This window comes from Eurosta solidaginis, chromosome 5 (genome assembly GCF_040869045.1).
Source record: "Eurosta solidaginis isolate ZX-2024a chromosome 5, ASM4086904v1, whole genome shotgun sequence".
NCBI lineage: Eukaryota > Metazoa > Arthropoda > Insecta > Diptera > Tephritidae > Eurosta > Eurosta solidaginis.
Window position 1 is genome coordinate 244,771,525 of NC_090323.1, and position 71,608 is coordinate 244,843,132.

Sequence of the window (71,608 nt, forward strand, 5' to 3'; positions counted from 1 at the left end):
CTTGCAAAAAATTGGGTTGTATGAGCACTCTTATCGGAAATTTTGAAATAATTATGAGTCGGATTAAGACCTGGTTTCGAAATAATTATTTTAGATTTAATATATCTAGAATATTAATCCGTCCCACTGTGCAACTCGATGATCACCGTATATATTCTTATACAATAAAATAATTTTAAAAAAATTGCTTAAGTGAAACGGTTTTATTGAAAACAAGTAAGGAAGGCTAAGTTCAGGTGTAACCGAACATTACATACTCAGTTGAGTGCTATGGAGACAAAATAAGGGAAAATCACCATGTAGGAAAATGAAACTTGGGGCTTAGTTCTATAGGTGGACGCCTTTTTGAGATATCGCCATAAAGGTGGACCAGGGGTAACTCGAGAATGTGTTTGTACGATATGGGTATCAAATTAAAGGTATTAATGGTTTTAAAATGGAGTGGCCCTTAGTTGTATACGTGAAGGCGTTTTCGAGATATCGACCAAAATGTGCACCAGGGTGACCCAGAACATCATCTGTCGGATACCGCTAATTTATTTATATATATAATACCACGGACAGTATTCCTGCCAAGATTCCAAGGGCTTTTGATTTCGCCCTGCAGAATTTTTTCATTTTATTCTACTTAATATGGTAGGTGTCACACCAATTTTACAAAGTTTTTTCTAAAGTAAAATTTCGCGTCAATAAACCAATTCAATTACCATGTTTCATCCCTTTTTACGTATTTGGTATAGAATTATGGCATTTTTTTCATTTTTCGTAATTTTCGATATCGAAAAAGTGGGCGTGGTCATAGTCGGATTTCGGCCATTTTTTATACCAATATAAAGTGAGTTCAGATAATTATGTGGACTGACTTTAGTAAAGATATATCGATTTTTGCTCAAGTGATCGTGTTACACGCCGAACGGAAGGAGAAACGGTCAACTGTGTATACAAACTGGGCGTAGCTTCAACCTATTTCGCCCTTTTTCACACAAAATAATTATCGTCCTAGAATCTAAGCCCCTACCAAATTTCACACGGATTGGTACATTTTTGTTCGACTTATGGCATTAAAAGTATCCTAGACAAATTAAATGAAATAGGGCGGAGCCACGCCCATTTTGAAATTTTCTTTTATTTTTGTATTTTGTTGCACCATATCATTATTGGAGTTGAATGTTGACATAATTTACTTATATACTGTAAAGATATTAAATTTTTTGTTAAAATTTGACTTAAACAAAATTTTTTTTAAAGTGGGCGTGGTCGTTCTCCGATTTTGCTAATTTTTATTAAGCACATACATAGTAATAGGAGTAACGTTCCTGCCAAATTTCGTCATGATATCTTTAACGACTGCCAAATTACAGCTTGCAAAACTTTGAAATCACCTTCTTTTAAAAGTTGGCGGTGCCACGCCCATTGTCCAAAATTTTACTAATTTTCTATTCTGCGTCATAAGTTCAACTCACCTATCAAGTTTCATCGCTTTATCTGCCTTTGGTAATGAATTATCGCACTTTTTGGGTTTTTCGAAATTTTCGATATCGAAAAAGTGGGCGTGGTTATAGTCCGATATCGTTCATTTTAAATAACGATCTGAGATGAGTGCCCAGGAACCTATATACAAAATTTCGTCAAGATACCTCAAAATTTACTCAAGTTATCGTGTTAACGGACAGACGGACGGACGGACGGACGGACGGACGGACATGGCTCAATCAAATTTTTATTCGATACTGATGATTTTGATATATGGAAGTCTATATCTATCTCGATTCCTTTATACCTGCATAACCAACCGTTATGCAATCAAAGTTAATATACTCTGTGAGCTCTGCTCAACTGAGTATAAAAATGCTTACATTAAGTAATAACAATACTAAAAGCTTGAAAATAATTAGGTAGGCCCTAGGTACTAGTCATCACACTCCTCACTAATCAAGGGCGTTGATCAGACAATTAAATAAAAGCGTTGGGCGCGTGAAATTTCTAAAAATGTGAGGTGTAGCATAACCTGATCGAGCTTCGGTAGGTTTTACTTATGACTATTAATAGAAATTGGATGCGTCCAACCAACCTACCTAATTATTTTCTAGCTTTTAGTATTATTATTACTTAATGTAAGTATTGTTTTCAATAAAACCGTTTAACTAAAATTTTTTTTTATTTAATTTATTCATTTAGTTCATTTAGTGACTCATTACAAAAAATCTTTCCTGATAATTTGTTACCGTCTAACTCCTCAATACATAATCCTTCCAAAGACTTTACTCGACTCAGCGGCACGTATGCCTGTCCCTCCTGTTGTTGTTGTTGTTGTTGTTGTTGTAGCAGTGCTTTTCCCCACCTAATAGATGCGACCGATCACAAATTGTCATCAATATCCTCAATATCAATCCAAGGAAACTTGCTGTTTCAACAGGGGTGGACAATAAAGAAAGGGGTGTTAGAGGCGTTGGTTCCTCATTAAAATTAAAGAGATGGTTGGTGTCATGTGGGGACACATTATAAGCGGGAAATACATTTTGTATATCGGGATTGATTCTGGATACGTAAGAGTTTAGCCTGATATAGTATCCAAAACGAAGTTGAGCTGGAGTTACTCGCGTTTCCCTGGGGAGTATGCGTTCCTCTTCCGCAAGTTTTGGGTATTGTTCTTTGAGTACTGGGTTCACCGGGCAATTACTGGCATAAAGGTCCGACGCCTGTTTATGTAGTTCACTGAGGACCTGCTTGTGTTTTTTTGCTTCATACGGCTGAGTTCTCAGGTGTTGGCTCATCAATCAGATGTCTGTTGGGGTGCCAAGGTTTTTGTGTATTCAACAGGAACTGTTTGGTTAGCATCTCATTTCTCTCCCTGATGGGGAGTATTCTCGCCTCATTATGTAGATGGTGTTCTGGGGACATAAGAAGACAGCCCGTAGCAGTTCTGAAAGCAGTATTTTGGCAGACCTGTAGCTTCTTCTTCGTGTCCTCTTCGAACTCCGAAGTATTTTGATGTCGCATATACCGGACTCCGGATTGTATGTAATATTTTTTCCAAATATGAGCCAAATCAGACATCATTGGTCACTTTCTATTCATGTATGTATTATGTATTATGAGCCAACTCGAACTACAAAATATGACGAGTAGCTTCACCTGGGCTGCCGATGTTCGGCTTTATTCGCGTTAGGGATCCACTAACTTTAGAAACTTTCTCTATCACCGCCCTTAAGTGCTCCTTAAAAGTTAGTTTTGAGTCATTTGAGTCTTAAATATTTCAACTAAAGCTTTGAATTGATAATCGGTAATTTCCTGCGGCTAAGACGCTTTGAGCGCACCAACACAACTTCTGTGTTATCATCAGCCATCTCAAGCCCCATGTTCGTCAGTCATCCCTTTATTCCTCCTACGGCGTCAGTATAAATTGCTTGGAGTATATCCAGCCTAGCCGAAAATTTGCGTGCTTCCCTAGAACTAATACCTGAGGGACACCGCCGGTGATATTGAGCTTTCTTGGTCCCCCATTGTTGTCTGTCGCTAAAATAGCGCTACCAATAGCTGCCATTATCTACCTCTAGTTCGCTGTGTTAAAAGCATTTCTAAAATCCAAAGTAATCAGTGCACAGAGCTTCCTTTTATTTTGAACTGTATTTTGAGTATTCTTCCTATCGAATCCAACATAAAAATTTACCTGTATGAGGATTATCAGGTTTCAGCAAAAGGACCAGACTTTGTTTCCTGATGTTCTTGTCCTTATCACTGCTTTAAGTACAATACTTTTCTCCTCATCTCAACATGGGACTTACTATCGGCAACTCATTGTGTTGCATCTAGTACCTTCTACTCTGTTATTCATGGAATTTCCATGCCTTTCTCATCCTCGCTGTGGTAGGACCAGTTATATTGTGTCGGAAAAAGAGTTACGACGATTCTGCAAGCCTATCCCTGAGGATCAATATCGTGACCCTTCATTAGTTCTTTGAAGCACTTTTTTATAACATTGTTAAAGAGGTGTTGTTTCTATCTATTTCTTTGTGTTTAATTAGAAGTTATCCTTGGTGAAGTTTCCACTAACTCTAAGCTAATAGCTTTGTGGTCGCTGTGTGTGAAGACGTTACTGATGGACCACTTTGTGCGTCTCCCTATTTCGCTATTGGCAAACGTAAGACCTAAAATAGAGCGTCTACTGCAAGTTTCTGATGTATGTAAATTCCGCAGCCTCAGCGGTGTAAGGCTTTCGTTAAGAATTATTCTTCTATCGTTAATTTGACTGATACCCCACACAGTTGACCATGCATTGAAGCCTCCACATGTTTTAAGCAGGTGTTTACCCTGTGCTTTTATCGTCATTCCAAGAATCATATTCTCAAACCCTGTGCTAGTCCATGTTCAGATGTGCATTGCAAATAAAAAATTATATTCCTTTGGATTTTGCACACCTGAATCCGGCCACCGTCGCACTATGGCGCCTTTTGAGTTTTTTCTTTCCAAAAACCATAACATTTGAACTAATGAAGATATTATAGATAGATTTATACTGCACCTGAAAGAGACTTTGGACAGTGTAAAATACAGGGTGCCAGAGTAACAGGGTGCTTCACAATAATTCGTCAAAATTGAAGTATTGTAGAAAAATACAAAAAAAAAAAAACAAATGTCAAAAACTGAAGGACAAATTTTGAAATTTTTTTTTTATGAGGATGTGTTTGAAGACGAAATCAGATAAACTTATGATTTGTATGAAGGAATGTGGCTCTACCCACTTATGATTAAAAGTTATGTCTTAGTAGCAAGGTTATCAATCTCCACCAAACTTGATGGACGCATTACTACTTTTAAGATATTATACTCTTATAAAAGTGAAATGTGTACGCTAGGAGTTAATTATAAAACATTGATTGAAAATTCATTGTATAAATTTACTTACATATTTTTGAAAAATTCAAAAACCAAATATTTTTTTAATACTTAAATAAGAAAAATTGTTAAAAGTTGTTCAGTATTATTGTATTTGAGCCAACTGCCCACTTATGATAAAACAGTTTTATCTTAATAACCGCTTTACCAATTTTATTGATTTCTCTAAAAATTTATTACTCTTCTGATAGCCAAAGCCTAATATACATAAAGGGTGCTTCAAAACTCATCTTAAAATTTGATAAATTTTAAAAAGATGTAAAAACGAAAATTTTATGATTATAATTACTAAATGAAATTACTTATAATAAATAAAAAAAATAAAAAAAATATAATATATATATAATAAATAATAAACTTATATTTATTGATTTCTTTTCTTTTTTTTCAATAAAATAACAAAACTAAGTACTAAATAACTTGTTTGTTGTGTTGGAAAAAGGTGAATCATTTATTTAATCTTAACGTAATCTTCATCACTTGAACATATATCTAACAAAGAAACCATTTCTGAGCTATAGGTGTCTGTAAGATCTTCTTGTGATCTTACATGCCTCATGGATGATATGACTGGATCAGAAGAGATGGTCAACATGTTGAAAAGGTCCTCGTTTTGTCTAACTCGAGAGATTTTGCAAGCGGTAGTAATTCTATATCTTTCGTAGTCCTTGTTTTTAGATTCTTGAGCTTCTTTAGACAATTCTCCTAATAGTAAACACTGGTATTCTATTAAATCTTTTCCATGGGCCGAAATTGTATGTACCGTTGGTGTGAGCTTTTTCTCAGGATACTTTTGAAGCAGCAGCTCTGCAGTTTTCGATGCATATTCTCCAAATTTAGGTCCATTAACTTTTTCGTGGCAATTTAAAATATTTAAAATTACTCCCAATCGTTTGACAATATCTCTATCGATTCCAGTAATGCGAGCAGTCATTTCATCGTTGTTGAAAAATCTTCTTGAGGAGTTTCCATCATTTATGTTGCCGTATCCATACTTTGGGCAGTCAACTCTGAGGCCAGGCTCTTTATAGAATGCATCTTGAATTATTTTTTTTTCTAATGTTTTGTTTTTCCTTAGATGTTGCATTGTCATCGAAAACTTCTCCTTGTTGTGGTAGCGTATAAGCCAGTTTCAAAACGAATTCCATGCACCTTATCCTAGCATGGAAAGGAGATATTCCTTACTCATAATTTAGTTCGTCAATAATTGAATCATCAAGATTTTCAAAGTCTTTTTGACTTGACAATTGGACATTTCAATGCAGATGATGTGTTTATTAGTAAGTTTAAAACTTTTCCATCGACAATTGTTAGAAGAAAATCATGCTTTATGGTAATAACATTCCCGTATTCGATTTAAATTATTGTTGGTTTTAATTTTGCGATTTGATGTTTTATATCACTCATTGTAGCTTTTATGAGTTCCGAAGACTCCTTCTGCTTGAGTGATTTGTTTGTATCCAGGGAAAAGATCGGCATTATGTTGCAATAATGGCTCACGCAATATATAAAATTACCCTTCGATAACCCGAGATCTATAAACAGCGCCAAAGACTCTTCAGGAGTGTATCTCCTAGGTTTGGGGGTGTGGGAATGCTGCTTTTCATCCTTCTCAGTCGCACTGGGCTTGCTAACGCAACTTCCCCTATGATATGAGACTTGATGTTTTCTTCGTCCTTTTTATATTTAATAGCCAATGCTTCTGAAAGATGAGTCGTGGCGATAGTTCCAGTGTAATCTGACAGCTTCGTTTTTCTTGTGTAGGTCAAACATTCTTCTGTGGGTTTTGTTGGTCTTCCTCTAGTTCGATTGGTTGATGTGCTAGACATTTCCTCATCCAAAAAACTTTTACCAGCTAGCCAGCTTTCATGATTACTTATAAACCTTGAAGTAGAACGACCGATTTCTTGCCATTTTTTTTGTTTTTTTTTTTTGTATTGCAATGTAGGGGAAGCCAATTTTTTCTTTCAAGTCTTCCTCTTCTTTGTTGTATGCTTCATTTGGTAATTCTGTCATAATAGCCTCAACGAACTCCGCTTTTGTCTTTGAAGCTTTGAACACCTTAAATAGTTTGGAGTTTTCTAGAGACATATTAAAATTTGCCATCGAGTATATCTTACTAAAAAAATATGTGAGCAATATTTATGTTTATTTAAATAAATAGAATACTTTATTCTATAGACTCTAAAAACGACTGATTTGGGGCATTGTATTAAACATTGCTTTATATACTCAAATTATGGAAATGAGTTCCAGATATATTATGCAGCTTGTAACCGAAAAATTTGGTTTTTTTAACAAATTCCAACAACAAATTCGCGTTCTTCTTACCTATACCTGCTCAGTCGCGTATTTATATCCAAAGCTGCTTTTTTTTTATTTGATGTAAAAAGTGAAATCGCAACTGGATGCAGTTAGACCTTATGAATTCAGGTAACGGAATATTTAGCAAATACCTACTGTAAATTTCATGGAGACTTTTTTGTCCCTTTTTTTTATTTTCCATCAAAGTTCGAAAAACGTCCTAAAAAGAGGCTTTTCGAAAAACAGGTAGATCTGACAACTTTATAAAAAAACAAATTTTATGTTTTGCTTCAACCTAGAATTAAATATCCTTTCGTTGCAATACAATAAAGCAGTAGCTGTTTTATTTGGAGACAAAACAATTTTTAATACAACAATAAATAAGAAAAACCGCAAATTTTTCTAAGTGTTAAAAATTTATCAACTTTGAGCGGCTCTATCTCCTAAAATATGATTTTCTGTTTAATAAGAGTTATATAGTCGTAATCCCTGGAAAATTCTCTATTAAACACATGTATTAGGTTTATCGAACGCTTTCGTGAAATTTTTGATTTTTGCCAGGCTTTTCGGGCAGAGGCGCCATAGTGCGTCGGTGCCATTTTTTTCTGCGAAAGAAGTTTTTCTGTTGTCCAAATTGAGGCTTTCCCAGCTGAGTCCGAGAACCAACTTTTCTCCTGGGTATTTCTGTATAGTTCCGATAGTGACGCTACAAACATTGTTTGGGATAAGAGGTCTGGTGCCGCTTGATAGACATATGTACACACGTATGTGCATATGTATGTATGTGCCTGAAATAAATGGCATTCTCTAACAGAGTCATTAAACCAGCTCACATACCGATTTTCGTACTTACCCCACACAAACCGCTTACTATGGCTAAGTAACGGTGCGATGGCAGATCATAAAATGCAAGTAAATGAAGTATTCGTAAAGGAAGTTGCGCCTGCATTTGCGACTTCACTTCAAAACTGCAATGCATTAAGAAACAACTTTATGATGGCGGAACAGAGTTGAGTGTTTTCTTTGAAGATTTGTAAAGCACCTACAACTTTAAAGTAATGCTAACATTTAGTTTTAAAACCAAATCCTAAAGTGCGTACGAGCATACAAATGTAATACTAACCAACTAAAATGCATTTTTCCTTTTGGCCATAGCATCACTTTCAATGAGTTTTTAAAGTAAAACAAGTGTTTTAAAATAAACGAGGAACACACACACACATTAGGAGGACAATAGAGCAAACCTACACAAATGTAGAATGTATTTCTTAACCCATATTTATTATTTTATGGCTATGAGGTCTTTGATGGGTTGTGCAGAGAACCAAAATGTTTGTACTGTTAGCGGCAATCAATAGAACATAAACACCTCTCGACACCACCAAGGTTTAAATAAATAGCTATTGGCGACAGAGCCTGTTAAACTGTTCAAATAACAACATCGGAATGAACGAGTATTACCTAAGAACATACTCCATGCTTAGATCTCTTCAACCGTCTAAATAACAGCATTGGGGTAAACGATTGTAAGTTTGACGGACTCCTCACCGAAACGCCTGAGTAGATGATTGATGACCAGCGTCCACATCAGAGGTGATAACGCCCCGCCTTGTAGCGTGCCTCTGTCCACTGATTTTGTGGCCTCATATAACCCTCACTGCGAAGTTGTCTTCCTGCAATAAAGCATGCAGTCAATTTACCTGGTTACGGCTGGATATTCTGCAATGTTCTCTTTGTTCGCCTGCTAAGAGACATTGTTCAAAGCCCTGGGCAATGTCTGAAGGCGTTCGCCTTATATTCCAAAGCTTTCTTTATATTGCTTATTAACAACCTATGCAATGCGGTGTCTACCGACTTGCCTTTGGTGTTCGCATGGTGCGTTGTAGAGAGCAGCTGTTCATCCACGTTGGACTTTATGTACACAACTTTCAGCTTCTCAATGGTTTTGAGCAGAAATGATGTTAAGATTTTGGGTCTATAGTCTTTGTGATACATGTCACCGATCCTCCCCTCATTTGGTGGGAAAACTACATGAGCAGTTCTCAAAGAGAATGGTACATGATTAAGTCTTATGCACCCATCGAATACTATTTTAAGCCATTCAACGATAGATCTACTAAAAATTTGGCGGGGAATATGCCATTTGAGCCCGACGATTTAAATTAAGAGAAAGTCTTCACATCCCATTCAAATCAAAGTGTATACTGGCTCTTCTGAATCATCTCCCGATGGGAAATGCCTTTTGAAAAATGTCTTAAGGGACTCTTCACTACTAAGTTACCTTTCCCCGTTCTCTTTTTTATTGGTACCTGGACTATAGTTACTTTCGCTAGGACTATCCTCAATTGTGCTGTTTCGCTGGAGCACTCGATGTTCGTATGGATACTTCTTTATGAGACTGTCTTCGCACTGGGAATTTCACGCTTGTAGATCTTTAACAAAACCCTATTTTTGGAAAAATGTGCCTGCATATATGCAAGAAAAAATCCTTATCGGCCAAATATAAGATCTGTATGTTTGTCCCTCTCTGATTTGTTTCATGAATCGAAACAACTTTTGCGCTAAAGAATTTGCCGTTAACTTATTCAGAAAAAGCGGACAAATTCACAATCAAAGTTGTGATTTCTAGCTCCTGTGAATAGTTTAGATGTGGTCTTGCAGCACAATACTTGTAAAACGTAAAACGAAGCAAAAAATTTAGTGCTCTTCTGTCAAGTTGAAGCTCCTGGCAGATAATTCTTTGCAAATCTGGCCTTATTGGAACACGTATTTTACACGTCCAACGATATATTGAAACCTCATTGCAGTATCGGTACTTTTAGTCTCGAGTTCTTTTCTTTCGATGATATCCAGTCCTCGACAGCTGATATTAGAGCTGCAAAGCTATCGATAAAGCAACCATTCGGTATTTTCGATTGTTTGAAATATTAGGGTGTTTATTGTGAATCATAAACGCGAATTTCTCACTTGATAGGTAATACCAGGGACAAACATATTACATATGGGGTATTCCATCCCATTTCGACCAATTTTGAACCCGACCCCTTTAGAATTGGCTGAAAGTTTTTCTTCTTTTTCTAGCTTACGAAAGACGTTTTTCAGAATTTTTTCAAATTTTTTCATCCAACTCAAAAAAAGTTATGAATTTTTAAAATAACACCGTTTTTGTTTCCAAAATGCTATAACCTTTTCAAAAATTGACCGTTTGGGATCTTTTTTTTTTTTAAATTTGTTTTTAAATGTACTTTTCGGAAAAAATACAAAAAAATATTTAGTTTTTTTTTTGTAATTTTTCAGTTTTTCGAGATTTTTCGAATTTCGCCATTTTTGTTTTTTCTCATAAAAAACTTCAATCAATTCTGCAATCATCCCCACTAATCCCGAAGTGGGCCGATTTTTTTTTTTTTTTTATTGAAAAAAAACTTTAAAAATTATTTTGTATTTTTTTCGAAAAGTACATTTAAAAACAAATTAAAAAAAAAAGATCCCAAACGGTCAATTTTTGAAGAGGTTATAGCATTTTGAAAACAAAAACGGTGTCCAACTCAAAATAAGTTATGAATTTCAAAAAAAAAACGGTTTTTTTTCAAAATGCTATAACTTTTTCAAAATTGACCGTTTGGGATTTTTTTTTTTTTTAATTTGTTTTTAAATGTACTTTTCGGCAAAATACAAAATAATGTTTAAAGTTTTTTTTTTCAATTAAAAAAAAAAAAAAATCGGCCCACTCCGAGATTAGTGGGGATGATTGCAGAATTGATTGAAGTTTTTTATGAGAAAAAAAAAAAATGGCAAAATTCGAAAAATCTCGAAAAACTGAAAAATTACAAAAAAAAAAAACTTTAAAAATTTGTTTGTATTTTTTCCGAAAAGTACATTTAAAAACAAAATTTAAAGAAAAAAAATCACAAACGGTCAACTTTTGAAAAAGTTATAGCATTTTGAAAACAAAAACGTTTTTTTTTTTAAATTCATAACTTTTTTTGAGTTGGATGAAAAAATTTGAAAAAATTCTGAAAAACGTCTTTCGTAAGCTTGAAAAAGAAGAAAAACTTTCAGCCAATTCTAAAGGGGGCGGGTTCACAATTCGTCGAAATGGGATGGAATACCCCATTTATATTGTGGTCCCGGTTGCAGATGGTTTAAGAACATCGCACGAGGGTAAAAGTAACGATTTTCCTATGGAGACAAAAAACTAAAAAAACTGGTATATCTAAAACCAAAAATAGATAATTACATATATAGTAGATAGTTCCAATATATAAATTTGAGTCCGGACCTTCGTGTTGGCCTATTTGATTTGTAACGACCACTCTGATAAACGTCTGTCTCTCAACGCCTTCAAATAATACGTCGTAAACAAAGTAAGGTGGCTCGAAAGTTAGAGGGTAAAACAAATCCGTACCGGATTTATAACCAAAACGTACGGGGTGTGTTTTTTCGGCTACAGCAGCAACAAAAATACGAGATAGCACGGTTTTGGATAAGCACGTACTATAAACTAAATACTGTCGAAATAAATGCGGATTGGCTGATTCAAAAAAATTTAAAAGAAAATATGTACTTCGAGAAATGTAATGTAAACTGTCGACAGAAAAAATGAATGGTTTTCCAAAAATTAAAACATCGATATTTTTGCAGCTCTACTTGATATGAATACCATATCGATACTGTGAATTCGATATCGTGTACCTACACACTGTGGCAATATGAGCAGTTTCGATACGTCACTATGCCGCTTGTAATAAATGCTGGACAACAACAACAGCAAAGGAAGCAGATTAAATAGTCACACAAACATATACACAGCAGTAAAGAGCGCATATTACTCAGGCATCCCAATAAACATTTTTGTAAATTCTCAGTTTGAGATACATTTGAGAATCAGTCCATTTCTCAAATTTCAAACGTTAGTTTTCAAATGCATTTCAAGTAACCGTTGATAGCATTCTCAAGCTAAAAGGCGCATTTTTAATATGGAATTTTTTTTTAGATTTATGCATAATGTAGTACAATATTACTTAATATTATTAAAATGTATAAATACTTTTTTATTTTTTCACTCTATGTCCAACTTGTTTCAATAAAATCGCCTGTTTATATTTCCAGCTAAAGTATGCAAATTAGAGATCGAGGAATTATCAACGGCACTATCGACGACACTATCGATAGCGTTGATGTAAAATAAGCATGTTGTACTATGTTTTATGTTATTTTTTGGTTTCTATGAACACTTATTATGTACTTTAAAATTTAGACACATTGGCGCAAAAAGTATTCACATTATTATTAACGAAATCAACCAGAATGGAACGAAATGCAAGTATATCTCAAACCATTCTCAAGTTGAAGAAAAACGTTTGAGAAAAAATTGAAAGAATATTTAGCTTCAAACGATTAATAGTGCTGAATATCAATCTGAGAATTAATGTTTTCTCAAAAATTTGAGAGAAACAATTTTCAAGTATGTCTCAAATTATTCACAAGTTGAAGATCAGATGATAAATAATGTTGAATATCAAACTGAGAATCAATGTTTTTCTCAAACATTTTAGATTTTTATTTCCAGTGTTTGTTGGGATATACCAAAAACATATACATGAAGGCAACAGAGAAAACGTGGTTTAGGAGCTAGAAATAAATAAGCAACTCTTTGAGAATGCTGTTCGCTAAAAGTCCAGTCCTTTGGAGAAATAGGCCTATGAGGCAAATGAGGGTATAAAAGAAGCGCAGGCTAGAGAATATCAATCAATTTTATTTAAGAACGTTGTAAGTAGGCAAGTTATTTAATTGTGAAGTAATATAACCATAGTGTTGTTGCAAACAAAGAATATTTTGCCGTACTCGATATTTCAGTTATTTATTCGATAGTTCACTTCGAACGATAACATAAAGTACAGAATAACCAGCAACACATATTTTCGCTATAATACGTTTTTCGTTGCAGTAACTTAAACATGAATCAAGGAAAATTTATCGTAAACGCTTGTTTAAATATTTATGTATTTACAAATTATATGTATCGTTCACATTTTTAACACAAGTAAACTTATATGTCCTTAACAATGGTACCTATATATAACTATTTTATGTACACTAACTTAGTGCACTATTTTACTTACATACCTAAGATATATTTACATCAGCATTTGTGGGCACGCAAATCCTTTCACTTCATAAGACATTATGTATCAAGATGGGTTTTTATACCTTTCATGGAAGTGAAATTGTATAATAAGTTTGTCACGAGTCTTAAAATTGTAAGTCCTTAAAGGAGATGAGATAGACCCCACCAATAAGTAGAGCAAAATGGATGACGAGCTGAGTGAACTGGGTCATGTCCGTACGTACGTCTGTCAGTTTGAACACAAATACGTCCGTCTATTTTTTAGATAACTTGATGAAATTTGGTAGCCGCGTATATTTCAGTCCTCGATCAGACATTTGTCGGAATCGACCGGCTCGGACCACTCTACTTTATATGCCCCATACAAGCGATTTTTTAGAAGAGGTTTTTCGTCATATCCTTCTCAATTTATCAGTTAAAGTTTAAAATTTCAATTGATCTTTAGCACATGCACATTCATACAACATGTATGAAAGAATCATAGAGATTGGTGGTATGCATATAGCTTATATCCCATACAATCAATTGTTCAGATAAGAAGCTTTTCGTAATTTTATGTATATGAGTATCTGCAAATTTTGTCTTGTGCAATTTATAACCCTTTTATGTCATAACTTCTTTTACAACATTTTTCTATTTTTCCAACTTCTGCACTACTCCTATGATGGCTTCGATCCCTCTCCTAACACTGCTCCTCGATCTGGCTCCAATTGGGGAAATTGCATGAACACTCCAACCATGATAATCCAATTCACTCTAGATGGCTATTATTTCTGACAGCAGACGATGTTTGCCTCTTAAGGAGGGTCCAATATCATTTAGTCTTATCCAGCAGAGACACAATGAACTTGATTTAGATCAGAGGTCGCCAGCTAGTTAAATAATTCTTCGCGCTCACTTCACACATACGTATTATTATTATCTCTTTTTCAGTAGTCGCTAAAGAAGCAGAGTAGCAATATCGAAAGAGGCTACTGTTTGTTTGTGCATTTCACGAAAAATATTTTGCAAACAAACACACATGCGCAGAATGTTTGAACTGTTTAATTTATGCAATATATCTAGTTTAAGTTTTTTGTTTGAATCAATCAATAAAATAGTATTTTAAAGCATATTTACGATTTATTTTCTGAGGGTTAACATACGTGCAGACATGTTGCCTCATTGCTCGTTAATAAACGACCAGGCCACTGCCACTACAATGATTTTACTCTTACCAATACAGCCGCAGTTTCAATTTTGGTGACCCTTTGCTCTAAACAGAAGATTTTTGGCTGATACGCTCATTTTTTTGCTCTTCTTTCGAAAGCTGAATATATAAATTCAAGGCCAACAAAATCTTTAGAAAAAAATAACTTCAATTAGAAAAAAGATTTCTAAGCGGGCTCGTCTGCTTGTAGCGAAAGTTCGTTTGCTTGGAGACGCCATTCGGAGTCGGCATAAAACATGTAGGTAGTAAAGAGAGCAACAACCGCTATGTCCTCCTATAAGTAAGAAATTGACGTTTGGTGGGGTTTTTCGCAGTAGCAATTTTTAACAAACCAAGTAAAGACTTCTTTTTTATTTTCCAAATTTAAAAAAAACCTTATTGCAAACCAATCTTAAGAACGTTTTCGAAAAAATACGAAAATTCGGAAAACAATTCGAACTGTTTATTTGGAGCTCTCTGTATGCAGTCATAGTCCACCCAAAATTCGCATTGATTTTTAAAATTTTTTCTGAGGGGGGTTTCAGAGTTTGTTCCTTTTAAAAAAATGTTCCACACTTTGTATCGAGGAAAATCTAATATACCCTCCGGAAAAAAAATTTCAAATAAATGTGAGTTTTAAGAAAGTTATGAGTTCAACTTGGCAGGCGCCGTGGTGTGGGCAAAGCAACATCAAAAATTCATAAACCAGTTTTTTCAATGAGAAAATGTCTTTCTAAGCGGGGTTGCCGCTCGGCAGTGATTTGGCAATCACTCCGAGTGTATTTCTGCCATGAAAAGCTTCTCTGCGTTACAGGCTCCTTATGGAGTCGGCGTAAAATATTTACGTCCCGTCTCGCCAATTCGTAGGAAAAATTGAAAATAGCATGACACAAGTTGGAAGAGAAACTAGGTCTAAAATCTCTCGGAGTTAATCGCGCCTTACAATTATTTTACTTTATGACTTCTACTTTTCTATATACTCCAAAAAACTCAGAGAACTTCAACTAAAAAGTTCAAAATTTTCATAAAATTTTCTCGAATTTTTTCGAAAACGTTTTTGAGATTGATTTGCATAGTCTCCGTTGCCAACTTTATTGAAGTTTTTCCTACAAATGTGGCATATCAAGAGAAAAAGAATTTCATTGACAAAAAGTGATGAAAATTACTACTGCTACCTTTCTGTTTGCTACTGTATATAAAATAAGTGAGAAAGGTTTAGCTTGAAATAGCGCAAATATTAAAACCAATCACATCAGTTGCAAGAGATTGATTGAATAGCTATGAGGTATGATTTGCGTGGCCACGAGTGTAAATAAATCTACGGTCACATCGTCGACTGAGTGGAAGATCGTCTGGTTTCGGTTGTCTTTTGCGAAAACGCTCTCTTTCAGCAAATTAATTCAACAAGCTTTTAGCTAAGAATGCTCTAGGAGTCTTCTTAGACATTGCCGAGGCTTTCAATAATGTTTCTAAATGTGCGATTATGGATGGTCTTAAATACATTAAAATACATCCACCCTTAACGAGATGGATCGGCTACACGTTAAATTGCAGGAAGATTACATCGCAATGGGGATTGTACGAGGCCACGAAATCAGTGGACAGGGCAACGCCGCAGGGAGGGGTGCTATCACCTCTGCTGTGGACGCTGGTCCACTGCTCAGGCAATTCGATGAGGGACCCGTAAAACTTACGGCTTACGCAGATGACGTTGCAATTGTCATAAGTGGAAAGTGCCTTCCAACGATTAGCTCTTTGATGGATCGGGCGCTTCGGGATATTTATACCTGGGCATAAAATGTCGGATTGAAAGTCAACGCGGATAAGACGGATATGGTGTTGTTTACAAAGAGGTACAAGGTCCCATATTGGATCAGGCCTAAGTTAGGAGGGGTGACCTTACAGGAGAAACCTTGTACAAAGTATCTAGGAATCATCCTAGACAGTAAGCTGTCATGGAAGCTCAACGTGGAGGAGAGCTGAAGAAGGCTTCAACGGCACTTTATGCATGTAAAAGAATGCTGGGGTGTACGTGGGGCTTATCGCCCTCTCTTTCTCATTGGGTTTTTACAACGACTAAAAGCCTTATTCTATACTATGGAGTTCTTGTTTGGTGGAAATCCACACAAAAAGAAACTTACCTCAAAAAATTTGAGGGGGTATGCACACTATCAATGTTTAGCATTACGGGAGCCCTGAAACAACCCCGACAGCTGCACTGTATGCCATTCTGCACATTCCACCTGTAGACCTGGTAGCAAATAATATAGCGTTAACAACTGCAACCAGGCTCGGTGCCTCGGGGCAGCTTGAGCGCCGACCATACGGCCTAAGTAGTATAGCGTCATCAATCACAAGACGAACAGACTACCTGATTCCCTATCTGCGCTTCGAGGGCGATCTTAAGGCCAAAATAGAGGTGGACGTGGATGGCGCAAGGGTGCTCAAATGGCGGACGAGGCGACACACAGATGGTTCAACAGTAGTGGAAGGAGTAGGGTCTGCGGCATTCTGTGCTGATCCGGAAAAACAGATCCTACAAGCTGCCGGATTACTGCAGCGTTTTCCAAGCGGAAATAGTAGCCGTAACCACAGCAGTAGAAACCCTGGAAGAAAATAGCCCAAGCTGCAATCGTGTTAACTTTTATATTGACAGCCAAGCAGCAATTATGGCAATAATCTCGCATAGCAAAGCATCTAATGGAGAAAATCGGGACAGGGAGAAGCATACATCTATATTGGGTCCCAGGGCATATGAGAATAGATGGGAATGAAAAAGCGGATGAACTAGCTAAAAAGGGCGCATTCCTTGAAGCTTGCTCCGTAGACGTCCCAATTAGACTGGGCGAGATTAAGCGAAGGCGAGAGGTGCACATGATCGACCAAGCAGGAAAGGCGTGGGTTCGAGCGCGGGGCTGCAAAGTGTCGAAGATTATGTGTAGGTCTTACAACCTTAAAAAGAGAGGGCTGTAGACTCATGACGGGTATTCTGACTGGACACTGCCTTCTGGCGTCGCATGCCTTAAATTAGGCTTGGTCAGTGATTGCAGATGTAGAAAGTGCGGGCTGGAGGAGGAAAAGATCGAGCACGTTCTGTGCTCGTGCCCTGCGCTTGCCAGGCAAAGACTCCAGCTATTAGGAGTGATACAGCTGTCAGATCTAGAAGCAGCAAGCGGTTTAAGTCCTAGGAAGCTTCTAGTATTTGCCAAGAGGACGGAGTTATTTTCTAACATAGGTCCTGGTTTTTAATAGGGTTTTTCAATTTGGTCGTTAAAATAAATTTCTGGTAACACTACGGACTTATTCAGTCTATCGGAGGTCTTCATGGACCGGCCAGTTCAACCTAACCTAACCTAGCTAAAAGGACCCAAGTTAAGAACAAATTCTGATGTTGTTTTTAAATAATATTCTCAATTAGATGTACCGTGTTTCAGATAGAAAAAACTCAAATATATATAAATATATGTAGGTAATTTTCTATCTAGCCCTAGAGATAGCGTAATTTTCCATTCAGCCGACGATATATATCCTATACGTTTTTCTACGCTATTTGGACTTTATCTACTATATTATTTGGTAAACTTAAATAAAAAAAAAACTGCAACAAACAACATCACTGAAATGCAAAAAGTCGTAACTAAAAACATTAAGTTTGCATTAAAATATAACAAAAAACATTTGTGACGTCCTTTTTCATTCCAGTGGAGGTGCTTATTACGTCTTTTTGCGTTTAAGTTTCTAATTTGTACTCTCTCTTCTCTCTCTCTTCCCTCTCTTGACGGTATAAAGAGCTAAATTAATTAACAGAAGCACCGCTGAGGTGACATACTCTATTTTTGCAAGTCACTGCGCGCACAGTCATAGCTCGAACTTAACCTCAAATGCACTTAAATGTACTCCATCATCCTAACTCGGCAGATGTTGACGGATCCTTTGAAGATAAAAAATAAATATATTTTTTTAATTTTGTTTAAATAATAAAGAAAAGCGTATGCTTTGGACTTTACTCACCAACCTCGTCGGACAATCGGCGAAGAAATGTGTCTCTGCCTTGCATAAGTGACACCGCTTTGGTTGTGGCTCCTGTGGGCACATAGATGCTATATGGTTTGCGAATTTGCCACAATTGTAGCAGCGTACACGACGTCTTTTCTTGGTATGTGGTCGAAACGTACTTCCCGTGCAGTCAAGACCTTTTTTGCCACTAACACGTGTCGCTTCCAAGCCTCTTTCGGTCAACTGACATTCAAATTCTACTTCTTCTTGTTCGCCCAATGAACGAAAGCCTGACATTTGTATTACGCTCTATATAGCAAATTAGAAAATATCATTAAAATTATATTAAGGCAAGAAACGGGCAAATCTGAAATCTTACCTGGTGAACAAACACCTCCTGTCCCCCATCGTGTGGTGTTATAAAACCCCATCCCTTTGCCACATTAAACCATTTGCATTTACCGTAACGTACTTGTCCCGTTTCCGACTGCGACGAATCTGAAAAGTAGTTAATAGGATATAATGGGTTTATTTAAGTTTTCTCAACTTCGATGTACAGATTGCGTAACATCTTACATAAAAAAAAATTAAATATAAGGCGCGATAACCTCCGAAGAGATCTAACGCCGAGCTTCTCTTCCAATTTGCGTCGTGCTCCTATTCTTTTCCTACAAATTGGCGGGATGGGACCTACTTGTTTTATGCCGGCTCCGAACGGCATCTGCAAGGCAGATGTGTTTTCACTGAGAGCTTTTCATGGCAGAAATACACTCGGAGTGCTAGCCAAACACTGCCGAGGGGCGACCCCGCTTAGAAAAATTTTCTTCTAATTGAAAAAACCTGTTTCTAAAGTTTTTGATGTTGCTTTTTCCGGGGCGCGAACCCAGGATCTTCGGTGTGATAGGCGGAGCACGCTACCATCACACCACGGCGGCCGCCACATCTTACATACACACTAGAAATTTTAAAAATTACATACGTAAAAGAGAATTTCGACTGCCAGTATGACCCAAACCCCGATTAATATTGTTACGAATGTTAGCTACACTAAGGGGTACTGCCATCTCTATGCCGATGCTAAGCAGTGTCGTGAATGCACATCAATAATTTAATCATTTTGTCTACACCTATGTACGTACACGCAGCGGAGAAGAGATGCACAAACACGTGCAGATATCTTATCTGTGATGCTCCTAAAGGTATGCAATTGTGATTGTGGAAGTGTCGCTCACACATACAAGCGCATGGGGTATGAGAGAAGCTATAAAAATTGTACATCTGTAGTTGTAGCTGAGAAATTTATAACTAACTGGTAAGTTCTGGAATTAGAAAAGCTTAGAAATATGCAACGAGGAGGTCGGACAGTATAAAACGGCGACAACAGTGGAGGCGAGAAATCAGTTTCATTTAAGCTATCAATCAGTTTGGTTACTAAGCAAGCTATTCGTGGCAAAGTATAAGTGTTATTGTGAAGTACTTTAATAAAGGCCATTTTCCCATTATTCAATATTGGAGTTATTTATTCAACAGTTTAGCGATACGAACGTTAGCAGAAGATTGCAAATAAGGTGAATTGCAAGTAAATTCGTTACAATATTTATACTCCGCCCGATGCTGTACAAAGCTTTCAGTTCGAAATGCGAATTTTTTAATAAACACTATGTGACTCATTTGCCTAAGGTTAACGCAGGATAGCCCACCTTTTTGTTTTTTATCCCATTCATGAAAAAAAGTTATTGCAAAAGATATTTTTGAATTGGAAAACCCTTAATATTAAAATAAGCAAAATGATTATTTTTTTTCATGAATGGAATAGTGAAATGGAAGGGTGGGCCAAGTGACCTGAACTACATATGTGTAAGGACTCATGTTTGTAGCTCAGAGATTAGATTATTAAAAATTTATCGTAAGCTCACATCTAAAAACGTTTTTATCCTAAATGGTTAAACCGTATAAAGCCTGAAGTTTCGTTCAAAGTTTCAAGTCTTTGGGTTATTTGGAAGTTCCTCAAAACTCGAAAGCAAAATTTCCAAGTTCGGACGATTTGTTTAGTTAGTCACGATCCGTGGACAAGTAGTATGTTCAGCGGTTGCAAGACCTCTCTGAATATCTCGATCCCTGTTCCATCTAGAAAACTCCTTTGTCCTAAATATTACAACCTTATAGAGCCCAAAGTTTCGTCAAAGTTTCAGGTCTCAGGGTTATGTGTTGGCTTTGCGTAAACGAGCCACAGTATGAAAATAATAATTTTAAATTTTTTTTCTATTTTGGAGATTTTTCAACGTGAAAAGTTTTTTTACGATAATTTTTTTTTTTTCCAAAAGTGGCCAACAAAAAAATGGTTTAGCTTTCCTGGGTTAACTAACCACATACCAACTTGAAAATTGTTTTTCCCAATATTTCTTTTCCAAGGTTGGGCTCACGAAATACAAGGCTGTTCTATCCCAGGAATTCCTTGGGCAAACAAACCACAATTTTCAATCATTTGAACATTTTTGTTGAATTTTCTTGCGATAATATTTTCCCCACAGAATGACAACGAACAAGAAAGCTGGCCTATCCTGGGACTTCGTTATGCAAAAAACGGCAGTGTACAAAAAGACATTTAGCATTTTTTGATTTTGGGGCGTTTCAACTTGACAAATTTCTTACAGATTGGGCCAAGGAAAAAAAAATTTTGGACTATCCTGGCCCAACCTTGGGCAAACAGACAACATGGCTTTTATTCGTAAATTCGCATTTCGGGGTGCCGGCTTCACACAGCCGCCGTACCACTTTTTTTAAGAAATCTTAGCTCAAAGCAGTATAAATAGACTTTTTAAAATTTAAGAAAGTTGTATATATGTATATCAGCCACAATTTAGATATTGGTGGCACTGGTCGGGAGTGGAAATATAGGCGTTATGGTCTTATTGCAGATGGCCTCTTATTTGCTCTTATTATTTTAAAGTGTTCAATACTATCGTTATAAATAATGTTATAACGCCGACAACTTTTGGCAAAGGGGGATGACAAGAACCAATTCAAAACGAAGGCGGCTTCCCGACATGACGGATGCACACAAACTAACAATAGGCCAGGTTGCGAACAAGAAATAATATGATAGCATCTGAAAGGGTGTCCATATCGACTCGAAAGAAACAGGTGATGGAAGACTTCACTGGCAGCGACCAGCAAATTATATTCTTCGTATTAGGCCTACAAGAAGCACGTAGAAGGAACTAAATAGATGCTTCCGCAAAAACTAAAGAGTGGTGACCAGAAGGAGCAGCAAAAGTAAGACAAAATACCTACGCTTAAGCGTCCGTAAAAGCAAGGCGTATGGGAGACGCTAACTTCGAAGCAGGGGCATACTAAGAAAAGATAAAAGGCATTTAAAACCCCATATCATTAATAACAAGAAACAAAGGTGAGAGGAGATTAACAGGACGGTTTACCACGGAACAACTAAAATTTGCAGAAAAAATAACTTGCCACCAGCATTAAAGCCACTACGCCTGCAAAACTTGTTGAGAGGTTTCCAAAACCATGTATTTCAGAAGTAGGTATATCTTTAAACTTAGAAAATTACCATGATCCATTAAATCCCACTGCACCATCGTTATCGCAAAAAAAGATCATTATTATATGTATGTATATGGGAACGGCGGATTATGAATGGCACATGTGAAGCAAAATAGCGAACAAGTAGCGTTCTTTAAATTATCGCGAACATATTTCACGTTACAACCTGAAAGAATGGTTACAATATTGCGATGTCCAAACAAAAAAGACGTATAAAAGCAGCAGAGAATGTTGAGGAAGCGTGCTTAAGCTTATATTGATAGTCAGGCGGCCCAAAAAGCATTCTGGACTCCGCTCACGCCGAACTTTACATCTTCACTGGTATAAAGGAAAATAAGCATTAGACAAAAAAATAATCATAAAAAGATGGAACGTAATGAAAGGCTGATAATTTGGCAAAGGAGGGTGCAGTACTCGAGTAATATACGATACACGACAGACAGAAGTTGCATATGATCAATCAGGCGGGAAAGGCGTGGACAGGAAGCGTGGGGTTGTGAAATTTCTAAGATCGTGTGCAAGTCCTACGAAAACGATAGAAAACTTATGGTACCTGCTGGGCGTAGTGGCAAGATCGCTGAGAAAGTGAACAATAAGACAAACGGACGACAACATCAAACGCAGGTTTATCTATAGAAGTTTGAACGATGTTAAATTTTGAGTTAACCAACTGCTCTATGAACATGGGCACTTCAAAAAATATCTACACAGAATAAAAGACGTCAGAGATCGTAGACGCATGTGCCTCGGTGCAGAGGAAAACGATGCTGAATACGACTGTTCGTAGTCGAGGCAGAATCGACCAAAGGTGTCCAAATTACTGTCGAGTATATTACGGCAAAAATAGTGGGACCTGGAGATAAGAACTACGTATGGCTTTTAAAAAATGAGTAACATGGAGCGCCATCGTCAAGCAATGCAGAAACGGATCGGTGAGTGAGATTTTTCTACAATAGGAAATTTTTTATACTCAACTGCGCATAGCTAACAGAGTATATTAATTTTGTTCGCATAACGGTACCCCGTAATGGCATAAACTAATGGAGATAGATGTAGATGATCTGGGCGAAAAAAAAATTTATTTATCCATGTCCGTCCGTCCGTCCGTCTGTCCGTGAATACGATAACTTGACTAAATTTTGAGGTATATTAATGAAATTTAGTATGTAATTTCCGAAATAGGACTGCAACCACATCCACTTTTCCGATATCGAAAATTTCGAAAACCCGTCAAAGTGCGATAATTCATTACCAAAGACGGATAAAGCGATAAAATTTTGTAGGTGAGTTGGTTATATGACGCAGAATAGAAAATTAGTAAAATCTTGGACAATGGGCGTGACATCGCCCACTTTTAAAACAAGGTAATTTAAAAGTTTTCCAAGCTGTAATTTGGCAATCGTTGAAGATATCATAACGAAATTTGGCAGGAACGTTACTCCTATTAAAATTAGCAAAATCGGATGACGAACACGCCCCCTTTAAAAAAAAAATTTAAGTCAAATTTTAACAAAAAATTGAACATCAACATTCAACTCCAGTAATGATATGGTGCAACAAAATACAAAAAAAAGAAATTTTCAAAATGGGCGTGGCTCGCGCTTTTTCATTTAATTTGTCTATAATACTTTTAATGCCATAAGTCGAACAAAAATTTACCAGACCTTGTGAAATTTGGTAAGGGCATAGCCTTTATGACGGTAACTGCTTTCTGTGAAAATGGGCGAAATCGGTTGAAGCCACGCCCAGTTTTTAACACGATAACTTGAGCAAAAATCGATATATCTTTACTAAACTTAGTTCACGTACTTAGTTGAACTCACTTTATCCTGGTATTAAAAATGGGCGAAAGCCGACTATGACCACGCCCACTTTTTCGATATCGAAAATTTCGAAAAATGAAAAAAATGCCATCATTCTATACCAAATACGAAACAAGGGATGGAAATGGATATTGGATTGGTTTTTTGACGCAAAATATAACTTTAGAAAACACTTTGTAAAATGGGTGTGACACTTACCATATTAAGTAGAAGAAAATGAAAAGGGCGAAATCAAAAGCCCTTGTAATCATGGCAGGAATACTGTTCGTGATATTACATATATAAAAAAATTAGCGGTACCCGACAAATGATGTTCTGGGTCACCGTGGTCCACATTTTGGTCGATATCTCGAAAACTCCTTCACATATACAACTAAGGGCACTCCATTTTAAAAAACTCATTAATACCTTTAATTTGATACCCATATCGTACAAACACCTTATAGAGTCACCCCTGGTCCACCTTTATGGTGATATCTCGAAAAGGCGTCCACCTATAGAACTAAGGCCCGCTCCCTTTTAAAATACTCTTTAAATATTAAAAAAAAATATTCAAATAAAACGAATTTATAGCGGAAGAGAGATAGCAAAGGCAAGTTGCTCCACTTTTTAGTATTACCATTTGTATGTATCCATAAAAAAGACAATTTTGTCTCCAAAGCTCTCAGCTGAGTATGTAATGTTCGATTACACCCGAACTTAGCCCTCCTTACTTGGTTAGCCTACAGACTCACGGTTGCGGCGACGGAGGCAAAATTGAACATTTGTTTATAACTTCCTATAAAAACAGTCCTTGGCGGGATGTGATTTCAGGCACAGGTAATGCGTCACGTCTTGCGATTGACCACACTGAATCACTGTATCCTCAAGGTCTTGTCATCTTCTTTGCCAATGTCTTCACCAAGCGTGAAGGACAAGCAAGTGACTAATAGCAAGAGCCGAAAGCAACATATCCGTCGATCGATTAATCTCTAAAGAGAGTTGTGCGCTATTGATCTATTTTGCTCTAGTACCTTCTGCGTACAGTTGGGATTATTCAGATTAAATTATTGCAGGCAATTCCAATGAACATGCTATGCTCCATTATCGTACAAAAAACAAGAAAAAGTGTTGTATACGAGTGTAAAAAAATGTAAAATCGGTAAGAGTGCGAGTGGGGTACGACAATATTCGGAGGGATCGCGCGGCACGCGAAGGGATACAAAAACGATGTGTCGAACGGTACATGTAAGGGCATTAAGAGTAGAAAAAGGACCTGCCCGACAGTACCCGCAGGGCGATAAAGAGGACCAGTCTTACACTACCCGTTCAAGCATAAACAGCAACAATTGATCTCTCCATAGGACATGCTCAAACAACGGGGAACTCCCCACACCCATATAAAGAGATCAAAGGCTATAGTTGCATACTGAATTGCGACTCATCCGGATTCATCCTACACTAAGCGCATTTTACGCAGGGATTTTACCACACTTTTGCGGCACTATTTTGTATACTGGTAATGGTAGCTGGGTATAAAAGGTCTACGAGTACGTTTTTATGAATGAATATTTTGGGTAAACTAATTTTGTTTACGTAATGCACATTGTATACCGAAATAAACTTATGTATGCATATATATAGCCTGCACATATGTACATAGATAAGCATATCCCATTCATAGAACTAAAAATGAGTATTTATTTTAATTTGTATGTAGTTGTTTTCCTATCTTATCTACTAACCCACATACTATTTATAAAGCGGGTGAACGACTTCACGAAATTGGGCATCTTAAACGCATGTACATATGTATTTCTATATATTTTTTCCATCGCTTTATATGGAGCACAATTCGCTTTTATTCTGCTGCTACTTTGAGGGCCATTGAAATAGATGTTATTAGGAATTTCTATTGAAAACTAAAGTATTCACACGATATCTACGCGCATATAACACAACTATGGATGTACGTATTTTGTCTCAGGGAAATGAACAGATTGAATATACATACATATGCCCAGCAAAAAAAAACGTATAAGCGATCATAAGGATTAAGCAACATAGATGCAGTGCTGTTTGCTCCATACGGGAAGCAGGGAACCACAAAATATGCAAACAAAAATATTGATTTTAGGTGCTTAAGCCCAATGCCTTTAAAACTAAAAATGTACGCTACAAACTATGCCCGTAATCATAGTCGTTGACTAAAATACCCTTTAGTTAAAATCTTGCCTAAATTAAAAATGGGATTTAAAATTTTGGTCTGTCATAGACATATTAAACACAGTTTTCAGCTAAAATAAGCATGGACAGGGTATCCGCATGAAAAAAAGGTATTGATTGGCGCTATGAAGAAATTTTTTAGAAATTTTAAAAGTTCACCCTGTTTCTTACAACCATGGTTACTTGACTCCACCTATAAAAAAAATATAAATTTGTTACTTGACAAAAATTCTTACAATAGCACAAAAATTGTCAAAGGAGTACCTGAAAACGCGTTTTGAGCATAATCCGGTGGCGGATAATTATCATTCAATTCTATTTAAAAGTTATTAGCAAACGTTTTGAAAAATTCGCTGTTTTCTACCAGCCGTTAATTTAAAATTGAATGCATAATCTTTTAATTGAACATGAACATATTTAAAAAAAAATTTACTTAATCTTTTCTTTCTTAAAAAATTATTTAAATCTCGCAAAATAAACGAATAAGTAGTTAAAGCGGATTTTGGCTCCTTAAAGCAAAGGAAGCAACAAGGTTGTCCTCGTATTCATATTGAATAGTTTATATAGTTTGTAAAACTGTTGTAAAGAAAAGTTGTTTTTATTAAGACAGATGTGACGGCCAAAATGATGCAAACCTTAAATGTTAGGTGGCCCTAACCGTTAAAGCCGTTTAATTTAATATACCCGAAACCGAATAGGGATATCTCTAACCTCGATACTAATAAGTATGCAGGACATTCAATGATAATCAGGTTAAATCACATTTAGGTTTGTCTTAACAAAGTCAGCATAAATAAAGGGAGTTTATAATAGTTTTCCATAGGAAAGAAGTGAACTAAAATGTTGAGCCATTGTACATGGACCTGCAAAGTGTAAGTCCCTTTTACATTAGAAAATCATTGAACTCAAGTCGATCATGACATAGACTAAGAGGGTGATAAAGGAGGGAAGTAGTACAACAGCGCCCGCCCCGTACCAAGCAGTTCTTAAAATTTTTGTTGCTAATTCTTGTTGTATTCCGTTTTTATTTCAAGCTTCCTTTTAAGAGGAGTTGTCAAATGTAAAGGGGAATAGAAGACACAAAAGGAAATGCCAGCAGAATTGAATTCAAGCATTCTGTAATGTAATTCAATAATTAGAAGTCGGAAATAAGAAATTGTTCTTTTATTAATAGATATTCACAAAAAACCGAATAATTACCCTCAAACGGCTGCGAAACTAGTGAAAATTTTATCAGCGCAAACGCATTTTTAGTTATTTATTTTTAGTGTACAATAATATCACCAAAATTACATCAACCACATGAAAGTCTTAAACTTTTTTTTTTGCAAAAATATCTTGACAGAGTACAAATATTATTTTGCCGCCTTCGAAAAAAAAAATCGACGCCTGTGGTAAATAATTCCTTCCATTGAATATTTATTTCTAAATTTAATGCCAAAATCAGTATAGGATCCTACTTTTTCCTCAAAAGATACTAAAATATCAAAATTCACAAATATCTTTGAATGCGGAATAGACTTAATTAAAGATTTTGCATATGTGGAGCCAAGTAACTAACCACCGCACATTTTAAGATTGTGTAATTTTCGTCGCAAACATATTAATACACATTCTAGGTATAATAAATTAGCTCCTGACGTATATTTGCTTGTCGGGGAAGCCTTTTTTCACTTACGTTTAAGTTCATATCGTTTAAATAGCAAATTGTTAAATTTCTCACAAATTTTGACAGCAGACCATTAACTTAAAACCTATTTGAAAAAATTAAAATCGGGCTCATGTCATTTTAAATGTAAAATACTTTTTTAGAGATATAATAGTTTTTAAGTGGACTATAGCAGATTTAAGTAGATATTTAATTTATAACCATGTTTCAACCAATAAAACTATATTTTATTTCGACTATAATTACGGGCCTATGCATTTAAGCTCCATTTAAGTCGTTAAATATACTCACGCTATTGGCAATCGCTATAACTTTTGCAAATGGCGCCAAATGTCACTTCGAGTTTAATATTTATGAAGTAAACAAACACAGAATACAAATCTACGTAAATTGGCTTCCTCTGAAGGAACGTGAAATATTCTGAAAGAAGCAACTCTATCGGCGACCACTTGGCCGATATAATTTCCGTGGGTATAAGGAATAAATGCTGTTGGATTAAAATAACACATTACACAAGCCGAACTAAAATATTTCATTAAAAATATAAAAGCAAAAAGTGTGTACAGCCCCCAAATTCCAGCCTTTGCTGACGCTAAAACTCCATCGACAAAAATATCTAAATCAGAATAAAGTGCGCAGAAAAGTATGTAACATTTAGTACCGACCGTATGGTCACAAAGATTAACAGCCTAACTGATATACTTTTATTGTGAATTACGGCCACTCTCGTATTCTTATCAACTTCGACTCGTTTCTCTGCCAGGACGGACAAATTTTCGACGACCTCGGCTCCTGTTTTCACATGCACTACTAAAATCCCCTTAAGGAAAGATGGAGTAGGAAATCAATAGAGAACAGGAGTCTGGTGAGCCCTTCACGGATGTAACCAAGCTGAACGAGAGTGTTGTGGTATTTTGGCATGAGTTCGGTGTTCGTGCGAAGCCTAAGTTTCGATCACTGCACAATCTTCTATGCGGAGTTCGCCGCTATAAATGTTGCGGTAGATGAGATGCGAACCGCCGCTGTAACTCGTATGGTCTCTGCTTCAGGACAGCTAGACCTCGAGCCAACTAAGAAAACCCTGCTATAAGCAGGACGAAGCAAACTTGACCAGCAAACTTGAAGACCCTTCTGGTATTATTATTTTTCATAAATTACTGCAACTCATAGACTATTTTTCGAAAAGTGTTACGATATGTTCGCTATACAGGTATGACAACTCAGCGGGTTGAGCAAACGACTCTTATTTGGACATCTTGCCGACGCATGAACATTTAAAAAAGAAACTAAGATCTGCGTACTTATTTTCACGAAAACGGCTATAATGTAAGTTTTAAAATAAATTCGGATTGGACATTAGGGCGGGCCACAAATTGTATGGGGGAAAATGGGGAAAAAACTTCAGGCGCACATCCAGTTTCTGAATCTATGAGTCATACTGAGTAATATTGTCCATGGGAACATAGGTCTGAAATGAATTTCGAGCCTCCCTAACTTTGTTAGAGCATTTTATATTCCAATCCGAATCCGAATTTGATATTTATTTTCATGTATTTTATTTGTTTTTCTAACAAAATTAGGGAGGCTTGAAATTCATTTCAGACCTATGGTCCCATGGACAATATTACTCAGTATAACCCATAGATTCAGAAACTGGATGTGCCTTTCAACAATAAATTTGGCCTACCCTATTTGACATATATTTTCAGATGTATGCCCAAAATTTTAACCGTGTACTATAGAGCTTAATATGACGTATCTTACTTAACTAAAAATATGAGTAAGGTTTCGTCTCACAGAAAGCGCGCCTCCTAATAACACCCTAAAAAATTTTTAAATTTACATAGCCCATCAGCATTATACAGAACGTTGCTTCTTAGAGAGAGACGGCTTAATTGTTTTCATGTTTTATGCCTTTTGATCAAAAAAACAAGTAAGGACGGTTTCGAAAAGTTTCCTGTCTGAACAATCGGTTGTGGGGATATATGCTATGTATACGACCGATCTCATCCGTTTTTTCAGACAACAATATGTGCAATATACGAAAGCATATGGTAAAGTTTGAAGCTTCAATCTGATAAATTGACGAAGATATGACAAATATCCTCATTTTCTGATAAATCGTTTGTATGGAGGGTATATGCTATAGTGGTCCGATCCGGTCTGTTCCGACAAATGTCTAATCGGACACCTAAATACGCGCGCTCGTCAAATTTTATCAAGATATCTCAAAAATTGAGGGACTAGTTTGCATACACACAGACAGACAGACAGACGGACATGGCTAAATCAACTCAGCTCTTCATCCTGATTATTTCGGTATATTTAATGGTGGGTCTATCTATTTTCCTTTAAGGACTTACAATTTTGGGATTCGTGACGGAGTTAATATACCATTTTATCTTCATGAAAGGTATAATTAGCCTTCTATAAGGTGCCCATTTTTTGTTGGGTACTTTCATAAATACATACATACATTAATATAGGAGTTTGGTAAGTGGAATCTTTTAGCCGCTACCTTTCATTCCTTCAATTTAGTGCTGGTGCTTTTTCCTCTGCCCTTTGTCAAATATCCGACTGTCAACAACATTTCATGATCTTTTACGCACTTATGCCGTATATCCTGTGAGTGGCTTTGACAATCAACTTGAGTCTCTACACGTACATGCGTACCATAATGACCACATAGTAAATAAGATTGTGTCTAGACATTTTCTGCCCCTATTAAACTATGGACAAACTTGATTGTTCTCAGTTCTAAGTCATTCAAAAATTTGCCTCAGTTAAGCCACCGTTTGTCTACTATACCAGATGAATCCTTCATTCCACAAGGGCTTCCTCAGCTATGCCGAAGCTTAACTGTACTTGAATTCTTAAAAGACTACGCTCTCCACCTACTCCAAACTACTTCTAAGCTAGTGTATAAATGCAGTGGAGTCCTAAATGCTTTGGCAGCCAAAAACAAAGTTTTGTTAAGATGGGATCTGAATTGCCTGGGCCAGAGCCTTTCTGTGAGCTCACAAAGGCAGAGAATGCGGAAACCACATACAGTTAAATGGAAACAATGCAGTTGGATTGAATGAGCGGGGCAAAGACAGGCCAACATTTTTATTCTCCCGGCTAAAAAAACATCAGCCAAACTAATTAAATTAAGCAGAGAGGACCCTCGAACTCTGCCTGGATAGCATATCACCTAAGTAAGTTAAATATATCGGATACATAAATATGCCAATTTTGTGAGCTGAAGGATGAAACGCATTTCACACTCTCCGCGAATAGGTCGCTATGGCAAGGAAGGTCGTTTCCATAAAGGTGGCGTAATTCTTAATTCCTTCGTGATATGGAGTATAAAACCTGAAGGAGAACTTTAATAGAATAAAGGCCTCCACAAACAGAAATAGGCTGAATGATCAAGCACAATAAATCAAAATAAAGAGCGCAGGACATCGAGGCCTAGTAATAATAATAATAATAATATTAATAATAATTACTTCTGTCCGACGCAGAGGGGCGCTAGGAATTGCCTCATCTTAACGCACGGTATCCGCAGACGCAGTTCTTGTTATTATGGGAACCATACCGATACATCTTCTTGCTGAGGAGAGGAAACCAATTGACCACCTCCGAGGGGGAGTACGCAGATATGTTGCTGCCACGCAGGCACGAAAATATTCTATCCGACGCCGGCAACAGCAATGGAGCAGCAGTACTGCAGGGAAGTGGACCAGGGAACTGATTCCGGAGCTGGAGCCATGGTTAGAACGCCCACATGGAGAGGTCGACCTCTACCTGACACAGTTTTTAAGTGACCACGGCTGCTTCCGGGAATACCTCTACAGGATGGGCAAGGTTGAAAAGCCAAATTGCTTATACTTTGGGCTCATAGACGACGTACGCCACACCTTTTTCGAATGCGATCACTTCGCACAGCAACGAAGAAGAGTGGAAGTACCACTAGGGGACTTATCCCCGGGCAGTGTCATCCATAAAATGACCTGCGCAAGTGACAGTTGGGACATGGTCAGCCCATATGCAAGGAATATTCATCTCGCTAAATAGCAAGATGGTTGCTTAGCCGAATAAAGTGAGAGTGGTCAAAAAGCTCACGTAGTGCGCTTCCGTACCCGAAGTTATGCTAAACGCGGTCCCACGTGCATAAAATGCGCAGGCCGTGGGAGATTAGGTTTTAGTGTGTACAGAGAGCAGCACCGAGGCTTAACAACCCGTTTAGTGCATAAAGCATTTCCTCCTTCCACGTAACAAAAAAATAATAATAATAATAATAATTAATAATAATAATAGTTACTGGATAATAGAAGGTTTGTGTATCAAGATTCTGAGTTCGGTCATATCCCTCCCGCATTAAGTTTGCTGTGTACCTCCTAATTCAATTTAAACTTAATTGACCATATTACCGAAACGAATCCGAAATCGATATTTATTTTAAATAACGAAACAGAAACGAACTCCGAAACTTTATTTGGAGTCCGTTTCATTCTTTACTTTCGATCCGATTGTATCTAATGGGCTATTTGCAGAAGATAATAAAATATCGTTGAAACAATGCAATACTCCAAAAAAGAGTCAAATCAAAAGATTTGGGTAATAATGATTAATCGCAATATACCTCGAAGAATATAAAGGCCAATTTTGCTTCCATAATGGTTGTAATGCCGTGGTGAGAGCGTGCTTGCTTACCGCAGCAAACGTCCAGGCTTCAAGTTCCTTGGTAGGCAGGATCAAATACTTTAGAAAAAGTTTTTCTAATCGGGATCGCCTATCGGCGTAATATTCAATATAAAAATTTATCTGACTTGCAGATGCCTTTCGGAGTTTCGCCAATTTGTTGGAAAAATGTTAAATTGTACAACCCAAAATTGGAAAAGAAGCCCGTCGTAGATTCCTCGGAAGTATATCGCGCCTGGTATTCCAAAAATTTTTTTATTTGCTCTTAAAATTGTGTTAAACCGGTTTTTTAAATATCCAACAATTTTGCGGAACCTACTCCGCTGAGAAAAAGTTCTCTATAGAAGTATTCTTCGGAGTTTCTAAAAAAGCGCATGTGGGTATATTATGTTAGCTTTTCTCGAAAGTATACCGTTTTAGTTGGTTTCTTTTTTATACAGTGCTAATGCGATTGAGCGAAAGTAGACGATAACGGCCAATTGTCAGGAAAACTTCGTTGAAGAGCTTGTGCCCCAGGGATATCGCCTTACATGAAAAGAATGCGGCATTGTTTGTGTAAAATCAAATACATCCATATAAATTTGAAGAAACAAACAATAACAAGTAAGGAAGGTTAAGTTCGGGTGTAACCGAACATTACATACTCAGCTGAAAGATTTGGAGAAAAAATAAGGGAAAATCACCATGTAGGAAAATGAACCTAGGGTAACCCTTTAATGTGTTTGTACGATATGGGTATCAAATGAAAGGTGTTAATGAGTATTTTAAAAGGAAGTAGGCCTTAGTTCTATAGGTGGACGCCTTTTCGAGATATCACCATAAAGATGGACTGGGGTGACTCTAGAATTTGTTTGTACGATATGGGTATCAAATTAAAGGTATTAATGGGTGTTTTAAAAGGGAGTGGCCCTTAGTTGTATATGTGAAGTTCGAGATATCGACCAAAATGTGGACCAGGTACAGAACATCATCTGTACCGCTAATTTATTTAAACGGTCGATTGGGTATAAAAACTGGGCATAGCTTCAACCGATATCGCCCATTTTCACAGAAAACTGTTATCGTCATAGAATCTATGCCCCTGCCAAATTTCACAAGGATTGCTTAATTTTTGTTCGACATATGGCATTAAACGTATTCTAGACAAATTAAATGAAAAAGGGCGGAGCCACGCCCATTTTGAAATTTTCTTTTATTTTTGTATTTTGTTGCACTATATCATTACTGGAGTTGAATGTTGACATAATTTACTTATACACTGTAAAGATATTCAATTTTTTATTAAAATTTGACTTAAAAAAAAAATTTTCTTAAGTTCGTCATCCGATCTTGCTAATTTTTATTAAGCACACATATAGTGATAGGAGTAATGTTCCTGCCAATTTCATCATGATATCTTCAACGACTGCCAAATTACAGCTTGCAAAACTTTTAAATAGCCTTATTTTAAAAGTGGGCGGTGCCAAGACCATTTTACTCATTTTCTATTCTGCATCATAAGGTCAATCCAACTACCAAGTTTCATCGCTTTATCTGTCTTTGGTAATGAATTATCGCGCTTTTTCTGATTTTCGAAATTTTCGATATCGAAAAAGTGGGCGTGGTTATAGTCCGATTTCGTTCATTTTAAATAGCGATCTGAGAAGAGCGCCCAGGAACCTACGTACCAAATTTCATCAATATACCTCAAAATTTAGTCAAGTTATCGTGTTCACGGGCAGACGGACGGACGGACGGACCGACGGACATGACTAAATGAATTTTTTTTTCGCCCAGATCATTTTGATATGTAGAAGTCTATATCTATCTCGATTAGTTTATGCCGTTACGGATTACCGTTAAGCGAACAAAATTAATATACTCTGTGTGCTTTGCTCAGCTGAATATAAAAATGCTGTTGTTGATCATTTGGGGTTTTGGCATTTAACTCGAAATTTAGTTCAGAAAACCGGTTGTGACGAGCCATTATTCAGCTGCAACTGTACGAAACTCTTATACAATGGAAGAAAATTTACATAATTATTAATTGTAATTATGTCATCTTTTCTTTGGTGGGCATTACTATTTGTTTACATCGAGTATTGAGCCCTTTCAACATACACACTCGTCCACAGTGGCGTAGTGAGGTTTTCTTGCGCCCGGGCAAAATATCTTCTCTATACGAGATTAGAAAAGCAAGTAATTCAGCGGAGGTTTATGTCCATTTCCTTTTCCACTACGAAGTAATATTTTGCAGTCACATATTTCGATAAAAAGTTTTGTTCCATCGAAATTTGTATTGTAACGAATTTAGTGCAATTACGCTTATTCCAAATCTTCTGCTAATCACTAAACTGTTGAATAAATAACTCCAATATTGAATAATGCAAAATGGCCTTTATTAAAATACTTCACAATAACACTTATATTTCGCAACTGATAGCTTGCTTAAATCAAACTGGCTTGTCGTGCCTCAACTGCTGCTGTTATATACTGTTTGGTTTCCTCGTTGGCATATTTCTAGGCGCTTCTATTTCTAAAATTTACTAGTTAGTTACCAGCTATAAAATTACCAGCTATAACTACCCTTATAGCTTCTCATACGCGCGTGTGTATGTGAGTGATACTTGCACAAATTATTGCCTACTTTTGGGAGTATCTCAGATATATGAATGTGTTTGTGCATTGTTCTCCTCTGCTTGTATAGACATATGTATAGACATAATGATTGATTTATTGATGTGCTTACAAGTCACTGCTTAGTATTGGCAGTATTGTTGGAGACGATCGATAACACTTTTCATAAAGCGAGGAATTTCACATTCTGTGGAAAGACCAACATATCTAGATGAGCGTTTTGCGGGGTCTTCTTACACGTTTTACTATATCAATTATCCCATTTTTCACAAAGAGAGTTCGCTTTTTCTATTGCTTATTCACAGAGAGTGTCTGGAATTTCGGATAGTTCAGTCGCCAATGATTTAAGATCATGATAAACTTCTCTAAAATTCATCCCCTGATCTTGTAGTCTGCGCTACTCGCGATCAATCCTTCTTAAGATTTCATACCAGAAATGAACTAATGTTATGAAACTAAAATTTAGTAAATTTTGCAACAGAATTGTAGCTTCACTTCGGGTGCCACTTGTGGCGCTAGTGTCCTTTGCTAGTTGTTCTAAGTGCTCTACCACATTCTCTAGCCCATCGAAGATAACGCTAACTGCTTGTATTCTGGTGCTCCATCGTGTTGCCGATTCATGTTTAACAGTTTTTTAAAGCATTTTTTAATAATTCCCATCATAACGTTTATCGTGGGAAAAAAGATATATGCTTTCAATTATTCCACAACCTGTCGGAAGTGTTCCGGATATATACATGCATTTTTTAGTATAACATTTTTTTCCAGAAATGTGTGAGTTGCGCCCGGGGCAAGATGCCCCCTTTGCGGCCCCTCCTTCACAATGCCACTGCTCGTTCATGACATATATTGGAGATGTACATTTATTTGTCTATATTGCTAGTTATCTTGAGGATTCGGGATTCTAGTATCTCATATAAGGTAACGCTGGTGGACAACATATCACTTTTTGTCTGTTGAATGCATTTTTTCTTTTGTTTTCTAAATCTGCCCTCAAAATTTTTTCTATCAGCTCGAGTTTTTGAAATACGAGTATCATACAAAAAAGCACTTCTCAGTTGACATATTACATAGTAGGCATAGTAACTGCTGTAATCCGTTGCCTTAATATACTCAGCGTGCTTTGGGCACAGAGTATATTAACTTTGATTGGATAACGGCTGGTTGTACAGGTATAAAGGAATCGATATCGAAATCATCAGTGTCGAAAAAAATTTGATTGAGCGGTCCGTCCGTCTGTCCGTTTACACAATAACTTGAGTGAATATTAAGATATTGTAAGGAACTCAGTGAAACTCCGCTTATTTGCAACCTTTTGCTAACGTTCCTTTCGCCAAACTGTTGCATAAAATAACTATAATATTCAATAATGCAAAATGGCTTCTATTAAAGTACTTCACAACCAATAGCTTGCTTAAATCAAACTGATTCCATGATTGCTCAGCTTGCGCTCTTTTATACTCTCCGATTTCCTCGTTCGCATACTTCTAGGCGTTTCTAGAATGTAAATTAGTTACCAGCTATAAACTCAGCAGCTATAAACTACCGATGCACGTTATAGCTTCTCATATGCGCGTGGATATGTGAGTGATACTTGCACAAATGATTGCCTACTTTTGTATCTCAGATAAGATATATGCATGTGTTTGTGCGTTTCTCTCCGCTGCGTGTACGTATATATGTGTAGACATAATGATTGATTCGTTTATGTAGATACAAGTGACTGCTTGCTTTATTGTTGTTGTGGCTTTATTTACTTAGTATCAGACTAGTGATGTGAGTATCACTTAGTGTCACTAATATTCGTCACAATATCTTCACCAAATTTTGTACACGACCTTATCTGGACCCAGAATAGATTGGTATTGAAAATGAGCGAAATCGGATGATAACCACGCCCACTTTTTATATATATAACATTTTGGAAAACGCAAAAAACCTGATTATTTAATAAATAATACACCTAGAATGTTGAAATTTGACGTGTGGACTGATATTTAGACTCTTGATAAAATTTGAAAAAAAATTTTAAAATGGGCGTGGTACCGCCCACTTTCGATAAAATAAATTTTGCAAATATTATTAATCATAAATCAAAAATCGTTAAACCTATCGTAACAAACTTCGGCAGAGAGGTTGCCTTTACTATAAGGAATGCTTTGAAGAAAAATTAACGAAATCGGATAAGGACCACGCCCACTTTTATACAAAAGATTTTTAAAAGGGTCGTGGATGAATAAAATAAGTTATATCTTTGCAAAAAAAAAGCTTTATATAAATAGTATAAAATAGGAAAAACTTCAAATTTAGAAAAATGGGCGTGGCATCGCCCATTGTATCAATAGAATTTTCCTTTTTAAATTGAGTTATAACATTAAATTGGAAAACACTAAAGTACACATATTTTCCTTATAGCAGTGAAGAACAGGTCGAGCATTTCACCAGGACTACCGCACTACGGAAGAGCGATGCCAAGGAAACTGGAACGCGCATATGTTAGCTGATTATCTTTATGGAGCATTCAGAGTAGTGCCCTGAATCAATTCACAAAAGGTCATAAAAGGCTTCTTCATTCGAAATTGGGGTAAAAAGGATTTAACAATCATGAATAAAATCCAATGCAACAGAAACTGTGTAGAGGAGTGTAATTATTAAAGCACAATAGATCTAAATAAAGGCCTATTAATAATAATAATAGATAATCATTACCTTTAAATATTTTGCATCAGTAGTTATGCAGACTGTATAATCTACTGATGAAGAGTAATCGCAAATACGAATGCCTTTTTAATTTTTCCTAAAAATTGGTGGGACGGCACCTATTTGTTTTATGCCGACTCCGAACAGCATCTGCAAAGATGATGTCTTTTCACTGCCAAACGCTGCCGAGGGGCGACCCTGTTTGGAAAATTTTTCTTCTAGCTGAAAAAACTTGTTTCTAGAATTTTGATTTTACTTTGCCCGAGGCATGAACACAGGATCTACGGTGTGGTGGGCCAAGCACGCTACCATCACACCACAACACGGCGGCCGCCGTTTATTACAAAAATGTGTATCACGGAAAAAAAATGTCCCTTGCCTTAGCCAATCCAGGTAGTCAGGAAACTTTTTTTTTGATGTTTAAGCATTAGGTACGACGATTTTCTGGATTTTTTCCTTCCCGGGATTTTTACGATCTGAAGGTTTAATCCCGGGATCCCGGGATCCCGGGTGTGAGTGAAATTACTTTCAAGAGAAATAATGATCTTGGTGCGAATATCTAAAAAGTTTGAAGTGCCGGAATTGTTTTGACTTGGATTTTTATCGGGCATTTGTCGCAATTTTCGACCCGAATATGTCGAATATCTGTAAGGAGCGAAATCAGATAGCAAATCAGTTAAGGGAAATTAAGGAAGGCAGTAAAAAACTCTATGATTTATAAAAGAGAAAATGAAGGTAGAAATGAAAACAGGAACTAAAGGTAAAGCAGATGAAACAGAAAACAGGTGGAAGGAAAATAGCAAGAAAAGAAAGGAAAAGAAAAGGAAGGAAAGGAAAGAAACGAAAAAAAATGAAAAGAAAAGAAAAGACAAGAAAAGAAAAGAAAAGAAAAGAAAAGAAAAAGAAAGAAAAGAAAATAATACAAGACGAAAGAAATGAAAGCAAAGGAAATGAAGGGAAAGGAATTAAATAATTGGAATAAGTTAAAAGAAAAGATACCGAAAAAGAAAAAAAATATTAGGAGGAGACGAAAAAAAGATTAAACTTAAAACTGAATTTTGAACCGAAATCAGACGGCATTTATCAATTTGTTATCCAGAGTTATCGGTTTCTTTTCGACGGGTTATAAACGTATTATCCATTTCTTATCAACACGTTTTCGTTGTGTTATTGGTATGCTATCGACGAGAAATGTACGAGTTATCGCTTTTATGTTAGTTTTCGATTTATGTCATAAATTTGTAATAGAACAGTTATCGATTTTTTTATCGGCATGTTCTCGACAAGTCGTTGGTTAATTTTTGCAAAAATTAAGAATTTAAATGATGCTTGTTAACAAATATTGCTTCGAGTGTATTTTGAACTGAAGGACTGTTATTATTTTAAATAGGGAACTCAGTTTCATGAATTGAATTTAAGATAAAAGGATGTAAGCTAAGTATTTTAAAAACTCCACTTCATTGTTCTTATATAATCTTCCTCACATTACGAGTGATGGTGTCAAAAATGCGTGTTAGGGCTAATTAAAGTTAAGTTTGTTGCTCCTCACACTCTCTCTCTACTCACCCTATTCACTGATTACTTAAGTCTAAGATCTTGATAGACACTAATGAGTGTTGTGAACAAGCACAAATTTTACTTCAGAGGGAATAGTTTGCAACAATTCAAAACATAAAAGAAAGTTATCTTGGTAAAACGTAATGGGGCAGTCGGTGGCTCTTTCTTGAAGATTTGAATTGTTGCTTTGCTTTATTTGCCAAATCGCGATATTGACTTAGTAGGATGTGTAAGTTATTTTAGTTAGTGAGCTTTATAACAATGGGACAAGAAAATTGAAATACCACGACAATGCTTGCGGTGAAAATGCAATATCAACAAGTAAGGACAGGACTGTCTTCGGCTGTGCCGAAAACTTCATACCTTTTATGAATGGAGCTGAACAATAACTTATCCCGTTCGTAATCTCCAAATAATCGGATGTATGAAATAAGAAATATATAGTGAACAGATGTACATACCTAAACGATTTTTAAGATAAATATAAAATAAAAAATGGCAAAAAACCGACTTATCTGAACGTCGGTTGTATGGGATATATATTATATATAGCTCGAAATGATTTTTACAGGAATTCTTCCACGATATATTAGAATATATATCACCAAGTTTCACGTTTTTATATTGGAAACCAAGGGAGAAATGGCCAAAAATCTTTCTATCTGAACGATCGGTTGTATGCGATAGGTATATACTAGACTGGGTCGAAAAAAAAAGTTGCTAATGTCCGCCCCTAAATTTGGAGATTATGTTGAGAGGGTTTCGGAAAAATTTTTTTTTAATTTTTTTTGATCCCTCGAAATACAGCCAAAAAGGTTTTTTCGTTGTAACTTGGTTATTTGACGTTCGCTTTTTAAAAGCTATGAAGTCGTTTTCACATGATTAGGTCAGCTAACAAAATTTTACGCCCCCTAATGTATGTTTTTTTTCCTAACCAAACGAAAGTACTTGAAAATTCAAGAAAATGTTGCTTTGAAACCTTATTACTAAAATAATAAACAAAGAAGTTAATGCACCTTCAATATTTATTGCAACTGTTATTTTACCTGATTCTTATTATACTTAGATCTGAAAGTCGTGATATTTTTGGAGGAAAAATTGCAGGGTTTGCATTGAAAAGTTAATAGGGATATGCCAAATATCATGAATAGGGGAAGTCAAAGTAAATAAGTGAGTCAAACCTGTTGTTTCGTATTTATAATAATAACACTATGCGACAAAATCAACTTTTTTTCTGGGTATTGGACAAACCCACTTTTTCGTAGAGAATGAGTCTTAAGTAAACAAAGTACTATCTCCTTTTTTCGAACTTAGCCTCCAAAAAATAGATATCGGCTTACGAATACAGTCAGACTGTGACTTCTCCTCGTATAACAGATGTTATACTAAATTTTTCAAAAAAAGAATACAGCCCTTCTAATAAGGGAAAAGGCCGGATCACGCCCACATTTTACTTGTTCAATTTGCTGAACGTGTTAACAAAAAAATAAAATAAAAATATCGAAATGTAGAATTTCGAACTTCAAAAAATATTTATCACCGAGTTTCTAAATTAAGGGAGAAGTGGCAAAAAACTTTCTATCTGAATGATCCGACAAATGTCTAATATAATACAAAAATATATCCTTGTGCAAAATTTCATTGAGATATCTCAAAATTTGAGGGACTAGTTTGCGTTCAAACAGACATACGGACGGACAGACCGACGGACGGACAGACGGACATGGCTATATCAACACAGTTCGTCACCCTGATTCGGTATACTTAATGGTGAGTCTTTTTTCTATATTTCTCAACGTTACAAACATCGGACCAAAGTTAATATACCATTTCATGTTCATGAAAGGTATAAAAAAAATAAATATGTATGTATGTATGTATATATGTATATATGTACGTACGAATGTATTTTGTTATGCTTCCCAGTAGATAAAGGTTGATGTAAAAACCATTTGGTGACCAAGAACTTCCAACCCCCGTAATACAGGGTGTTTTGCGGAACGCGCCTATTGGATGAATTGCAACCACGGGGGCATACAACCAAGATGAAAAACTCAAGATCTTATGGTAAAAAGAAAAGTGAGAGGATAATAACGGGGTCATAAGCCAAGCAAAACAAAAGGACTACAAGCGATCGTCGAACTCGGGCAGAGAAAGTAGTGGAGAGTCAAACTATTAGAAGCTTCAAGCTAGAAACTTACCTGAAAGCATTTTCTTCACAACTAATAACTATGCATTGATTATCTGCGCGTGTGTGTTTAAAGATCGTGGGAAACAAACATTTAAGAAAGCGCACATCCTGGCATACGTAAAATTATACAAGAGGAAAAAACCTTACATTCCAAAAAAAAGTTCTGGGCAAATCTCTAGAGTGCGTTATTGCAGGGGTAAGTGTGAATTTATTATTTGTATAGTATTTAACGAAATTTGTACATCTTCGCCCTCACGGATTTAGAGTTGATTGAAGTTTTCACCCTCCCATGAAAGTTTAGTATAAGGCATACTCAGACAAATGTCCATATGTATATATGTACATATATAGACATATATGAACTTAAGTGTAAAAAATACGTACAAAAGATGGCTAGAAGAATCACCACTATCCGCTTCATTACTCTATAAAATGTTTTCCCATTGGGGTTGTACTTAATTTCTGGTATCAATTTAGTTCACGAAAAAAAATACTTTGACCCGCTTAAGTAAACCCTTCTTTCCACATTTTCATTGGTTGAATCAATTTCGGGTTTGCTGAGCTATTAAGGGAAGAACAACACGTAAATTCATTAAGTGATAAATTAATTAATTAAGTCAAGTTCCAAATACCAAAGATCTACAAAAATCTGGTATTAACAGTCTCCAGAGTAAGTCGTAAGAAGCATTGTTTTAGATTATTAGACTTTAGACTAGACCCAGCGACTACGCTGGCCCCCAACGGTATAATGGATTCGAATTTTTTTGCGGTAAGCATGCCTGTCGTAGTAGGCGACTAAAAGAGCAAGACAAGGGAAGGCGCCATGTCGTTGGAAGGATCAAGTATAACACGATTCAAGAAAAGGAAGAGGAAAAAAGAAGGGAAAGGAAATATCGCCCAATCTGACGTCTGAAGGTACAAGCTTTGAAGAAGGCGCCCTTTTGAGCTAGCTAATCCGCTTTCTAATTTTCATCTATTCCCATATACCCCATTGTGGTGATTGAAATCACTTTTAATTTTATATATGAAGAAACTTTTATTCAAAAAGAATACGCCTAAATGTATGCGTCAATATCTTTTTAAATTTTTCACCCTAAATGAAAATTTTTGAAAATTTAAAAATCAATATTGAAAATTAAAATATTAATAAAACATTTTAGAATTACAAAGTTCAAAGTAACTAAAATACAAAGTTAAATAAAAATAATAAGAACCCTACACCAATGACCCAACATAGACTTACTGCTTGTCAGTCAATACAATAGTTGACGCGGCTGCAGGCAAAGCTATTTTCTTCCTACTGCTTCGGGCACGGCTACTTTTTCCGCCTGCAAAACACTACAGTAATCTGACAGCTTATGGGATCTGTCTATTTAAATAGTACAGTGTGCTGCCTCGCCTCTCATTTGGACACACTTGCGCAAAGCTCTATGAGCCTTGTTGCAGAGAATTTATAAAATTTTGCAAAAGTGGGCGTGGACGATGCCACATTTAGGAGAAAAAACAAATTTTGCAGTTTTGGAAGCATTAAATCAAACGACGGCGAAGATAACATGTTTAAATTTGGCAAGGAGGTTGTCCTTGCTGTTTAATATAAACCTTGTGAAAATTTAAGAAATCGCTTGGCGACCACTCCAGTTTAAGAAAGATCGATAAGAACAACTTCGGGAAATTACAAATGCGATATCTCATTATGAAAGACCGATAAAGCGGTGAAACATCATATTATGATTTACTTTTATGTATTTAATTTTTTCTTTTTGGCGGCCACCGTGGTGTGATGGTAGCGTGCTCCGCCTACCACACCGAATGTCCTGTGTTCGCACCCCGGGCAAAGCAACATCACAATTTTAGAAATAAGGTTTTTCAATTAGAAGAAAATTTTTCTAAGCGTGGTCGCCCCTCGGCAGTGTATGGCAAACGCTCCGAGTGTATTTCTGCCATGAAAAGCTCTCAGTGAAAACTCATCTGCCTCGCAGATGCCGTTCGGAATCGACATAAAACAAGTAGGTCCCGTCCGCCAATTTGTAGGAAAAATTAAAAAAAAGGAGCACGACGTAAATTGGAAGATAAGCTCGGCCTAAAATATCTTCGGAAGTTATCGCGCCTTACATTTTTTAATTTTTTTTTCTATACAATTTTTTTTTAGACAAAAATTATTAATATTAGATAAAAATTACAACAAGCAATATGAGCCTCTCTTGCTACTACTGCAACAACAACAAGAGCCGCCCTCGCTAATTAAATACAATATTGATAAAATACTGAACACCGGAAGGATTACTGATTACGCACTACTATGAAACCAACATTACTACGTTCTGTTGAACGCCTCTTAAAATGTGCCACACAATTTGGATTAAAAATCATATAGTATACATATTGTATCGAATACTAGCAACACTAAGGCATACTATCATCTCTAAGCTCACTTAGTGTCAGCTCTTCATTGTATCTAGTCAAATGTATCTACATAAACAAATCAATCATTATGTCTACACATATGTACATACAAGAAGCCGAGAGATATGCACAAACACATGCATATATCTGAGATGCTCACAAAAGTATACAATCATCGGTCGAAGTATCACTCACATATACACGCGCATATGAGAAGATATAAACGTGCATCTGTAGTTTATAGCTGGTAAACAAGTAGTAAATTCTAGAAGGAGAAACGCCTAGAAGTATGCCGACGAGGAAACCGAAGAGTATAAAAGCAGCACCAACTGAGGCATGGGCAATCAGTTTGATTTAAGCAAGCTATTGGTTGTGAAGTATCCGTGTTATTGTGAAGTACTTTAATAAAGGCCATTTTGCATTATTGAATATTAGAGTTATTTATTCAACAGTTTAGCGATACGAACGTTAGTAGAAGGTTGCAAATAAGCGGAGTTTCACTAAATTCGTTATAAATGGTGTCAAAAGAGGTATTGTTGAATAAATTCCGAAGGTTTTGGGTACAACAAGGACTTGGAAAAGTGGAGTGAATTGAGGATACAGCAACTGAAGAAGGAGATGGATAGCCGTGGCATGAATACAACCGGCAATAAACACGAACTTCAGGCACGACTATGAGAGGCAATGGAATCAGAAGGATTTAACATGGAAGAGTATGTATTTCATCTTGATGGCGATGAAACAACAAATATTGAAGAGAAAAACGAAACATCGCAGGCAGTTACCAGCACAGACTTGAACATGATATTGGCTGCAATATCTTCACACACATCGACAGTGTCATCTCAACTGGCAGAACAGAAGACATATATCACATCTCAAATGGAGGAACAGAAGACATATATGACGTCACAAATGGCATCCCCACTAGAATCGCAGGAGACTCGTATAACAACCAAGATGGAAACACAGTTAGATGAACAGAAGACATATATGGCTGAGCAGTTGAAAGCACCAGAAACTCACAGATTCTCGCAGCTAGAGACACAGGAAGCCAGGGAATCATCAAAACTTGAATCGCAGGATGCAAAAATCGCACAATTTCAGGCAGAAGTCGATGATTTAAAAGGTCGTATGGAGCAATTACAACTAAACCGCCCGGCTCTTCCAGCGAGCAATCCGAAGGTAAAAACTCCATCTTTTGCCGGTTCTGTTTCTTCCCAGGTCTTTAAGCTACAGTTGAGAAGACCGCAACAGTGAACAACTGGAATGCTGAAGATAAAGTTGCTGCATTGTTCGTGGCTTTAAAATGACCAGCTGCCGAAATCTTACAGACCATTCCAGAGGGAGAACGAAGCAATTATGAAGCATTGATCGGCGCTCTAGAGAGACGATACGGAACCGATTATAAGAGACAGATATACCAAAGGGAGTTACTGAACCGCTTCCAGAGGGCTGGTAAAACATTGCAAGAGTTTGCGTCGGATGTTGAAATGCTGGCACATTTAGCGAATGCGGACGCACCCGTGGAATACACCGAAAGGGTAAAAATCCAGAGCTTTATAAATGGCATACGGGACGTGGAAACGAAGCGAACGACATACGCAAACCCAAAACCTACATTCACAGAAACGCTATCACATGCTCTGATTCAGGAAACAGCATCGCTTCTGTGTAAGCCAGCGTTCAAAGTACGCCGTGTGGAGGTAGAAAGGCCAGACTGGGTGAACACAATATTGGAGGCGCTGAAAGGATCGCAAAAGCGGAGTGAAAGAGTTATCAAATGCGACAAATGCGGGAAGCCCGGTCACGTTGCACGTCATTGCGATCTTGATCTTAGTGGTTTCAACATAATGGGTAGTCTTAATAACAAAGCTGAAGGGGATGAGCAAGAGCGAGTAAAATATAGAGATCGAGAGCTAGCTCCAGCTATTGAATGTCCTGTGATATCTGTGTCGCAAATTGGAAGGAAATTAAGCAGTCTTACCGTCAGAGGGAATGTGGATGACAAGGAACGTGTACTTACTGTAGACACGGCCGCGCCTCATTCCTTGATTCGATCTGATTTGGTCAACAGGAGAGTAAAGCTATTACCTGGAGCAAGGTTGCGTATGGTCACTGGTGAGTATAACCAAGTCCGGGGAGAAGTGATATGTGAAGTCTTAATTGGAAAGATCATGGTTCTACACAAATTCGTTGTGTCAGAGATTGTTGCTGAAGTCATATTGGGAGTGGATTTCTTAGTTGACAATGACATCAGGATCGATATGCAGAGAAGGGTTATGCATTATATGAACCAGGATGTGCCACTTAAATTGAGTTTGGAGAAAGGGGTCAGCAGTAATTGAGTACTGGTGGAGAAGACTCGACAAAGACCACGAAAGTTAAAGGTAAAGATTGATGGATCGAGTGGGCCAAATAAAGCGAAATCAGAAGTACCTGCGAGAGAAACACTGGCATTGACAAAACCAAATGGATGCACAAACACGAAAGAAATAATTTCTCAGAATTAATGCGAGAGTAGTTTCAAGCCCGGGAGCACTACTTTTGCGAAACGTGGGAACGATACGGATTATGCTACGCCAATCCGTCAAGCGCAAGCTCTACGAAGTAGATCTTTGGCCAAACAACAGAGTGTGAGGGAACGGACCAGTATAATGAGTAGTAAGAGGAAACACAGGTACAACGAGAACAAAAATTTGGAAGATTTCTTGGAGGAAGATTTGGTACTGTTATACAACCCTCAAGTGTGGAAAGGTGTTCCATCCAAATTTCGGTGCAGTTGGGAAGGCCCGTACAAGGTTGTGAAGAAGGTCAGTGATACTATCTACCGTATACAAACCATTGGGAAACCAAGAAATAGAAGGGTGATTCATTTCGAGATGCTAGCGGCGTTTAGATCAGGAAGTTTTTCTGATCGGGACGATCGTGCATCTGCAGTTTATAGCTGGTGAGTTTATAGCGGTAAATTCTAGAAGAAGAAACGCCTAGAAGTATGCCGACGAGGAAACCGAAGAGTATAAAAGCAGCACCAGCTGAGGCATGGGCAATCAGTTCGATTTAAGCAAGCTATTGGTTGTGAAGTATCAGCATTATTGTGAAGTAATTTAATAAAGGCCATTGTGCATTATTGAATATTAGAGTTATTTATTCAACAGTTTAGCGATACGAACGTTAGTAGAAGGTTGCAAATAAACGGAGTTTCAATAAATTCGTTACAATATGTATTAAATTGTGTGTAAAAGGGGTAGGAATAAAAAATGCTATACATAAAGACAATTTACAAAAGCATGCATCGGGACATTGATATCGCTGAGTAGATAGTGCCTTTACACCAGTATGAAGAATGAATGTTGGAGATTTCGAGTTCAAAACTCAGGTCTCGAAAACCTAGCTAATGAGGATGAAAAACTCGGAAACATGTGGTGACAACCGTCGCCGTGTGCATTTTTTTTTTTTTAATTTTTCTTAGTGGGTTTACTTTATGACGAAAAGTGAATACTTAGTAGATTAAAAAGAAACAAATGGGCGTGGCACCGCCCACATTAAAAAGAAGAAAGTCGTAACGTTTTACAAGTCGTAAATCAAAAACTGTTGGTATCATTTTGCAACTTGTCTGTAGTTTGGTTCTTGGTTGATAAGTCGATTACCAAGGCCACGCAAATTCCCAAATGCTTATTTTCAGAAAACACTAAATAATTTGAATAACAAATCCATATATCCTTATTCCAAGTCTACAATAAACTCTTCAAAGTTCAGCGAATTCACAGTTAATTGGCGTGGAATTACCCATATGTAAACATGATGGATTAGTATAACTAAAGATCAGTTTTCAAAAAATCGGCAAGTATCCACAGGTTTTTTATACTTAGATCAGTTTAGGTTGAACTGTCCGGTCCGTTAGGACCTTACAAGGATTGAACTGACTCCAATGTATTACGAGAAGTTCGTTTAACGACCAAACTGAAAAATCCTATCAAAAACCAGGCCCCTTGTTATAAACTAACGCAGTCCTCTTGTTAAATACGAGAACGACCTATGCCACTTGCTGCTTCTAAATCTGACAGCTGTATCACTCCTAAGCTGAAGCCTTAGTCTCGCAAGCGCTGGGCACATGCACAAAACCTGCTCGATCGTTCCCTCATCCAAACCGCACTTTCTACATCTGCTATCACTTACTAATTTAAAAGCATGCGACCCCAGAAGGCTGCGTCCAGTCGGAATATCCATCATGAGTCTACAGTCCTCTCTTTTTAATGATAAGAGTAACTTTGTTAGTCAAAGGATGTAAGAACTACACATTGAATTTGACACTTTACTATCCCGCGCTTAGGTGCACGCCTTTCCCGCATGGTCGATCATGTGCAACTCTCGCTTTCTCTTAAGCTCACCCAATGGGAAGCATTCACTCCTGTTTATTGCCACATGCGCTGGCAGCCAATATGGATGTATGCTTCTCCATATCCCAATCCTTTCCAGGGATTTTTTTATGCTTGAATAATACACAAAAAGCTTGCACCCTTTTATAGTGAGCTGAGTAGGACCTGGGCCTAGTTGGCAGGAAAATGTGTAACTAGCTCGTAGGAGAGTAGTCTGCAATTATTCGTGTTGGATACTATAAATTTTTACTTTCTTTTACTTCTGTGATAAAATTAACATTTCAAAGCATATCTGCACAACTGTGTATACAAAATTATCAATAGTGAAACTGCAAATACCACGTCGGCGTTTCATTGACAAACTAATAAGATCTCTTTGTCTACACACACCCTGCAAAAAATGCGATTACTCTAGGACGAAGGAGGAGTCGCAAATGAATATGCGACTATAGCCAGTTCTGATCTCTTTATATGGGTTGGGGTGATCCCTTTTGTTTGAGCATGTCCTATGGGGAGACCAATTGTACCTGTTTATGCCTGAACGGATAGTGTCGGACTGGTCCTCTTTATACCCCTACGGGTACTGTCGGACAGATTCTCTTTGCTCGTCTCTGGGTACTGTCGGACAAATCCTCTTTTTACTCGTACAGGAATTCTTAAGGTTTTTAAAATTTTTTTTAATTTTACGATAGTGGAACATATGGTCCTAGTATTTTAGGTTCAGTATAGAGCTCCGCATTTTTTATACTCAGTTGAGCAGAGCTCACAGAGTATATTAAGTTTGATTGGATAACGGTTGGTTGTACATATATAAAGGAATCGAGATAGATATAGACTTCCATATATCAAAATAATCAGGATCGAAAAAAAATTTTATTGAGCCATGTCCGTCCGTCCGTCCGTCCGTTAACACGATAACTTGAGTAAATTTTGCGGTATCTTGATGAAATTTGGTATGTAGGTTTCTGAGTACTCATCTCAGATCGCTATTTAAAATGAACGATATCGGATTATAACCACGCCCACTTTTTCGATATCGAAAATTTCGAAAAACCGAAAAAGTGCGATAATTCATTACAAAAGACAGCTAAAGCGACGAAACTTGGTAGGTGTGTTGAACTTATGACGCAGAATAGAAAATTAGAAAATTTTGGACAATGGGTGTGGCACCGCCCACTTTTAAAAGAAGGTAATTTAACAATTTTGCAAGCTGTAATTTGGCAGTCGTTGAAGATATGATAATGAAATTTGGCAGGAACGTTACTCCTATTACTATATGTACGCTTAATAAAAATTAGCAAAATCGGAGAAGGACCACGCCCACTTTTAAAAAAAAATTTGCTTAAAGTAAAATTTTAACAAAAAATTGAATATCTTTACAGTATATAAGTAAATTATGTCAACATTCAACTGCAGTAATGATATGGTGCAACAAAATACAAAAATAAAAGAAAATTTCTAAATGGGCGTGGCTCCGCCCTTTTTCATTTAATTTGTCTAGGATACTTTTAATGCCATAAGTCGAACAAAAATTTGCCAATCCTTGTGAAATTTAGTAGGAGCTTAGATTCTAAGACAGTACCTTATTTCTGTGAAAAAGGGCGAATTCGGTTGAAGTCACGCCCAGTTTTTATACACAGTCGACCGTCTGTCCTTCCCCTCGGCCGTTAACACGATAACTTGAACAAAAATCGACATATCTTTAATGAACTTAGTTCACGTACTTACTTGAACTCACTTTATTTTGGTATGAAGAATGAACGAAATCCGACTATGACCACGCCCACTTTTTCGATATCGAAAATTATGAAAAATGAAAAAATGCCATAATTCTATACCAAATACGAAAAAAGGGATGAAACATGGTAAGGTATTGGATTGTTTTATTGACGCGAAATATAACTTTAGAAAAAACTTTATAAAATGGTTGTGACACCTACCATATTAAGTAGAAGAAAATGAAAAAGTTCTGCAGGGCGAAATAAAAAACCCTTAAAATTTTGGCAGGTATTACATATATAAATAAATTAGCGGTATCCAACAGATGATGTTCTGGGTCACCCTGGTCCACATTTTGGTCGATATCTGGAAAACGCCTTCACACCACTCCCTTTTAAAACTCCCATTAATACCTTTAATTTAATACCCATATCGTACAAACTCATTCTACAGTCACCCCTGGTCCACCTTTATGGCGATATCTCGAAAAGGCGTCCACCTATAGAACTAAGCCCCACGCCCTTTTAAAATACTCATTAACACCTTTCATTTGATACCCATATCGTACAAACATATTCTAAAGTCACCCCTGGTCCACCTTTATGGCGATATCTCGAAAAGGCGAACACCTATAGAACGAAGGCCCACTCCCTTTTAAAAATACTCATTAACTCCTTTCGTTTGATACCCATATCGTACAAACATATTCTAAAGTCACCCCTGATCCACCTTTATGGCGATATCTCGAAACGGCGTCCACCTATGGAACTAAGTATTACTCCCTTTTAAAATACTCATTAACACCTTTAATTTGATACCCATATCGTACAAACACATTCTAGAGTCACCCCTGCTCCACCTTTATGGCGATATTTCGAAACGGCATCCACCTATAGAACTAAGGTCCACTCCCTTTTAAAATACTCATTAACACCATTCGTTTGATGCCCATATTGTACAAACAAATTCTAGGGTCACCCCTGGTCCACCTTTGTGGCGATATCTCGAAACGGCGTCCACCTATGGAACTAAGGATTACTCCCTTTTAAAATACTCATTAACACCTTTCATTTGATACCCTTATCGTACAAACGCATTCTAGAGTCAACCCTGATACACCTTTATGGCTATATCCCTAAATAGCGTCCACCTATAGAACTATGGCCCACTCCCTCATAAAATACTCTTCTTCAAACTGACTGATGCCAAATGTACCCAAAAGGGACTAGAGGGAATCAAATGTACCCCTATGTGGACAGAAGAGATCAATCGCAGACCGCTCTCCTTAGGGATTAATCGCACGATTTTTTGCAGGGAAGTAAAACCACTTAAATAGGATTTATACTCACCATAGGTTATATTTTCAACAAACGAGGAAGCACTTTCTTCTCTATGTTGTTGTTGTTGTTGTGGTACTAAAGCCATTTGCTCTGTGGATATACAACTTGTACGATCGCTTTGCGCTGTTGATGCAGCTGGCGCGATGGTCTGCGTGTTAGTGACATTTGTGATGGTTGTGCTGGTGTTAGTAGATTGACTGCTAGTAGATATATTTGTTGGTTGCATTTTCCCCGGTTTAATTTAAGTAAGGTTTGTAGATACTTTCGCTATTTTAAACTAAATATAAAAATGTTGCTGACAAGAATGATATTTGTACATATGTATGGGTGAATATTGTTTCTTCACCAAATCGTGGCTGCTTTTAGTTAAAGTTATATTTTTTTTTATTTAAAATTTTTTACACGTAAGTTTTAAAATAAAATGTAAGATTTTTATAATTAGCACTTTTTTCTAAAGTAAGTTACGCGATATAGTTTTTGGTTTTTTTTTTTTGTAGAGTTCTGCAATTAACTTCCTTACTGGCTGAAGGATATTTGCACACTGGCTCTCTCTCTTCCTGGCCTTCATAACTTATATAAATCATAAAACTTCCATTCCTTTCAAAAACGCTCCATATCTAAGTATAAACCAACTACGAACCACAGAATGAGATTAAATCAAGAGGGAGCGTCAATTGAATAACAAAACAAAAAAGCGCAATGATGACGGAGTATGATGACGCTTACTTTACGACTGACGACTTGACGATTGACTAGAAAACGCCAAACTAGAAAATCCCAACAAAACATAAATGCGTAGTCGCTGCTTTTATGCTGCCGGCGTCACTGTCGTTGACGACGTTGAGCGCCTATGAGTACCCGAAATTTGAAATCAACAAATATCTACCAAATAGTTAGAGTTTCCAAATTAACATTTCAGCTAGACCCAACAAGTCCTAGGTATGCTCATAACTATATAGTTATGTATGTATGTAGTTATATATGCGTATTGATGTATGTATGTGTTCAGGTATGACTAGTCGTGTGTACGTTTCAATGAACATACAATAGTTATTCACATTCTAGGTATAAAGGTGAATGTATAAGTTGTTATTGTGTTTCTGATTGTTGCCGTTGCTGCTTCTGCTAGAGTGAGCAGCGCCCAGGCAGAGCTATTTGATTCTTTTAATAATGCCCAGCTACGCACAATCAGCAGATACTTTATGGACTGGTACGTCATCTATCCAATAGATAAGTATTTTTATATAGCTCTCAGCAAAGTAGTTGTTCTTACACGCATACGCACACATCCATAGATATATTACTACAATTTCATACACACACTCAGAAAAACTCACGCATGTTTACTAACTCGCTGCATCAAATAAGATCAGCCCAAGGTACACCCGGAACTAGTTGTATAATGTTAGCACGTCCTTGATGAGCCTCAAGTCCTCGCTCTTTATAAACATAAGCAACTTTACTTCTTTTTTTTTCTTCTGGTAGCGATAAAGAGAATCCCCGTAGGTTTTTGAGAGTTTCATCGATGTTGATGACCCTTGCGGAACGCTCCGGAAAATGATATCATTAAGGCATCAGACCGGCCACCGCGGGAACGTTTTGAATCTCTAAACCGCATGCTAAATAAATTAGATTCGATACTGTTAGGTGAGCATGACAAATGGGACTTATTATTGTAAGACTTGCACATGATCAGCAATTTTTCGCCCCTTACTTCAATTCACATCTTTGCGGCTTCTTTTACCACATGCTCAATTTTCTAGCTGGCAATTTTTAATAATCATATTATATTTAGCATTTGGGACGATGTAAGGAGCAACCGTCACCGAACTTTCCCTGGAAGCAGCTATCACTTTCTCTCCAGATATAATATAGTATGATTTACAAAAAAAAAAAAAAATGAATGTATTCTCTGCTGCATCTGAATAGCTAGCATCTAGTGGACAACATCTGTTGAAAGACAAACAAGTGCCGATTATCAGAAATAGGATTCGTATTCAAGTGAATTTTTTTTTGACGTTGTAGAACCGAAACCGATATCGAAAGGGAAACGGTGGTTGAAACCAGACGGCATGCTATCGATTTGGTATCGCTTTGTAATCGGCGTGTTATTAAAGTGTTATCGATACTTTATCGCTAAAGGGAAATCGTAGGTGAACCCAGACGTCATGCTATCGATTTGGTATCGCTCTGTAATCGGCGTGTTATCGATTTACTATAGACGAGGTATTGGTTTTTTATTAAAGTGTTATCGATATTTTATCCCTAACAACGTTATCGACGATTCATGTGTTTGTTATTAAACCGTTCATTAACATAATCCGACAGTTAAGCGCCAAATACACGACACGAACATTTCCGCGAACATTCCCGTTATGTCATGTATCTGCGAGCTTTTCTGTCGTGTATGGTGGTGTTTGCCAGTTCGCGCAAATGTTCGCCAAAAATCAAAATATTTTAATTTTTGGCGAACATTTGCGCGAACTGTTCGTGCGTGTATGGCGAAATAGCTCATAATCGTAGTAATTTCTGAACGGAACAGACGTGCGCGGAAAAGTAAAATGGACAATAAAAAATTTCTGAGTGAATTTATTGAAATGTATAAATCTTTGCCATCATTGTGGCAAGTAAAAAGCAAAGATTATTGTAATAAAATTAAAAAGAATAAGCTTAATTGCCACAGCGAGCAATATTGCTGCAGCACAATTGTTGTCCGTATTCATCGCTGTCTGAAAGAGAACTAATGTTCGGCCAAAAGTTCGTATGGTGTATGGCCAAAGCTGCGAACAAGATTGCGGAATGTTCGCGGAAATGTTCGTGTCGTGTATTTGGCGCTTAACACGCCGACAGGAAACCAATAACACTCCTTTCAGTCGATAATAACAAGCTGATAACTCGACGATAATGTCTTTATCGATAACAAGCCGAGAACAAACGGAAAACTTGTCGATATTGGATGTAACCGATAACAAGCTGATTAAGCTCCTCTAAAAAAGTTCAAAAATATTTATATCGAAATGGCCATAAAGTATTCTCAACATGGTTCCGTAAAAGCCCTAAAGCATTTGCGAAATAAGCCCGAAATGGTTAATGCGTAATCTCGAAAATAATCCCGAAGTAGATCCGATATGACTCCGCAGGTATCCAAAATGATTCTGATGAAGAAGTGATTGCATATATATTTTTACGAAGTTTCGAATTTGGTACAGAATGATATCAAAGTAGTTCCAAAGAGATTACGAAATTATTCCGAAGAGATTCCTAACTGATCTCTTAATGGTTCAGAAAACATTCTAAGGAGTTCAAGCGGTTTATGGGCAAAATTCAGAGCTTAACAACTTCCGCAACACCCAATTTTCAAACTCAACTACGCGAGGGGTATCCTATACGGTTCAATGTTTGATAAGATCGTTAACGAGATGGTCGGGCTAGTACCTTAATGGTGCTTTTTAACGGAACGTACCGCATCTTGATCCTGCAAAGAACCATCAACCCCGATAACACTCCCCATAAACATTCGTGGAGTGTCTTTATGACCGCAATAACAACAACAGCATTCTGAAAAGATTTTTCGGATGGAACTACTATTGAAATAAGACTGTGTTTTTGGCCGACAACCCTTATATAATAATTTGAGGAAGCAGAATCACGTCTTGAACTGTACTCAAACCTAAATAGTTTCCGAATGCAGACGAACAGAATTAGGTAAGCACTGTAACTGATATGAGCATTTCCGAGACTACTTCCCTCAGATACTAGTTACATAATTTTTAGGCATGGGTGGTGTGAGCGATCGTTGATATGCTTTTATACCAAAACCGCGTTATTCGTGCATTTTATCTATTACGTCGCAGCTATCAAAGCAGAGCAAAGCGAAATACTTAAATTTGTTACGTGCGTTCTATTGTAATAGATTTAATTTTTTTGTTGCGAAAAATCGCTGAAAATACCAAACGTGCCTGGAATGCATACAAAGTCAACAGTCAACCCCTATATGATTTCTCTAGGCTAGACGTACAATTTGTTTTAATTTCGCTCTCTGTAGCATTTGGTAGGAGTGAGGAGATTGCAATGATTTTGCTGACTAAGCATCAAGGTGGATTTTCCCATTTCAGTTTATGCAATGAACTTTATAGTAAATATAATCAAGACACATCCACCCTTATAAATCCACGTATGTATGTGTGAGTACCTTACACTAAAAACAAAAATAATTACTTATTAGTTTCGCTTGTCAAATAACCAAGGGAATAATTATTTACTCACCAGAGTTTAAATTTATTTTAAGAACAAAGGACATAATGCACCAATTTATAATAAAACGCATTGAATTTGAATTGAATTTAATAATAAGTTAAAATTAGCGCACCCAAAAGCAATGCCCACCGGTTATCATAATTGTATTCAAATAATGGTGACCCAACCTGAAGGTGAACCAATAGAAATATTGTATTGAATATTAGCGGAAAACATGGGTCAATAGGATGACTTGGCTTTAACCCCACCAAATTCTTTTCTTTAAACATAACACTGTCTAGTCCAACTCGGTTTCTTCCCAAAACTTTCTCAACGGGAAATCTCTTAATTAGGAAACAGGAAAACTCCTCGAATGCCTTCCACTTTGATAGTGCTTTTCTCCCATTATAATTTAGTAATCCTAGTCAACGCGAATGCCTCGAAGCAAACTAGTAAGTAAATAGGTACCAACTAACAGTGGCGTAGTAACGTTTTCTTGCACCCGTGGAAAAATATTTTTTAGGCATTTTTCTTTTTCCACACTTAATAATGTTGGGACACTTAGGCGACCTTGCCCCATCGGAGTTCGTAAATATGTCAAAATCAGTTTTAATTTGCTGAATGAACGTTCGCAGCTAGCAATTGATACTGAGATAGTCAAGAGTATTTTAAGTGCCACTCGCATGTTTGGAAAAACTCCATACGAGATTATAAAAATAAGCAATTCTAACAGAGTTTTAGGTTCCATTTCTTTTTTATTGCGAAGTAATATTTTGCAGTCACATAATTTGATAAAAAATTTGTTCCATCAAAATCTGTATTATAAGATTCACCCAAGTTCTTGCAATTTCTTTCTAAGCTGTTATTATCCTTGTTTAACAAATTTCCAACGTCTAAGAGAAATCCAAATCTAAAATTAATGCAACTTAGTCGTGTAAATCTTTTACGTATCTCTTGTTAGAGACGATCGAGAATACTTTTCATAACGCGAGGAATTTCACATTCTGTGGTGAGACCAACATCTCTAGCCGATTCTCCGGGGATTTTGCGGCGGCATCTTCCACGTTTTACTATATCAATATCCAATTTTTCACAAAGAGACTTCGCTTCTTCTATTACTTTTTGAGAAATTATCCAGGAATTTCTGCTTTGCGGACCATTTGGCGCCCCCGGTGCAAGATTCCCCCCCTCACTACACCCCTGCAAACGAACACTGTGTATGCTTGCTTAATCGGCGCATAATCGTTTAAATGGTTACGACCGTGCAACAAGGCAGGCCAGTCGCTTCTTAGCTGTGCTAGGTTATGTTTTGCAAATTTGCTATGGTTAGGATGAACTTGCCGGTCAACAAAGATCTCACATACAGTGAGTGAGAATGAAAACCCCCAATTTGGCACCAGTAGTTATGTTATAGAATAACTCCATACTCTTGGCAACTACAAGAAGTTTTCTAAGACCTAAATTAATTCTTGTCTCGAGACCTGACAACTCTGTCATCCCTTGAAGAGATAGAAAGCGTCGATCATTGTCAATGCCATTGTCCCACCCTGTCGAAGACCAGGTACCGATATCTACACATTTCTGCGGGTGCCTCGCTGAACTAAAATACGCAAATATAAAGAAAATTCTGTGCTACATTAGGAGAACGCGCTGGTTCAGCTTCATGGGTGTATGAACCACGTTTTACAGAAGGGAAACAAGGGCTCCTTCCTGGTATCACAATGGGCCACAATGGTCTACGTGTGTCTCCATTTTTGGGAAGCGGAGGCGGCCACTTTCACCTAACCTAACCTACTGACGAGGCCTAACTAATAAGCATGTGACACTAGAAAGAAGGTAGTGTCCAAATAGTATGCCCATCGTGAGCTTTAAGGCTAGTCTCTTTAGAGATATGAGCAACTTTGCGAGTCTAGCGTCGTAGGATTTGCATATGATCTTATAAGTTTTGCAGCCCCGCGGTCTGTTCACGCCTTTTCTGCTTTATTGATCATATGGAACTACTGCCTTCTTTTGATGTCTCCCAAACGGATGGGAATTTGCAACTTGGTATTACCAAAGGAATTTAAATCATCTTCCACCTGGTTACTCCAGTGGTGTGGGGCCACCCTCTTTTTTTATTCTTCTTTTTCCCCTTCTTATTCTTTTAGCAGTGTTTTGCCCATCCAATAGGTGTGATCAATCAAAAACTGTTACCGATATCCTCTAACGGAAGTTCAAATAAACATGCAATTTCAAAAGGGCAGGAGCAAGAAATATAGATGTTTAAGGTTCCACATTATAACTGAAAATATGGTTGGTGTTATGTTGACATATACTGCGTAAGTCGGTGTTGTTCCAAGATAAGTAAAAATTTTACCTATTACAAGTAGAGAAAAAGCATCAAATATTGTTATATTAGGCGATTTTAATTTTGATTTAATGAGCACCAATTCTATGTTAGACAACTATCTTGCGCTCCTAGCAGAACATGGTTTATTTTCCTTCATTCACGAGGGTACTGGGCCAAAATCAGGGACCTGTAGAGACCATTTTTATGGTAGATTTAGTAATATTGAAAATAATATGCATGTTGGTATAGATCTTGACTTTGGAATTTGGGACCATTGTATGACCAGAATTCAACTTACTAATTTAAATGCAAATAGGCGAATTACCAATTGCGACATATTATCAACTAATATGAAAATAAAGTTGTATGTGTTAAATGAATCACTTCGCTCTGAAAAATGGGAAACAGAATGGGTCAAATGTAGATAAAGCATATAATTATACTCAGTTGAGCAGAGCTCACAGAGTATATTAACTTTGATTGGATAACGGTCGGTTGTACAGGTATAAAGGAGTCGAGATAGATATAGACTTCCATTTATCAAATTCATCAGTATCGAAAAAAAATTTGATTGAGCCATGTCCGCCCGTCCGTCCGTCCGTCTGTCCGTTAACACGATAACTTGAGTAAATTTTGAGGTATTTTGATGAAATTTGATATGTAGGTTCCCGGGCACTCATCTCAGATCACTATTTCAAATGAACGAAATCGGACTACAACCACGCCCACTTTTTCGATATCGAAAATTTCGATGAAACTTGGTAGGTGGGTTCACCTTATGACGCAAAATAGAAAATTAGTAAAATTTTGGACAATGGGCGTGGCACCGCCCATTTTTAAAAGAAGGTAATTTAAAAGTGTTGCAGGCTGTAGTTTGGCAGTCGTTGAAGATATCATGATGAAATTTAGCAGGAACGTTACGCCTATTACTATATGTGAGCTAAATAAAAATTAGCAAATTCGGATGACCAACACGCCCACTTTTAAAAAAAATTTTTTTTTAAAGTCAAATTTTAACAAAAAATGTAATATCTTTACAGTATATATGTAAATTATGTCAACATTCAACTCCAATAATGATATGGTGCAACAAAATACAAAAATAAAAGAATATTTCAAAATGGGCGTGGCTCCGCCCTTGTTCATTCGTCTAGAATACTTTTAATGCCATAAGTCGAACAAAAATTTACCAATCCTCGTGGAATTTGGTAGGGGCATAGATTCCATGAGGATAACTGTTTTCTGTGAAAATGGATGAATTCGGTTGAAGCCACACCCAGTTTTTATACACAGTCGGCCGTCTGTCCTTCCGTTCGGGGCCTTTAACATGATAACCTTAGGAAAAATCGATATATCTTTACTAAACTTAGTTCACATACTTATCTGAACTCACTTTATCTTGGTATAAAAAATTACCGAAATCCGACTATGACCACGCCCACTTTTTCGATATCAAAAATTACGAAAAATGAAAAAAACGCCATAGTTCTATACCAAATATGGAAAAAGGATGGAACATGGTAATTGGATTGGTTTATTGACGCAAAATTTAACTTTAGAAAAAACTTTGTAAAATGGGTGTCACTCCTACGATATTAAGTAAAATAAAATGAAAAAGTTCTGCAGGGCGAAATCAACAGCCCATGGCATCTTGGCAAGAATACTGTTCGTGGTATTACATATATAAATAAATTAGCGGAACCCGACAGATTATGTTCTGGGTCACCCTGGTCCACACTTTGGTCGATATCTCGAAAACGCCTTCACATATACAACTACCACCACTCCCTTTTAAAACCCTCATTAATACCTTTAATTAGATACCAATATCGTACAAACGCATTCTAGAGTCACCCCCGGTCCACCCATACTGGTCCACCTTTGCGGCGATATCCCGAAATGGCGTCCACCTACAGAACTATGGCTCACTCCCTTTCAAAATAATCTTTAATACCTTCCATTTGATATCCATATCATACAAACACATTCCAGGGTTACCCTAGGTTAAATTTCCTATATGGTGATTTTCCCTTATTTTGTCTCCAAAGCTCTCAGCTGAGCATGTAATGTTCGGTTACACCCGAACTTAGCCTTCCTTACTTGTTTTTCATGGAAACACTTACGATGCACATAAACTACTCAAGTATCTCTATCAACTCTCTCTATCAACTTTAACTCTTAAACCTTGGATCACTCAAGCTCTATTAAAAAAGATTAGCAACATGCATCCGGCGAATACTAAGCTAAGAAATCGTGGACGTCTGTTGACTAACAGGGTAAACAAAGAAATACGTACAAGGCGCGATAAATATTTTCAAAATCTTTTTTTCATAGCGCAGGGCAACTCCAAAAAATAATGGGATGCTGTAAATAGAATAACAAACCGTAATTCTAAAAGAAAGTGCGACTCGCTCGTATTAAACCTGAATGGTGTAGATGTGTCAGAGCGCCAGGAAGTTCCAAACGAACTCAATGATTTCTTTGTCAACGTAGGAAAAGCCTCCGATTTAAGCAGTATTCCTAAGCCCTGCACCTGCTATACAAACCCAATACATACCGAATTCTTTCCGCCTAGTAACAGTTTTTTCTTTGATGCCGTTAAGTTAGGTTGAACTGGCTGGTCCCTGCCATTACAGGCGCAGAAATTATTAATGTAATTAAATCTCTAAATAACTCTAAATCAAGTGATAATGACAACAATCGAACTTTAAAGAGCATAGCCTTTAAAATTGTTCATATTTTTAAAGATTTATTTAATATAAGTATAGCCTCCGGAATTTTTCTTGCTCACTTAAACTGCGCTACGGTTATACCACTTTTTAAAAAGGTGAATAAGAAAGACTAAAATAACTACAGGCCCATATCTCTTTTATCTTCAATCTCAAAAATTTTTGAGAAAGCAATTAAAAATAGGGTGCTGTCGTATTTAAATAAAGTTAAAGTTTTTAGCCCTAAACAATTTGTTTTTATGTCCGGGCTTTCTAATGAAGATGCTCTTCTAGATTTTTCTTCCTTTATTTATAAGTCAATTGATGATAAAAAATTTTGTGCGAGTCTCTTTGTAGACATAATTAAGGCTTTTGATATGATTGACCATAGTATTCTAATAAGCAAGATTAGCTCCGCAGGGTTTAGTGGCAACATTATTAATTGGTTTACGTCATATCTAGAGAATAGAGTTCAGAGAGTTAAAGTTGAAAAAAATCTAAGTTAACCCAGGCCTATAACCGTAGGAGTTCCATAGGGTTCGGTTGTTAAACAAATAAATGTAAGGCGCGATAACCTCCGAAGAGATCTAGGGCCGAGCTTCTCTTCCAATTTGCGTCGGGCTCCTCTTGATTTTCCCTACAAATTGGCCGGACAGGACCTACATGTTTTATGCCGACTTCGAACGGCATCTGCAAGGCAGATGAGTTTTCACTGAGAGCTTTTCATGGCAGAAATACAACCGGAGCGCTTGCCAAACACTGCCGAGGGGCGACCCCGCTTAGAAAAATGTTCTTCTAATTGAAAAACCTTATTTCTAAAATTTTGATGTTGCTTTGCCCGGGGTGCGAACCCAGGGCATACGGTGTGATAGGCGGAGCACGCTACCATCACACCACGGTGACCACCAATTTATTTGTTGGACTAATCTTATTTTTAATATACATTAATTCAATATTCTCTTTGCCTTTTATTGGTAACGTAAGAGCCTTTTCTGATGACCTTGGCATTGCATATGGATCGAAAAATTAGTGATATTAATCACGATGTTTACCTTTTCGCAAGGCATAAGCTCTTGTTAAGCAGCAAAACGAAGTTTATGTATTTCAACCTTTGCGGGAAGGAAATACCTAAGAACGAGGTTTTCTTTCATAGTTCTATATGTATGCGGCATCGTTTGCTACTTGTACTCAAAATAAAAAAAAACTGTCAGTTTTGACGAGCAATTAAATTGTGACAGTAAATGCTTTGAGATCGAAGTCGCCTCTAATTTCAAATATTTGGGTGTTATAATCGATCAAAATCTAAGTTGGTCATCGCATATTTCTGCAATGAAATCTTATATGTTATCAACTCTTCGTTTTTTCTATAACTTAAGAAAACTGTGTTCCAATAGAATATTGTTATTGGTGCATCATGGACTAATCCATTCAAAATTACAATGCGGAGTCAGTTGTTGGGGTGGTGCCTACGCTACTAAGATCTATCCGCTTTTAATCCTACAGAAGTGTCTAATCCGAAGAATATGTAGCTGGTCGTTTAACACACTCTATGGATATATTCGAAAATTAAATATTCTTTCTGTGCAGCACTTTAAAGCTTTAAAATATTTTTTTATAAGGAGCGGGTATAAGCAAAGCCCAATATACAACCTTTACAATCTGGGAAATAAGACGTTATCTTAAACAAAAGTTCCCAGCTTTCGCACCACACTTTTTCGTAACTTCTACACCACCGTATCATGTAATCTATATAACAAACTACCTGCTGAAGTACGACTGATTAGTAGGCTACCAGCATTTCTGAGGGAAGTGAAGCAGTGGCTACTTGGTTTCAACCATGTGGGCATTGAAATTCTTTTGAGACTTATAATATAAGTACCTGTGTCCAATAGCATCGAGGTTTTTTTTATACTCAGTTGAGCAGAGCTCACAGAGTATATTAAGTTTGATTGGATAACGGTTGGTTGTACATATATAAAGGAATCGAGATAGATATAGACTTCCATATATCAAAATAATCAGGATCGAAAAAAACTTTGATTGAGCCATGTCCGTCCGTCCGTCCGTCCCTCCGTTAACACGATAACTTGAGTAAATTTTGAGGTATCTTGATGAAATTTGGTATGTAGGTTCCTGAGCACTCATCTAAGATCGCTATTTAAAATGAACGATATCGGACTATAACCACGCCCACTTCTTCGATATCGAAAATTTCGAAAAACCGAAAAAGTGCGATAATTCATTACAAAAGACAGCTAAAGCGACGAAACTTGGCAGATGAGTTGAACTTATGACGCGGAATAGAAAATTAGTAAAATCTTGGACAATGGGCGTGGCACCGCCCACTTTTAAAGGAAGGTAATTTAAAAATTTTGCAAGCTGTAATTTGGCAGTCGTTGAAGATATCATGATAAAATTTGGCAGGAACGTTACTCCTATTACTATATATCCGCTTAATAAAAATTAGCAAAATAGGAAAAGGACCACGCCCACTTTTAAAAAAAAATTTTTTTTTAAGTAAAATTTTAACAAAAAATTTAATATCTTTACAGTATATAAGTAAATTATGTCAACATTCAACTCCAGCAATAATATGGTGCAACAAAATACAAAAATAAAAGAAAATTTCAAAATGGGCGTGGCTCCGCTCTTTTTCATTTAATTTGTCTAGGATACTTTTAACGCCATAAGTCGAACAAAAATTAACCAATCCTTTTGAAATTTGGTAGGTGCATAGATTTTATGACATTAGCTGTTTTCTGTCAAAATGGGCGAAATTGGTTGATGCCACGCCCAGTTTTTATACACAGTCGTCCGCCTGTCCTTCCGCATGGCCTTTAACACGATAACTTGAGCAAAAATCGACATATCTTTAATGAACTTTGTTAACGTGCTTACTTGAACTCACTTTATCTTGGCATGAAAAATGAGCGAAATCCGACTATGACCACGCCCACTTTTTCGATATCGAAAATTACGAAAAATGAAAAAAATGCCATAATTTTATACCAAATACGAAAAAAGGGATGAAACATGGTAAGGTAATTGGATTGTTTTATTGACGCGAAATATAACTTTAGAAAAAACTTTATAAAATGGTTGTGACACCTACCATATTAAGTAGGAGAAAATGAAAAAGTTCTGCAGGGCGAAATAAAACACCCTTAAAATCTTTCCAGGTATTACATATATAAATAAATTAGCGGTATCCAACAGATGATGTTCTGGGTCACCCTGGTCCACATTTTGGTCGATATCTGGAAAACGCCTTCACACCACTCCCTTTTAAAACTCTCATTAATACCTTTAATTTGATACCCATATCGTACAAACTCATTCTAGAGTCACCCCTGGTCCACCTTTATGGCGATATCTCGAAAGTCCACCTATAGAACTAAGCCCCACTCCCTTTTAAAATGCTCATTAACCCCTTTCATTTGATACCCATATCGTGCAAACAAATTCTAGGGTCACCCCTGCTCCACCTTTATGGCGATATCTCGAAACGGCGTCCACCTATGGAACTAAGGATTACTCCCTTTTAAAATACTCATTAACACCTTTCTTTTGATACCCATATTGTACAAACAAATTCTAGGGTCACCCCTGGTCCACTTTTATGGCGATATCTCGAAACGGCGTCCATCTATGGAACTAAGGATTACTCCCTTTTAAAATACTCATTAACACCTTTCTTTTGATACCCATATTGTACAAACAAATTCGAGGGTCACCCCTGGTCCACCTTTATGGCGATATCTCGAAAATGCGACCACCTATATAACAACCACCGCTCCCTTTTAAAACCCTCATTAATACCTTTAATTTGATACCCATATCGTACAAACATATTCTAGAGTCACCCCTGGTCCACTTTTATGGCGATATCTCGAAACGGCGTCCACGTATAGAACTAAGGCCCACTCCCTTTTAAAATACGCATTATCAACTTTCGTTTGATGCCCATATTGTACAAACAAATTCTAGGGTCACCCCTGGTCCACCTTTATGGCGATATCTCGAAACGGCGTCCACCTATGGAACTAAGGATTACTCCCTTTTAAAATACTCATTAACACCTTTCGTTTGATACCCGTATTGTACAAACAAATTCTAGGATCACCCCTGGTCCACCTTTATGGCGCTATTTCGAAACGGCGTCCACATATGGAACTAAGGATTACTCCCTTTTAAAATACTCATTAGCACCTTTCATTTGATATCCATATCGTACAAACACATTCTAGAGTCAGCCCTGGTCCACCTTTATGGCGATATTTCGAAACGGCATCCACCTATAGAACTAAGGCCCACTCCCTTTTAAAATACTCATTAACACCAGTCGTTTGATGCCCATATTGTACGAACAAATTCTAGGGTCACCCCTGGTCCACCTTTATGGCGCTATCTCGAAACGGCGTCCACCTATGGAACTAAGGATTACTCCCTTTTAAAATACTCATTAGCACCTTTCATTTGATACCCATATCGTACAAACACATTCTAGAGTCAACCCTGATCCACCTTTATGGCTATATCCCTAAACGGCATCCACCTATAGAACTAAGGCCCACTCCCTTTTAAAATACTCATTAACACCAGTCGTTTGATGCCCATATTGTACAAACAAATTCTAGGGTCACCCCTGGTCCACCTTTGTGGCGATATCCCTAAATGGCGTCCGCCTATATAACTATGACCCACTTCCTCATAAAATACTCTTTAATGCCTTTCATTTGATACGCATGTCATACAAACACATTCCAGGGTTTCCCTCGGTTCATTTTCCTACATGGTTATTTTCCCTTATGTTGTCACCATAGCTCTCAACTGAGTATGTAATTTTCAGTTACACCCGAACTTAACCTTCCTTACTTGTTTGTTTTTCCATTTGATGAAGGTACCTTGACATCTGTAATTTTGCATATAATAGTTATACTTCTTCTTTGTACATATTTATATCCTTTCAATTGTAAGCAATTATAATTTGTTATTATGATGCGCCCAGAAGCATTTATAATACTAAACGAATGAAATGGCATTTCCTTTGCTCCTTGAATGAGCATCAACTTCGTAAACAAGGTGGCCCAGGACTTGTTCGCTGAAAGCCCTTAGTAACAAGAGGTGAAGAAACTGGAAAAACAAGGGAGAGCTCTTAATTTTATATTATTAATAGAGAGGCCACGACCTGTTACCGTTATCGTGCAATCATCGGCGTAAGAGACAAGGGTAATTACTTCTGACGGGAAATGGAGCCTCGATTAGCACAAATTAAACAAGAGTGTGAATAGGATAGTACCCCGCGCAGCCCTTTGGTAAATTACGTTTTTGGGATTTTGATGTTACTTTTCTGCCTGTCCCCTAGCTGGAAGGTTAGATCCTTCCAAATCTTAGATTAAAATGTTTTGATTGCCTGTGTCAAACGCGTTTGATAACTCCAATGCTAGAAATACTCTACTGTGGTAGGGGTTTTTGGTTTTAATGTTACGCAGTTTATTGCTAACTTTCGTAAGTCATACTAGCAGTTGGCAAGCCGATGGTTTGCGTTGTTGTAGTAGCAGTGCTTCGCCCCATCCAATAGGTGTGACCAATTACTAATTGCCCTCAATGTCCCCTAACGGGAGTCAGACGAAACATACAGTTTCAGCAGGATTGAACCACAGAGGTAAGAGTGTTAGAAGCGTTGGTTCCATATTTCAGGATCCTTGCTCTAGTAGACTGGGCAAAGAACATGTAGATTCCAATCGCCAGCCATGCACTAGCCCGATCATATTTTGCAAAGAAGCTGATATATGCGCTTTACCAACTTTTCTCCGCCGTATTTGAATAGCACCGTAGGCAATCCATCAGCGGCCACGGCCTTGTAGTTTTTTAATCCGGTTATCACTATTCTTACTTCGTCATATTATAGTGCGGGACATTATTTCTATCATCATCGATTTCGGGGTTTGGGTTCATGATCCCTGGGCGATACATCGCTTTCTCCATTAAGGCAGGCAGAGCAGTGTTCCCTCCATAATCTATGTACTCTCAGCACATCGGTTACATCGGGAGGGTGTTGAAAGCTTCTGACCGCCTTTCAACAGAGAATGGCAAGATCGAATTTTTTGCATGTTGTTCAAGCATACCGATTGCTTGCGGACAGTAACCTCTAGTGGTGAGCTAATGTGAGAAAGAGACAATCTGGCTCCATCATAAACGGTTTAAGGACTAGCGGGCTGGACTTTATCGCAGCGTCTGGCCAACATAAAGTGCGGCTGCAAGCGGGCGTCTGTCTGGGATCTAGCGGCTCGCTATACTACTAGGGTATACCGATGATTCTAAGTTACCGGAAGGGTTCAGTCTGCTGTTTACTGTGTCGATCTAAAAATAAGAAGATCCTACAGACTGCAAGATCACTGCAGCGTCTGAAGGAAGCGTGCTCAAACTGAAGTCGCGTCAATATATATTGACAGTAGGGCGGCGAAAAGCATTGGAAAAACTTCGCTTAGGCCGAGCCATATATCTGTACCGGATTCCCGGTCATAAACTAGCCGATGAGCTGAGGGTGCACGATCCGTTTTGAAAAAATCAAACGGAGACAGGAGTTGTATTTAATCCATCAAATTAAGATCATTGCAAATCATGTGACGTAAGACTCACAAAGTTGCTCATGTCTCTAAAGAGACAAAACTTAATACTAACGATAGGCATATTTACTGGACACTGCCTTCTGGTGTCACATGCTTATAATTAAGCTTTGTTAATTAGAGCAAATGTAGGAAGTTTGAGCTACAAAAAGAAACGGGTGAGCACGTTCTATGTTGGTGTCCTGCGCTCGCCAAATCAAGGCTACAGTTACTAGGAGACTCAGAGCTGCAACAGATATCGAGGCAGCAACTAAGCCAGGTCCTACGAAACTTCAAGCATTTGCCAAGAGGACAGAGTTATTCTATAACATAAGTGGTGGTGCCTAATTGTGGTTTTTCCCTTTGGTTAGCAACCAAATTCTTGTAATACTATGAACACACTCAGTCTATGTGAGCTCTGTATTGACCGGCCAGTTCAACTTATCCTAACCTTGCCAGCAAACACAAAAATTTTGAAAGAACCTGGTACCAATGCCCCTATTTATGCATACAAATATTACGGAAATATCTTCTTAAAAAATAAAAAATAAATGTAAGGCGCGATAACCTCCGAAGAGATCTAAGGCCGAGCTTCTCTTCCAATTTGCGTCGTGCTCCTCTTGATTTTCCCTACAAATTGGCCGGACGGGACCTACATGTTTTATGCCGACTCCGAACGGCATCTGCAATGCAGATGAGTTTTCACTGAGAGCTTTTCATAGCAGAAATACACCCGGAGCGCTTGCCAAACACTGCCGAGGGGCGACCCCGCTTAGAAAAATTGTCTTCTAATTGAAAAACCTTATTTCTAAAATTTTGATGTTGCTTTGTCCGGGGTGTGAACCCAGGGTGTACGGTGTGGTAGGCGGAGCACGCTACCATCACACCACGGTGGCCGCCAGAAATATCTTCTTACTATATATAAATTTCGTGTTACCTTGTTTGTCCAGAATGGCCTCCTAAACTATGTAACCGATTTTAATCAAATTCGCACACAGTGTGCAGTTTGATCCAACTTGACACTTTCTTGTGAAGTTTCTTTCCGGGAAGTGGACCAGCGACCGATCTATTCGAACGAATTCTATTAACAGTTCGATTTGTCTGAAATTTGGTATAAAGGTTGCCCTTTGCCTATACTAGTATTTACGATACTTTTTTCCGGGAAGGGGACCAGGGACCGATCAATTCGAACAAATTCTATTCATGGTTCGATTTGTCTGACATTTGGTGTATAGGTAGCATTTTGTCAAGATTTGTATTTACGCAACTTTTTTCCGGGAAATGGAGTAGGGTCCGACTAGGGCTGGGACTACGACTGCGGCTGGAACTGGGACTGGTATTGGTACTGGGACTGCGACTGGGACTATGACTGGAACTTGGACTTGGGCTGGGACTGGGAACAAGGGATGGAGAAGATTAAGAATAACTGGAGAGAGAAGAAAAGAGGGAAGGAAAAAGAGATAGAGTTAGACGGAGAGCCGGGAAAGAAATGATGAAAAATACGGAGAGGAGGAAAGAAGCGTAGAAAAAGGAAAGGCAGAGGTAAGAGTGAATAAAAAGACAAGAAAAAGGGAGAGAGAGGGAAAGGGAGAGTAAGAGGTAAAAACAGCTTAAAAGGTTTGCAGATAGACCTAAGCTAGAACAGAACTGCGTCTGCCGGATCTGCTAGTTATAACATAAAATATGTACTATTTAAAGCATGAAAAACTCATCCAATATCTCAAACGCAAGTCATATCAATAGAACCAAAATATGTACATAAAAACAAGAAAATATTTCTACACACTCAAAACAGTTGTGCAATTAGAAAGAAAAACAAAAATATTTAAAATTGTGTCATTGCACTAACATTTTAATGTGGCGTTGAGGCCAAAGACTCTTTTCAAGTATAAAAGCATTTTTCGAGTATTTCCTAGTAAATACAAAATTTCATTCTCATCTTTTACACAATCGCTCATTCTATTCGCATTCTAAACAAACCAAAGAGCAAAATAGAATAACTGAAAGTATTTTGTTTTGGTTCAAATTAAGAATATACACACGCCATGTATTAACCCTTATTTGACACTAAGAAAAAATCAAAGAAAGCAATCATATTTATTCTTTGCAATATGCATATCTTGAGTGAACGTGATAATGGGAAATGAAGATGGAGTTGGAGATTGATTTGGAGACGGAGGCAGAGATAAAGATGGCTGAAGTCAGGCCAAAGGGGTCAGTGCCGGCAAACGGCCTATTAATTTAGGTCAGCTGTGGGTACTCAATTAAGTAGCCTCTGACCAAGAGCGGTCGGCGACGAGGGTTTGGCTTAAAATGCCTCATGAAGGAAGAGAAAAGAAGGCAGAAGTTTACTCTTAAAACATTGAGAAAGCTTGTACTTGATAACATATTAAAACTGAGCTCACTAAGGTCTTATTTAAGGTATACTGGAACTAACGATTTGAATATGTTTTCTAAGGGCTGGTGGGTGTGACATACGAAAAACTTGGTACACGGCTTGACACCTTGTAAAAAGGACTTTCCAGCTAATGTCACAATCGTCTCTGTCCCATTAAATCCTTGGTAGGCCTTGAAGTACCTTAAAAGTTTGTCATCATTAAGTTGGTGGTGCAGGTTCGGTTGAAATGCTCTCGATTAATGCTGATCTGACCCTCCTCACGTGGCTTCCCTGCCTTCACATAGACAACCACGGGATCACTTAAGGTGATTGTACTTTCGGATTAAGATAGCGGCCGCAAGTGGGGATCCAATCACATAAATGAGTAATCCGCAAAATAAAAACCAGGATAAAAAAACCACATTCAACCCATTTATAGGGCGAAACATATTTCGCTCTCCAGAAAGGCCTGGCCCATCGGGCGTAGTTCACAAAATAGCTCGCCGCTGCTATGCCCACAGAACAAGCAAAAGTAAGTCAGATTCACGTATATTGGTGCAATGACGAACGACGCAGAGGAGCGTAGAAAATGGCACAAAGCATGACCAAAAGCGCAGAGTGCACTCTTGTTGCCATTATATGATGAGCTACACAGTACCTAGATAGCCGAAGAACACCCCTTAAAAATCCTATAAAAAGAAAAAGAGAGAATGATTCAAGGAACTTATGGATACTGCCGATCTTGATCCTTGGGGATTGGCTTACAGAATGCAATACAAACATTTGTCAATATAGCTTCCGAAGCCATAACCAGCATCCCTGTGCACTTATTACTTTGGATGTTAAAAATGTTTTTAACGCGGCGAACTTTGGCACAGATATCTATTAGTACTCCTCTTTGATGCCAAGAAGACACAACATCACCGTCGGCGTCTTCGAGGATCTGGTCTAGGGCCAACGCAATGGAATGCTATGTATTGCGGTGTGTTACAAAACGACCTTCCCGGAGGCGTGAAAATTGTCGGGTACGCAGATAACATTCCGATCCAAGCGCTATGTAATGAGGCCGTAGGAAGAATAAAGAAATGGCTGACGAATACGGGACTGGAGATGGCCAGCAATAAGTAAGAAGTGGTTTTGATGAGCCCGAAGTGGAATGTAGGGAATATTTTTCAAATAAATTCAAAGCCTCGTTTGAAGTATTTAGGAGTAACCATTGACATAAAACCAACATCTAAAATTAGTGGAGCTCTAATGCAATAATGGCCAATATCGGCGGGACAGGGGATGCTAGCCGTCAGCTATTGTCTAACGTAACCACCTCGATAATATTATAAAGTGACCCACCAAAGAAATAAACTACCAACCTACCGAATAACTCTTATACGAATAGCAAGAGCTTATCGGAAGGTGTTCGACGTTGCGATGAAATGGCCGATCTGTATGTCATTGGAATCGGATGACCATTTGAGATACAAAGAAAGCGCAAGATGAGAAACGTTAGTGCCACCTAACTATAGTTAGAACGGTGGGAATAATCGAAGAAAGGGCGCTGGACCTTCACGTTAATTCGGAATATAGCGCAATGGTACGAGCGGAAGCATGACTAACTAGACTACACCTCACGCAGATATCGCGTGGACACGGGGGTTTCAAGGAGTATTTACATAAGCGCAGTATAGAGGAGGATCATTTCTGTCCACACTAACCCACCGAATTGGTAAACGCAGAACACGTAATGTCTGATTGCCCTCGTTTTTCCAGCGAAACACTCTCTGTTCATATAATTTTTGGAGGGGAACCTTCCATAAGGAATATAGTTCCCCTGATGTGCAGACAAATAGATTTTTTGATTGATGTGTGCAAAATAGCCTTTCTAGTTTGACGCTATTGATTTGAGCTAAAGGAGAGGGCGAGATTATGCCTAACAGCGGGATCTGGATACATGAACAGGAGTGCCCTGGTTTCATTGGGCCACTTGAGGGC

At 37.4% G+C, this 71,608-nt stretch overlaps 1 protein-coding gene across 1 annotated transcript; it reads right to left on the reverse strand.

The window, feature by feature from the left end:
• Positions 1 to 16,426: 16,426 nt before the first annotated feature.
• Positions 16,427 to 52,065, reverse strand: lin-28 (protein lin-28 homolog). Its single transcript, XM_067757472.1, has 4 exons — positions 51,374 to 52,065; positions 18,892 to 19,010; positions 18,528 to 18,821; positions 16,427 to 18,447 (listed from the first exon to the last, which is right to left on the reverse strand). Exons 1-4 carry the CDS (start codon positions 51,588 to 51,590, stop codon positions 18,418 to 18,420), a joined length of 660 nt encoding a protein of 219 aa, XP_067613573.1. The 5' UTR covers positions 51,591 to 52,065; the 3' UTR covers positions 16,427 to 18,417.
• Between the last annotated feature and the right edge of the window lie 19,543 nt (positions 52,066 to 71,608).

Coding starts and splice junctions, on each gene's coding strand:
- lin-28 (XM_067757472.1), bottom strand. CDS start 51,590: ATGCAACCAACAAATATATCTACTAGCAGTCAATCTACTAACACCAGC. Junction 19,011..51,373: donor TGTTGAAAATATAACCTATG/GTGAGTATAAAT, acceptor ACTACTTTTCAG/ATTCGTCGCAGTCGGAAACG. Junction 18,822..18,891: donor AGGAGGTGTTTGTTCACCAG/GTAAGATTTCAG, acceptor TTTGCTATATAG/AGCGTAATACAAATGTCAGG.